Here is a 60948-nt window from a genome sequence, read left to right on the forward strand (position 1 = left end):
CGTCTTGTCCTCATCCACCACCAGACCCATTCGCTTTGCTTCCTTATCAAGTCTGGAAAAAGGAGAACAAACTTAACTATACTCAACTAATAAAAACAGATAAAATATATTGTCAATATATGAAAAATGCTACCCCAACTGTGCCTAGTTAACCGTAATTTCTGTATATGATCATTTCTTTACTTTTCAATGGGGAATGCTAAGAAAGAGCAAAGATCCAAGAACACTCACGCCGTTCCTCTAACATTGATCACCATTACTCCAGAAAAAAGGCGAACTTGCTGCATATCTGGCCTCATATTGTCTCAGTATATTTTGGTTTTGTACCAAATGGGAATGAACTCGGTCGATATATACAATTCACTCCACCGATATTATCTATTTAATTCTTATTTCATTGTGGTATCGAGAAACTAAATTTACTTCTTAAAATCTTACCAGGCAATAAAATAAAATGATTAATTATTTGATTTATTGTTTCGTATTTTTAATAAATCAACAGATGTGCCATAAACAAGTAGTAAAATTGTATAAAATTTTTTTCTAAATCCAAAGAGAACAGTCCGTTAGAAAAGAATACGACAGGATTTCGTTGAAATCTGTAACAAATACGGAAACAAAAGCCAGCCCACCAGCCCCCGTCGTAAATACAGCGACCATTACTAAAGCAAATTTACACCAATCCGCCCACAATAAGAATCCCCTACACATACATTCATATGTACCTACATATCACTATAAATTCTAACACCGTTAATATTGCTTTTTGTTGCAGCTCCAACAAAATGAGAACTGGCAATGCATTGCGGCCTGCATTCGAAATGGCAGTAAGCAGTTTCAAGTCGCGCCACTTCCATTTAGAGAAGACACAGTTGGATCCTTTGAAACGACAATGAAACTTTGGTAATTTTCCTAGCACGCATTCAAACAAGAGAATGTAAGTACGCATGTGTGTATATATGTATGCATGTCATTAATGTTAATTTACATATATTTTAATACATACATATGTTTACAAGTGAATGTTAGTTCCAATTTAGAATTGTATATAAGTATTTGGTTGTTAAAGCAACTAACTTTACATATGTATGTATGTATGTATGTATTTGCAGTGCCCATAGAATTGCAATTGCAATGTCGACAGCATAAACTTTGTAAAGTTTTTTCCTTTGCTCATCACTTTTGTTTGAGTTGAAGTTTTGCTATTATTATTGTTGTTACTCAACTGGATAGCACAAGCTCAGGCTATATTATTTATGCTATTTTTGGCTATTTTTTATATGGAAATTTCAAATTTAAACAAAAGATTACAAATGCACTTTTAATGCTGGCAGCATCTTGTTTTGACAAGTTTAAATGCATTCATGGCATTTAAAGAACTGAAACTCACTAAAGAGCATCAGTAACAGAATCTGCACGAAATTTGTCATATTATTTTTACTTGTAGATACACGCATACATATATATATGTATATATGGTATAATATATATGATTTACTACGTAATTTAAGTCATATAAATTCTTTTTTTTAGTAATTTTATTTGATATTACAATGAATAGGCAATAAGCTCAAAAATGTTGGAGAACAACCTATTCCTTTCTATTTTCATGATTTGACTGAATAAACCATTAATGTCCGATTCTTCTTTAAGATTTGTTTGGCATCTGGAGCATCAAAAACTCACAAGATGTTGAAATAGAATTGGCTAAAGGAAGTCACACTCGCGGATCACTGTGATATGATCGAAAAATATCTCAAACTGCAATTGCTTACATGGGCTCGGCTTTCCCAATTCATTTAACATTCAAGCGTTTTTGAAAGAACCGATCAAGTTTTAATCAAATCAACCAAATAGCTAAATTTTTCAAACAATCAATACATATTCAACATTACAAAAATTACATAAGTAGCCCACCGAATACACACTGAATTATAAAGCCGTTAATTGTGCTATTCAATACAAGACTTTTGTTTCAACTAAGGTAAATGAGGTGCTATTCATCTGCAAAATGTACACAACAGTGTCTTTTATTCTATATGTAAAAACATATGTGCGGTGTTTTCCATCAACATTTTCGGTCACCAATTCTAGACACAACAAAAATGTAACCTGTAAGGATGAGCATATTGACACTGCCGATACACGTTGGCTGTATCAAATTCCATATTTATGACTTCCTGCATACTTTTCTTACTTAACAGTTTTGTTCCTTGAAACATAGTCGAAGCTCAGCCTGGTGTCCTCTTTTTTTTTAATTACAGGCATAACTATCGAAGGGTCACTATCGAACTCCACTAGCCAATAAATTGGTTTATACCTATTCCCTGTGGCAATCACACTCATTGCTCACATTTGTTATACGAACTTTCCCTAAATTGCAATACACCACATACTACGTCATTACTCAGCTGAAGCTGTCAGCCATCTTGCAGGATGTACCGTATGGTCGTGCTAATTATATATTCGCAAAACATTTTCGCCTCAAATAAATTAAGAAAAACTAAAGTTTATTCATCCGTCCTTCGTGAGGACTTACACACACATACATAATTTTGCACACACACTCATGCAGTGTATGTGTACGGACCTGCAATCTTCGAATATGAATAGTGACGCTGTTGAAATTTGCTGCACCATCGGGCAACGGCAACGTCTGTCCTCCTGGGCGGCGTTCTGAATAATTTTCTCGCTTAAGAATTGCATTGAGCAATAAACAAAAACAACAAGCTCTACAAACTAGGAGCAACAAAATTATAAACAAATTGCTAGAGTCAGATTTTATTTGCATGTAGAACGAGATGAAAGGAGTAACTTTTATTGAACTTGGGAGTTGAATTTTCATGTGCATACATAATAGTTGCTCTTGCCTGTAAATTGCAGTTGTGAGCAAGTGTATATTCAGTTACATAAATGTATATATATATATATATGTTTTCGCATATTTCCCTCTGTGCTTATGTATGTCTGACAACAGTGGCTGTGCGACTCATATTCAACGTTTTTTGAGTCAAGCGTTGCCATATTGGTCAAATGAAAGTGATTTTGTTAAAATAAAAAAAACATGATAAACGGCATAGCTGTTAACAAAAAAATAAGAATTAAAAAAAATGTTGGCAATTAATATCTCAACGGGTTAAATAATCAGCCTGTAAATTTCTTGTGAATAAAGCATTCCCATGAATTTTTATTTCCACAAGAAAGAAAATTAGTAACATGAATTTTGTGTGAATGAAAAATTATATTCGAATTTCGGCATTCTGTCACACATATTTTTGTTTTCATTTTTTGAAGTTTTTTATTGAAGCTATAAAGGAAAATTCAATTTATAAATGCCACTGTTTTAGCATAAAAACATGAATTATCCACATAACAATTATAAGTGCTGGCCCGACTTGCGTTCTACATCCCGAAATAAGTTGCAATGGTGTATTTAAAAAGATCATATACGAAAAGAACTTAATCAGACGCACATTGGGTAGCAATCTTGTTTTTTTCTCCAATCGATATCGATAGTGGTCCCATTATAGGGATTATGAGGCAATTATGTTACTATTAAAATTCATGCACTTTCTCCTTATTTTCTTTTGGAGCGACATATACGAGGATTAGGATTTTCTACCAAAACCCGTTCCCCACAAGAGAAGTAATACACTTACTGCCTTCCCTAAATAAAAGCAGCAGCGGCAACGGCAAATGGCTGTCAAAAAATTCAAGCCCATACAATTTTTATGGCACATACCGAAATAAAGCGTCGACGACGCTGAGCGGTTGAAAAATCCGATTTTGACAGAGCGTTCCGAAGTAAAGTTGGCTGCGAAATACAAAGTTTCGCTGTACACTAAAATTTCACAACAACAATTCAAGTAAACATTTTGATATTTGACGTAAAGTTGTCGCTTTTATTTAGGGACGGCGCATCGTCGTTAGCGCTGAGCAGTAAAAAACGTTCCGCCAACGCTTTTATTTAGGGAAGGCAGTTAGACCTTATAGTCGACAGTCTTTTGTGAACTCAGAAAAACCCTACATAGATATATGGACTCGTCAATGCGCCGTGAACCGACTACAAATCTGCATAAGTTTTTTACTTCAAAATCCGCAAATTCTCAGGGTATTTAAAAAAGTGAGATTCAAGGAATTTTATATCGATCTCGCATAGGTGGGGCATTCCATCAGCAAGATGATTCTGCCTCATCTTCTTCTATTAAACTTCTCCAGCTAGCATCCGATAAAATTGTTAGTGGGACAATGACCTCTTCAAATAATGACTTATTATTGAGAGCGAAGAGCTTCCTAGACGTCTCACGATTTTCTTTGGGTCAGCAGGAATTTGCGACTGACCAGAGCTCAGCTGTCTACTAGAATATCACAAAAGAATAGGTAGCTCTCCTACTTGTTCCCATTTTGCATTAGTTAATACTAACATACCTAGCCTTGAAAGCTTGTTATCAGTCTTACGTTATTACATTGTATTCCTCTGTGGCCAGACACCCAAATTAGTCTAATCGTAACCGGTATCGCCTGAATGTGACATTTCCTTACCAGTTTCGAGCACTTACTACCAGAGAGAATCGTCACTTTACTGAAGGATGCTACGCTTCGAAGCAATAGACCCGTTGCTACCTTTATAGCATCCACTTGCGCTTTTAAAACGCTATAATAGTCGTATATTTGTTTAACTTTGGTTTTATATAGCCAAAGGGATACTTAGTATACGTAGACCTTAGTTCATATTAAAAGAGTTGTTAATATTGATTAAATTGTTAATATTTATACTTATTCCCTACAATTGATTTTGTGAACAAATTTTACTGTTTCACATGAACAAAATTTCATTTACAAAAATGGAAAATTTTCGAAGATGTGAGATTTTTCCATGTGAAATTTATGTTACAAAAAACACAAATGTGTGAGTTTTTTCATTGGGAATGTCGTTTACATGAAATTTACAATAAGGCTAAATATTAATTGTTAAGTATTTCTTCTCTATAGCAATATGAATTTTGTGTTTGTTTGTCATTCATTCATTGAAAGAACTTTTCAGTCAGTCAGAATCAAGGACTCAATTTAATAAAGTGTAATTCCCTACTTTTTTAAAGAAAAAAACTCAGACAACTCAAATTTAAAAGTCTAACGTTGATATCACAATCAACATTATCTTGGTGTCCAATCGACCGGCACAAAACGTGAAAGTATCTGCCCACCGAAATGTTCTCTCAATAAATCCGTTGATTGATGCGATGTGTGTGTGTGGACTGATGACTCCACCGGCACCGATAATTCACTGCGCGTTGGGCGTGGTCACGCGTGATCTGCCAAAATAAGGCTATTGAAAAAAGTACCTCTACTTGGTTCACCTGCTATTATCCGTCAATTATTTACGATCTTATTATTGACTTTCCGTATGTTACTGATCCATTAGCAAAAATGCATGTTCATAGTGCATAGCTCTACAAAATTCTAATAGTTCTATGAAAATTACGGAATTAAGAGTATTAAAAAATACCGTATAACTGTCGACTAACTTCTTACTCCTCATTCCGTTAATTTCCAGTAATGGATTTATTCCTACTTAGCCGTAAACATTGTTCATCCGGAGTATTCCTAAATATAGGCCACAGTGGCAACGCTGTTTACATCCTCACACTTCATGCCACACAAGTAAGTGCTGACTTACATATGCATGTATATTAACAGGCCTTCCAACGCTGGCCGGCAACTGTCCTTTTTGGTTGTATCAGGCCCGGAATTAGGCAGCACCACTGACTTTGGCATTAGCAATATTTGCATGCTTGCTAAAGTTAACTGCGAAAACCAAAGGAAGTTAACTGCTGAAATTAGTGGAAGTGATGAATTTGAAGTTGATGAATTTGCATACAACAACATGAGCGGATCTGCAACGAAATGAGCAATGCAGTTCATCTTCACTGCACACAGACACAGTTACAGCCATATGAAAATTTTATGGCCAGTAAATTGGCCTGTTTACAATAGCACACTGCTGAATTTATGCATTGTTGCAAGGAATTTTTTAAACTGTTTTACATTTTTAACAGAAAGGCACACAAAGAATTATTATATTTAATTTTGTAAGTAAAAACAATTGTAAAATCTGCGAAAGTATTACAACTCTTATGTATGCATTTTATAAATTTTATCCTTATATACTTTCTACTTTATTTGGCGTAGAAACCGCAAATTTTATCCTTACATTTATTTATATTTTTATATTCCTTTACTTGCACGTTTTTCACAATTTCAATTTCAAATATCTCTTTCAGTGCGCTGAACCGTCCCTGTGCTGCTGGCACCACTTGCTACTCCTTGGTTTCTAGGTCTGCAACTTATGTCATCAGCTAAATTTTTCATCAAGTTCCAGAAAATATAAGCACAGCACAAGTTTTCAAAGCAAAAAGAGGAGTGAATGTCAACAAAAACAACAACAACAACAACAATAAAGCAAATTAGAATTTGTCTAGTAAAATGCATATAAAATTTATATCATGAAAGAGAGCGGATACCAACGTGCATGCTTATGTAAAGATGTGAATACATACATATGTATATATTATTTATGTAGATATGTAAGTTTGTAATCAACTGGCTGCAAGTATTTTGAATGCATTCATACTTGCATTCACATACATACGCGTATGAATGCGTACTTTGGAGTACAATCGGATGTGACCACAAAGTATGAGGGGTGAGACGACGCCGCGTGCACATAAAATTAGGACATTTTTCGGCAATACAAATGCATAAAATATTTAGTTTTATATAAAGATGGCAGTTTTTTTGAAAATAAGTGCATATACACATATTTAGCGCCATCATATTTTCTTACACAGTGTTTTGCGGCTGTAAAATGCAAACTGCATAGTCTCATACTAAGGCGATTTGCTTTCAGATTAATTTGATGAAAATATTGTAAATTTAAGAGCCTGTGATTTTGAAACTAAAATTATTCTGCTGGAATAATACTATATTTATAACAATAATTGCAATTTTAAACCTTTTGAAGTAAATATTTTAAACTTAAAATATGTATCATAGATGTTATTGAAAGTTGTTTGTAGTAATACTATAATCCACATACATGTTCTTTATTCAATACTTTTCAATCTATTTAATTTTATACACCAATAAAGTTATATAACAGAACATTCGGATTTTATTCAATCAAATGGATAAACAAACAAAGAAGGTAATATCAGGTCAACGAGTTATATAACATACACTATGATGAGTAAAAAGTTTTTGTTAAAATTTTGCACACATGTTTGAAATAACGATATCTAGTTGATGAACGAAGGATTTTTATTTTTATTATATAAAAATTTTAAGCCAATATATGGCGACAATTTGACCAAAAAGGTGAGTTTTTTTGTTAAAATTCTGTCAAAAATTCACTTTTTAATATTTTTCTTTTTGCCTTCGTTCATTAACTAGATCTATCCAAGTACTATTGAAATATTTTTGGTTTATTGATTTTGGATAAACAAATAATGAGTTATGCTGTCCAAGGCAAGAGGACCGTTGCCGGCCAGCGTTGGAAGGCCTGTTAGGATAAGTCAGCACCTACTTGTGTGCTAAGAAGTGTGAGGATGTAAACTGCGTTGCCACTGTTGCCAATATTCGGAATACGCCGGACGAACAATATTTACGGATTAGTCGAAAAAACTTTTTTTTTAATTTCGTAATATAGAAAGTAAAGTTATTAACCTCCAAAAAACGCTTATTAGCAAACTAACCAACAAATACGATTGTAGTTCGTCTTGAAAATTCGTATTGTCTAAAACTAGTCAAATATAGTGTCTATGTTATGATCTGGGGATACTTCTGGTTCCGGTCTGTTTCATCGTTTTAGTGGTACCATGTGTTAGTACGTCTGCAAAGACATTTTTCAATCCATAATTTTACCACGCTGAATGGGAATACCACTTGAGTAAGTATTCCAACAAGACAACGACCGGAAACATATGGCAGAGGTCGTAAAGTCATGGTTCCAGAGGAATAAAGTGTATGAAATGAAGTAGTCCCCGCAATTAATAGATCCTAACCCCATACAAAATTTATTCGAAAGAAAATTTATCGATTGATTCCTTGAGACGTATGAATAACTTATACCTCGAAAAACGTTTAATATCTCATGGATTTATGGAAGAGTCTATAGACTTGAAAGAATACCATTGATATATAGCAATCGATTTGCGTGCATAATCCTTAAAGGATTTGTACGACTCGACTTTTAATACTAGAAACGCAAATATGAGTAGTATATATGAAATATTTTGCTATACACAAAATTTACTATTCGTTGAACAACGAAAAATTCGGAAATTCATTTATTTTTTGAGTGCAATAAAAATGCTTTGTCGAATATTTACACACACCTACACTTACATGTACCAATCTCGCACATACATACTCGTATGTGTTGACCAGAATTTATTCTATGGGGATGTTTTGAAACTATACCAAGTTCAAAGCATAGCACTAGTGCACACAGTGGGGGTGTGTGGCATTGTAAGTGGTGAGCTGTCCTTCCAAGGAAAATTGTCTCAAGTTATTTCTGAGGGCGAAGTTTCGTTAGCATCTTCAGTCATCATGCATATGAACAAGCACTCATACATACATATGTACATATGTGCACATTTATGTCGAATGTGGGTTGAATTTACCGGGTGGTTAAAACATGTTCAGTAGTTTATGTACACAATCATCGCAGATGCCCCGCAGTGAAGGATACAACACATATTAGGCGTAGAGAGTCTCGTAATGTGTTGTTGCTTTAGATGTTTGCACGTAGACACACATGAGATTTAACATATCCTTATATGTGTGCATTTGCAGCCTCACAAGAAATGATATCTGATAACGGGGGTGGAAAACCTAAATTAAGTAGTAAGCAAAGTAGACTAAAACTTTCAAGTCTTTCCTTCTCCTCATACTGTATGAATTGCTTTCGCCATCTTTATGATTTCAATTTTGTGGGTAATGTTGTGTATTTATGCCGTGTACATAAAAGATAATGATGTTGCCCTAAACTTTTGGGAATAAATAATAGTTTCACGTTCTTTCCTGTTAATATGCAAATATATAGAAGTACTATTTGCTCCATTAATATTTTCAAGCTGTGGTTTAGTTCAAAGTGAGATTGTACTAGGTTGGTTACCAAACACCGAAAATGATATTAACACTGGTTTTATTTATAAGATGATTGAATTTTGTATCTGCATTTTGTATTTGCGATTCAACTTTTCCTCAGATAATATTATTTATAGTTAATTTTACATTTTGATTATATTTTGCTTCTTCTTCTTCTTGACTGGCGTAGACTCCGCTTACGCGGTTATAGCCGAGTCCACAACATCGCGCCATTTATTCCCCGCTTTGGCAATTGGTTATACAAAGTCCATTCTAACTACATGACATAGCCAGCGTAGCCGCTATATCTTTATTCACTGAACTATGTCTACGTCGTCGAATAACACATACAGCTCATCATTTCATCGTCAGCGGTATTCGCCGTTGCCAATGTAAATACTTCAAAGTTATGACTGTCAACAGTGACGTGGGTGCCAAGACGCGAATGCGCTGACTGCTTGCTTGATGCGAGGAGATATTTCGTCTTGTCCTCGTTCACCATCAGACCCATATGCTTCGCTTCCCTAACAGAACTAACGGCGCGGGTGTTGTTTCCCATGATAACGATATCATCGGCGTACGCCAGAAGCTGTACACTCTTACAAAAAATTATATCTTTTCTGTTTAGCTCTGCTGATCGTATTATTTTCTCCAGTATCCAGTTAAAGATGTCGCACGATAGTGAGCCACCCTTTCTGAAACCTCGTTTGGTATCGAACGGCTTGGAGAGGTCCTTCCCTTTTGGTGTTGCTCAACGTCAGCTTACACAGCCTAATTAGTTTTGCAGGGATACCAAATTCAGACATAGCGGCATAGAGGCAATTCCTTTTCGTGTTGTCGAAACCTACTTTAAAATCGACATAAAGATGGTGTGTGTCGATCCTCTTTTCACGGGTCCTTTCCAAGATTTGGCGCATGGTGATGATCTGGTCAGATGTAGATTTTCCAGGTCTGAAGCTACACTGATAAGGTCCAATCAGTTTGTTGACGCAGTGATTTAGTCTTTTCTTATCATTTCTTCGCCGCCGTATTTGAATAGCTCGGCCGTTAATCCGTCGGACCCGCCGCTTTATTGTTCTTCAAGCGGGTAATTGCTATTCGAATTTATTCTTGGTCGGACAACGGAACATATTTAACATATTTTGCTTACAGTGCTGAAATAAAATCTTTGTATTAAGTGGTCCGCGATAAAGCAAGATAAAGAGTTAAAATAAAGATCAATCGATTTTTAATCCCACTTTTTTGCACCTAAAAATATTTTGAATTGTTTTATTTACACCCTAATGTATATATGTATATTTATATACATGAAAACGGATATGGCAGATATGAGAGAAATCCAATACTTACTACAATACTATTATACATGCTCATGTACTTACGGCTTCTACGAGTTTTCGGGCTAAGGTTTTTATCTTTCAACTTATAAATATTTTTACATGTGCATGACTGTGTAAATATCGCATGCATGTTACCACTTTTTGATGATGTTGTTGTTATTGCGGTCGACTTTGCTGTATTTCAAAGTGTTATGTGTTTCTTCATGGAGTAAAGTTTTTGGAAGTGGATAGTTTTATTTTAGTTTATAGTTCGGCACAATATTTCGAGCAACAACAGCAACAGCACATTATGGCAGAAGGCAGAAAAAGGGACCAAGGGCCTTAAGCTTATAATTAATTGCATGTTCGGTCGAGACGAAATAATCCTTTGTTCCAAAATATTTCCACCTCCCCATACTTTGTGCACCCACTATGCCTACGGTTAAAAATATATGTAATATATGTATTTGTATATATGCATATATATAGCTACAGATTTACCAGTATCGCTGTTGAGATATTCTTGCTCTTCCTTTATCATCTTGTGCCATTCAATACATACATATGTATGCAGAGGGCAAACGAATGTGTACGTTGTTTTTCCTTTAGCGCATCCTGGGAAATGCTAAAAAGCCTCCAAATTACGTCTCTTGTTTACTTGCGCACACACAGAATTTACTCAACAATTTAAATAAATACATACATATGTATGTACATGTCCACAGCCCCAAAAAATGCGTGCGGTCCCATTTCCCATTCAAAGCATTTATTTAAAAAAATCGTTGTTGATAGTATTGTTCATGCTTACAATTACAAGTCATATTTCGGTCAAAGCTTTAATATTTTAGTTTAGAATTGCGCCTTCCCCCCGTCACTATTGCTGCATCGACAGTCTTCGGTTAATATGTGGGGCATCACATCATCTACATTTACGCGCGTATATGTACATATGTATATATACCTTACACATGTACATATTTCTGTTGTGGCTTGACAGGTCTTAAATGTTATTAAAATTGATGAATGTGCTAATTAATGATATAAATGAACCCCTGGCATTAACAGGCTTTTATTGGACGGCGCTAAAAGAAGAGTAAAATGCAAAAACCTTTCAAATAAAAAAAATGTCCGATGATATTAAATGCGATATTAAAACGGTAACGATGTTCACATACATAAATATGTGGAAATGTTTGTAAAAACAAATATCGAAAATGAAGTTGATAGAGAAAGATTTTCAAATGGTGAAGAATTTTCATTATTATTTTTCTTCTGAGATACGCCTTTCATTGGAGTATAGTTTATTTGACTTCTTTATCCACGCTGAAACAGGCTGTCAATTTTTTAGACCGTTAAATGCACTATTACGCTATCTTATTAAGAATTCATTTCTTTCATATATGTAATATTACAGACGTTTCCAAACAGTTTCTGTTGAGATGTTGGAAGCAGAAACCATCCCTGCTCTCACTTGCTGGAAGCCGAGCAATCTCTCAGAGTCATTGAGAGTACCTTCCTGAAATACGTCGACGACTTACAGAACGATACCGACCGTACTTCGAATGTGACAGACTTTCGACAAGCACTGAACGCCATTCATTAACACTATTAACGCCTTCATCGACTCCCTCCCCGTGAAGGGCGTACTTGGATATATATCACCACATATTGCAGACACCGAGCTCGAGTTGCCTCGCCAAACTAGATTAACCCCCACGCAACTTCATTCTGGATATTATAGCAGATGAAACTCCAACCTATTCAGGCTGAACCCCGCTTTTTTTGCATACAAAGAGTCCTCGTATGACACCCTACTCATCTAACACTACTTTCCCTTTGATCCGACGCTGTATAAAATTCAGTGAGTAATATGACTAAATTTTTACAACATGTATAAGTGAGATTGAGATTGACAAAGTGTTTCTAGAAAGAAATCTGTATGCTCCAGGGGAGAGGTAAACCCAATTATTAAGATTTTGGTAACAATGACGTGGATTATAAGCACACCCGGACAACTACAAAGATTTCAGTAAAATCAATAATTTGGGCATTTTTCGTATTTGGGAACCCGCTCGAGTTATCTCTTCATATGATATGAATTCGTTATTTTAGTGTTGCATTTTTTATTTTTTCATGCCATTTAGGTTACTATAAGCTGCTAAAATCGATGAATTCCCTTAATGTGTCTTGTGAAACTATTTACATTTTGTGTTTGTTTATTTTCATCCCTAAAACCTAAAACCAATGCTTTCTTGACCATTCGGCTGCATAACACAACAACAACAATAGCTTCGCTCAAAGGATGTTGCTTCAACCCTTTGTGTGATAACATGTAGAAGCAGCATCCTTAGCAACACTTCGTCTACTAGATTCAGTCTGCGGCAAGAATAACTGGTCAGTGCGGTCAAAGTTCAGTTTTGCATCACATTTTCCCACAGTTTCTTGGGTTTTCTACACAGATTTTGATTTTCTTGATATTTCACAAGAAAAATTTACATTTACGAGTATCTTGGTAATCTGAAAACTAGATTTTGCTGCATGGGAAACATTTTTTCCGTACTTTTCAAGTTTTGAGCATCATTTTTTTATTTATTTCATAATGTGGAAGCGGTTGCTTAATGAGAACTTATGAATTTAAAGGATAATGTTGAGTTTATAGTAAATGAGAGACTTTATGAGACGGAAATATCAAAAACCCGATGGTAGTGAGTTAACGTGCTTTTTGTATTTTCTGACATAACATTTATTGGATATTGGATATACATAAATACTGTACTTTATTTTTGGCTCTGCTATAGCACTTTAAACCGGTTTTTGTACCAAGCTTCATTAAGATATATCAATTTTTTAGTAATTTGTATTTAGTAACATTTTATTTAATTTTTTTGCTCTGTTTTGTATATCTTCTATAGAAACTAATATTTTAAAATCTTATGAGTCATAAGTTTACTTTAATATTAACTTATATAATGCAAAATTAGTTGTTTGTATGCTTGTACTCGTATATATGTCAATTCATAAAAAAACGTTAAATTACGCGGGACAAAAGTTTAAATACAACCACTGAAAATACGCATGGCATGATCCTTACGAATTTTTTAGAAAAAAGTACCATTGTATTCGCTCCAACAGTGAACAAAAAATTAAAAAAAAAAAAGTAAAATAAAAAAGATAGAGTGTGGTGATCGCTTACTATGTTAAAAATTAAGCATATTATAAAGCAAAATCTTACCGAGATATAGGGAAAATTGTTAATCTACATATCTTGTGAGTGTGAAAAATATTGTACGAAAATATAAAACGCTCCAATCCATTGAAAATAGGCCAAAAACTGGGCATACAAGAAAGCTTTCTTGGCGAGATTAGTTTCATCATCAAGGAAGTGACCAAAAATCCCAAAATAAGTGCTACAAAGACAGCCGATAGCATCGCTGCAACATGTCAAAAGTGTACACCCAAAAACTATATCACGAGCTTTAAGGGAAAAAAGCTTTCGAAGCAGAGTGCCACACAAAAAATATGAGACATTTTTGAGAAAAATTTGATTTTATGAGAAAAACTAACAGACCGGTCCGGCTTCCGGCCTCTTATATATTATAAAGGCGTTGTGAACGTTCAGAGCTCGACGACCTAGTGCGAGCTTGTATATCTTTAATATTTTGTTCTTCAAGCCGCTCTTATTCCATTTGGCCACGTTTGTCTGCTTACGGAGCAAGTCGTTACTTGTTTCCATTGTGATTCAGCCGTATCTACTGCATGTTTATCGATTAAGTATTTGCAGGTTGCCAGAGGTATATATATTGCCTCTTTACCGGCCTCCAACTGCAGTGTGGTGCCCAATCTGGCTAGTTCATCTGCCACACAGTTCCCAGGGATGTCACTATGTCCTGGGACCCATTGCAAACAAACATTCTTTCACTATCTTAGAAGATGTTCTATGAGACTTTAATGATTTTAAAGCCCCTTGACTATCCGAGAATATGAATATTAGATTCATTTCTATAGGATTGCGAAAATCCGTCCTATTGAGTAGAAATGGTAGTGAAGGAATGACTGTCGTATTATGCTTCTCGTCCGCTTTATAGTCTGCCTGCCACAATCATCAAACATGAACCCGCTTGATAATTTTTAGGAGCTATTAGCACGGAAAATTTATAATGCGTCTTCAACTGGCAAACATTCCTTGAAACCAGCTCTGAGAAAGGAGTGGTCTGATATTAAGCCTTTGAAAATATAAAATATAGTTCAATCTACGCCATGCCGTCTTAAAGTAGTTATTGAAGCAGGAGGTAGACCAACAAAATACTAAATTTATTTTATTCCCCTTATATTGATTTGATTAAGTCAGAAAATGAAACTGTATTAATTGAAAATGCATTGTATTTAAACTTTAGTCCATCGTAATTTACATACATATGCATCATTACATTTGTGTTAAATGACTTAATTTCGATAAAAATTTAAATTTTATGGGTGTATTTAAAATTTTTTTTTGACTGTATGTACATACCTATGCATATCTTCTCACTATAAACATGCATATTGATTAATAGTAACTTGGACAGAAATTATGATTCATAATTATTGCTCCAGACAGTACGAACGCGTCTACATAACACTCTCGTTACGGCGCTCTGAAAAGGCTTTTGTCTGATCGAATCACTAATTGAATATTGAACGTCAACCCAACTGGTGTCGCAATTGAAAATTTGTTGTAAAATGTTAATGCAACTTCTAAGTTTATATCCCTGTAGATGTCTCGTATTTATTAATACATACATATGTATGTAAGTATGGATATATACCTTGAAAGTTTGTTCACAAATATTCCTAAAATTTACTATCGTTCCCAAACCATTATTTACCATACGAAACAGCATTTAAACTACCACATACATATGTGCACATACATGCATACATAAATAAGTGTGTAGGTCTGCAGGAGTAGGTGTGGGTTTATTGAAAGCATTTTAGTATAAAATATTTAACTATTCCTTGAGTTTCGAATACATTTGTAAGTATATTCAGCGATGAACTCTAGCACAGCACAAGTGAACGTGTAGCTAGGTCTAAAACATGCTGAAGAAAATTGTACGAAACATAAACACACACAGACAGCGCAAAAGACACACATACTTATATGTGTATACCATTGGCAATAGCATGTACTTTATCTTCCATGTCCTTACCCAAAACATTACTAACTCCTTTGGATATTTTATGGACAACCACAAGTGCTTCTCCTTTACACAAGAAGACTAGAGCAGCAGAATATCATAAAATGTGTAATGAAGAAAAAGAAGTTACCAAAACGCCATAAACCAAAAGCGACAAAAGTGCCTTCAACAGAGGCGGGTGATTTTAGAACGGTAGCTGCGCGCCCATCTTCGAAGACATGCCATGAGAAGTGCGCCCAAGTAAATATGTAGAAGTACATATGTACATACATGTTTGGTTAGATTTTAGTCACTTAAAACGATTTTAACATACATACTGTCTTTGGAAAATATTTTGGTTAAAACACCTATAGTATTTGAGTTGATATCTAGATTTCAGAAATTTATATACTCAATTCTGCATATAACAATAATTCTGGAAATTATTTCAATGTTTCATTATTTTATTTACAAATTGAAGTCTAATCTTCTTTTATTTTGGGCCATAACATTTTAAATCTCTTCCTCCGTCACGTCTATATCTCTATGGATATTCAAGAGAGCCATTCCGTTCAGGCGTGTTTCTCCAGTTTTATTTCTTAAATATGTTTAAAGCCTGCGAAGGAGGAAAACGAGCGTTCACTTGAAGCGACAGATATAGGGATTGTTGCTCCAATCTTTAAAAAACGATGCACTGTTTTGAAAATTTTCATTTGAAAAACAAATAATAAGTAAAGTTGTGTATCTAATTCAGACCAGTTTTTTTCTGGTTGTTTTTATTAAAAATATAGACATTTTAGTTAAGGCACTCAAGTATTTTTTTGCAAATAGCATAATTTTTTTTAATTTAAATTTATTTCACAACAGTTTGCTCATGGAACGAAAACTGAAAGTCATAATAAATGAGTTTTTAGTTTTCCTGTGTTATGATTAACAATAAACTCTAAAAAAAAATAATAGAAACCTTATTGGTGACTTTTCAGTTCAGAACTAATTTTCAAAAGAAGTCCATTTTCGACTCACAATTCCCCTTAAATCTAAAAAATCCAGTTCAGCAGCCACAGAGTTATAAGGCAAACTCATTACTTTGAAGCAAATTAAAAACATGTCTCTGTCCAGTTTATATTTTTCTGGGTTTTTTAATTGGCCTACATTCCCACAACTTTTTAATACTATCCAGATACAATAGGTTTGTTTTTAGTTTAACATTTTCATAGTTTCAAAAAATTAAATTCTATCAGCAGAAAAGTATCAAAATAGGCCGTTTGTGAACAAAAAAATTATCAAATCACAACATTTAGAAAAAAAAGTATCAAAAAAGATACAAATGTATCAAAACGGCAACGCTGTTAGTGACTAATGTATTCATTTATTTTATATATTCATACATCGTCGGCAGAAAGATTGCTTTGAAAACAACAAATTACAATTTTTCAAATGACTATGTAGAATTAAATTCTATTATTTAAAAATTCAATTACTTTTTTTTTAACACCCCAAACCCCCCCCCCCCCCTGCGTTCGCCCCTGTACTTTTTAAAAAGCAAATTGAATCTTTAACAATGTGTCTTGAATGTAACTGAAGACTGGTATGACTGATTAGGTCCACACTATCTCTGCATTGTACCAAAAAATGTATGCCAACAAACAAGGCACAGCATCCCAATCAGTCAATCGCTTTCGTGTATATGTAAATATGCATATGTGCGCAAGAGGGTAAATAGAGATTCTAACTTCACTTGTTTCATACAAAAGTTCTACACTTCTTTGTCGTCGCAAACTCAAGAGCTCGCAAATGTCCACTTGCTTTTACTCTCAACAGTTTCTTCGTTGTACAAAGAACAAAACACCATAAAATATGGTTGCCCAATAACTATATGTATGTACATACATATGTATGTATGTATGCCTGAAGTGAGCTAAGAGTTGAGAAGGCAAAGAAACTTCTACATTTCTAATGAATTTGAAATAACTGCATAACACACACAGTCAAACACATGCAATCAAAGAACGACGCCTCATGAATAGACACCCGTAGTCTCCCATGCGCTTTCATTTCCTCACGCACATATACATACATATGTATGTATGTACATGGGTAAACGAATATATTTTCCTCCATATAAAATTATAAATGAAAATTCCAACAAGTACAATGTCTAAACGTGACAGAAACTTTTCTTGCAAAGCCCTTCTTATTGCAATGTCAGAGACAGCATACTCATGGGGGATAAGGAATGTTTGCATTGTTTTTTTTATATGCTTTCAAATTGAAATTTTTCTCATTTACCTTATTTTTGTTTTAATTTGGAATTTTCTGAGTTTAATTGTTTAATTTTACTCGAAATTTCGGTGCTAAAGCCACATACTTTCTTCTTTCACCATGTTGGCCCCATGCGTGACGCCTTAGAAATTAATGTAAGAATATGCAAATGTAATCTGTAATACATGATATTTATGAATCGGAAGCAACAACCGTTAGTTCTGTTTTTTCCCTCCTGGATAAGGAAGTGAAGCGAATGAGCCTGGAGGTGCACGAGGACAGGACGAAATATCTCCTGTCATCAAAAAAACAGTCAGCGCATTCGAGTCTTGGCTCCTACGTAGTAGGCAATTGAAAAGTAAATTCCTCTCTCGACGAACCAAAATCAAACTCTACAAATCGCTTATCATTCCCGTCCTGCTTTATGGTGCAGAAGCGTGGACGATGTCAACATCAGATAAGACGAAACTAGAATTTTTCTAGAGGGAAATTTTGCGCAAGATTTATGGTCCTCAGAACATTGGCAACGGCGAATACCACAGACGATGGAACGATGAGATGTACGAGTTATACGACGACATTGAGATAATTCAGCGAATAAAAAGACAGCGGCTACGCAGGCTAGGTCATGTTATCCGAATGGACGAAAACACTCCAGCTCTGAAAATGTTCGATGCAGTACCCGCCGGAGGAAGTCGAGAAAGAGGTAGGCCTCCACTACGTTGGAGGGACCAGGTGGAGAGCGACCTGGTTAAACTTGGGATCTCCAACTAGCGCCGAACTGCGAGGGAAAGAGAGGAGTGGCGTGCTATCATCGATTCGGCTATAACCGGCTAAACGGTTTCCGCGCCAATCACATACACACATACATTTGTGAATTAAATGAATAAAAAAATTAACATTATATGAGCTTCAGTATGTGCCTCGGCGAAGATACAAAAACGACAACCGACTACTTGCGTTAGTTCCAATCAAATTACGAGAGAAACGCTTGATACGCCCTATGAACACAGGACCAAGATTCTGGCTATTTTCAAATTAATTTTCAAAAATTTAAAGGCCCAAAAAAAATTAACGAACACATAATCTGAAATGCAGTACAACTAATATGAAAGAACTAACTAATCGAATTGAAATACAGCTGTACTTGAATTTGTACAGCCGAGGCGTGGTTACTTTTTCAAAATGGAACCGCAATGAAATATGATGTGTACATACATATGACTAATACCAATGCATTCAATAGTGTTTACTGGATAAATAAATCTGTTGTTGTAAAAAACTCACCCTTAAATTGCATAGAGCAGGGATTTAGCGACCGGCGACACTGGCGCCGTTACTTTTGACATGTGAGCCGTCAAGACGATATTCTAATAAGAAAAGACACCATGTTGCAGTAGAGCAAACCACCCCAAATGTGTTTATAGCATATATGTATGTATGCATGTGAGTGTGTGTGTACATTAAAAACAACGGGTGCCAAGGAAGCTAATGAAATTTACGTAATTTTTATGCTAATGAATCCGACGGTCACTACACTGGCGCTTGCTGAAACGGACTCGTGGGATAACAAATACAGTTAAATACATACACACACAGCGGCAAATATGAATTTGAATTGTGTGGAAATCTGATAAGCAAATTATTCAACAACATTATTTCAAGCAGAGGGAAGGAACAAAGTACTTGTATAGGGATGCCAAAAAGCCCCTTTAGTATATACTTTTTCATTTTGCATTTGTTAATATATATACATATATGTACATGTGAAGATATTTATGTATATGCTCATATGCATATACTCACATACATATATATCTTTACGAAAAATGTTAATGTATGAAAAAGGTTGATAAAAACAAAGAGAAGTGTAATATGATCGTCAAATACATAACCTTCTAGTTTCAATACAATTTAACAATAAAATATAACTTGTAGTTATTTTATTTGTAAACTCATAAAATTATGAAAATATCAATATTAAGCAAAAATTGTTTCCAACACTTTCACTCGTCTCCTTATAAAACGATACAAAGTTTTGTCACCCAGGATTACACGGCGTCCATCTCTTATAAACTAGCTTTATTCAGATGAAGTTCAAATGATACGCACGATATCGGATAAACAGCAACCATCCTTAATCGAATCAAATACAACTAATATAAAAATTGTGCTTAAATTACAAATAGCGTGTTCAGACGGAACTTAATTTGTTATTCAGTTTAAATTCTCCTGGTAACAATATGAACATTTTATACAGTTTTACGTTACAATAAAACAACTTTGGTGACAAAGAATCATATATGTAAATATGCATACTTACTATACATATTATATGTATATGTTTGAATGACATTTGCTTGCCATTGTCTGTACATAGTCACACAGAGAGTACAGATATACTATATACATGTGTATGTGTGTTCATATGTACATAAGGGTTTCATACTTATTTTCATTGTGCCCATCAAATCAGTATCAGATTTTTGATTACGCTTTTATAGATCAAATATTCTTTTTTTTGCCATCCTTTGCTATCTTTTAACATTTATTATACAAAACAAAGCGATTCTACAGAATGGATTACTTTGCAAAGTGCTTGGATGTCACCTTTTCGACCCAAAGAAAGCCGCTATCCATGTCATATTCTGTGTCAGCACATTTGTAATTGTGTCAGCTGCAATGATTTTTAAGTTGTGTTTCTGTGTCGTTTTATTCACTCATAATATGAATGTGTGCATCACTTACAAATCAATCCGCAAACTAATAATTTCATGTAAAATTACATATGCATATGGGCATTTCCGCCAGAAGGTCTACCACAGACAAAATATTAAACATTATTAGAATTACAAAGTTTTTGCATATTTTCATAGGAAAATATCTAAATTTATTGATATTAAATTAATTTTAAATTAATTCATAACCAATTACGAGATATACCAAAGCCAAGTCGAATAGGAACTACTTTTTTTGTTTTTTCGTCAAATTTGTTAAAGAAACATATCATGTATAATTTTTTGCTTAGTGTAAAACCTTTATAAGGGTACAAAGATCCAAATAAAATGCATAAGAAAGCATGCGATTGCAAATAACTGTAAGTTTTTGCTCTCTTATTATCCTATATTTTAATGTCCCATGCGACATCAAAAAACAACACTTATTCCCACTGCATCGCAAATAAAAGCAGCAAGCTCACCAAATTTTGGGTATAAACAGTAAACTTGTATAGAATTAAAATAAAAAACCTTGTTCAAAAATCAGAAGATTTGTGGTTTTGGTAACTACTTAAAATTGATCCCGTGCGACATCGTAGGTGTGGAATTTAAAAATTGAAATTTATTTTTTGTCTTATAAAATTGACTTAAGTATGTAAATAGATACATTTACATTAATTATTTACATATGAGCAAAAACCGCACTTTAAATTCCACTGAAATAGCTATTCAAATAGATTTTGGCGAAAATTATAGGCTTCCAAATCAAAATAAAAGTGCTCATTTTAACAAGGTTATAAGGGAAAATCGTTTGCTTTTAAAAGTGACAAGTTTTTTTTTTTTCAATATTTCCTTATTTATTGAATCTGCTTTTACTTTAAGCCTAACAACAAGTTATAAAATCTTAAATCTATTTAAAAACTAGACAAGCTCAACCAAGTGATTGAGCTGTATTGGTGAAACGTTGCTCTTTAGTTCGCAGGCATATCCCTTTTTTTAGGCGTGTTTGATCGCAGGAATGTACTAAAGCATTAGCCAATGGGTTTGGGTGATCACGGAGTTTAGATAAATATTTCAATCTGCTGTCCTCTACTTCTTTCTTTACCATAGGGATACCAAGATCTTTATGGATATTTTCATTGCGCATGTACCATGGTGAGCACGTGATTGATCTAAGCAACTTCGATTGGAACCTTTGTATTATATCAATATTAGTTGCACAGGTCGTACCCCACAGTTGAATGCCATACATCCAAATTGGCTTTATGACCGCATTGTATAAAAGCACTTTGTTGTCTAAGCTAAGTTTAGAGTTTTTATTTAAAAGCCAATTTAAATTTGCAGCTCTTAACTTCATGCATGTTATTTTACTCGCTATATGTTTTCTCCACGTAAGCCTTCTATCTAGGTGAATACCAAGATAGGTAACTTCATTCGCTTGAGGCATTAGAATATTGTTCATTTTTACTGCCGGGCACATTTTTGGTCTTAGGGAAAATGTAACATGCTTGCACTTTTGTTTTTTGGCTTTGTACGCCAGTTTGCTAGCCATTCTTCGACAGAACTTAAGTGCTTCGCTAATATTCTTGATGCTATAATGGGGCATTTGTTACGACTCACTATAGCTGTGTCATCCGCAAAAGTTTATGTCAACACATTATTAGCAGTTGGAAGATCAGCTGTATATATAATGTATAGAGTTGGGCCTAAAACACTGCCCTGTGGTACTCCAGCCCTTATTGAACGTTCATCAGATATAAAATCACCTACACAACTAAATCACCCAGCAAATTTTCTATTTTTTAAATAGGACTCCAAGGTTTTATGCAATTGGAAAGGTAAACTTTTTTTAATCTTATACAAAAGTCCTTCATGCCACACTTTATCAAACGCCTGAGCCACATCTAGAAATATAGCAGAACAGTAGTCTCTATGTTCGAATGCCTTCCTAATTTCGTTAGTAATTCTATTTACTTGCTCTACAATGCCATGTTTTGCACGAAAACCGAATTGGTGCGTTGGTATAACATTATTTTCATGAAGGAAAGGAGACATCTTTGATGGTAACACTTTTTCAAATATTTTAGAAAGACAGGGTAGGAGACTGATTGGTCTGTATGAAGACGGCTGTGTCAGGTCTTTCCCCGGTTTATCTATCATGATTATCTGCGACTTTTTCCATGAAATAGGATAGTATCCGAAATTAAAAATTGCATTAAAGAGCAAGGAGAGCACTGTTAAAGCAATATTTGGTAACTCAATTAGCATTTTTGGAGTAATATTATCGTGGCCTGACGATTTTTTTGGGTTAAGCTCTTTTATGATACTAACAATTTCAGTAGTTGAAGTCTTAATAGACCCAAGCGACTCGTTTGCGGTATTGTGGATGATTGGCAACTTAAAATTGTTCTTTGGGCAATTTGATTGAAATACCTTTTCTAGGTGATTTGCAAAACAATTTGCCTTATCTTCGTCACTTCGTTCCCATTTTCCACCCAAGCCTCTTAAAGGCATGTTGGAGTCGACTGGAGGCTTCGTAGACTTTTGGGCTTTCCAAAGGGAGTTTCGTTTACTTGAATTTGGACACAGTTTCTTTATATAATTTTGAGTGTTATATTCTTCCTCGCTTTTAAGTGCTTTTTTTAGTTTACGCACAGCAGATTTCAGTTGGAGCTGAGTAGAAGGGGAACGATTTATTTGCCATTCACGTCTAGCTCGCCTTTTTTCATTTACAAGCTTTTCAATTTCGCTATTAGTGATTTTTCGGCGACCAAGAGGCTTATAATTCTTATTTGGTGTTGCTGAGACTGCTGCATTAGTTATTATATCATTGAGTTCTCTTATGCCTTCGTCAATGTAATATTCTGTGTTTATTTTTAGATCAATATTAATGTGGCTACTTACGTATTTTTTGTATTTTAGCCAGTTCGTTTTATGAGATGTTAGGCCCACTTTCGTTTCAACAAATATGGGTTGTTCACATAACTTTATTAGTACAGGCGAATGATCAGAAGATAGATCAGTACATGTATCAGCTGTCATAAGCGATCTATCTATATTTTTGATTACAGCGAAATCAATTAGATCTGGTATTTTGTTACGATCACTGGGCCAGTATGTTGGCTTGCCAGGAGATATTATATCAAGATTATTATACTTATTCATAATAGTGTTGTACAGCTGGCGTCCTTTCGGATTAATAAGACGTGAACCCCAGTACATGTGTTTTGCATTATAATCTCCACCTGCTAGAAATCTATGACCTAGCGTACCAAAAAAGTCTTTAAATTCTCTATCTGTAATTTTAAAACGAGGTGGGCAGTATATAGCCGTTAGATTTAAATCACAATTCCGATTTTTTAAGGATATTGTTGTAGCTTGTAAGTGGGCTGTAGCATGAGATTCCCGAGCATAGTGGTTTAACCGATTTCTAACCAACACTGCCGTTCCACCGTGTGCTTTTCCATCCGGGTGATTTGTAACATACAGTCTAAATTCCGGTATTTTAAAATTGTTTTTGTTTGTCAGATGAGTCTCTGATATTAGCATTACATCTATATTTTTTTCAGACAGAAATTTAATAATCTCTAATTTATGTTGGTTAACACCGTTAGCATTCCATATACAGATATTTAGTACGCTCATTTTTTACTTAATAAAGTTTGCAGCATTTGGTTTTGTGATTTTATTAAATCTTGGATCATGCTTTGCATAGTAGACATAAATTGTGTCATACATTGCGTAAGATTTATAATCATGGTTTCAATACCTCCTGTTGGTGGATTTTGCGGTAGTTGCATTTGTACCGTGTTGCCTTTTACAACATTGGCATAGCTCCCTTGTACTGCAGTATTTTTAAGTATACCGGGTTTTGTAATGTGGTCTGTGATATCTATAATTTCATTACGGGGTGTATGTAATATTTGGTTACGACGTGCTTGAATTCCCTGTGATAGCTTCGATTTTAAATCTTTGTATACAGGACAGCCCCTATAGTTAGCAGTGTGATTTCCTCCACAATTGCTGCATTTTTTAGTTAAATCTTCTTTCTTAATTGTGCATTTGGAAGTGGGATGTAAATCTCCACATACCACACAAACACTGCGTAGGGTGCAATAGGATTTGGTATGCCCATACTCTTGGCAATTGGTGCATTGTACTGGACCATTTCTTTTGTGTGGTTCATCTACTGTTACTCTACGGTGTAGCAAATATTTTAAGTTATATATAGGATGCGTTTCGTTTTTTTTAAGCTGGTTAGAATTCGGCATCAATTCAATTCTAAACATGGGTTGTGGTACTTTGTTTCTGTTGAAGATATTTACGACAGTTTTAATTTCAAAGCCGCATTCTTCAAGAGCTTCTTTGACCTCGCTGGAGTCTACGGAAGACTCTATGCCTTTAACTACAACAACTAAGCCCTTAGAGCTCATAAGTTGGTAAGAATAATAGTTCTTATTTTTAGTTGACAAAAACTTAACAATGTCCATAAAACTTTTTTCAGTGTAGGACTGTATTTTAGTTTCGTCGATATTGCCTTTTTTCAAAGGCATTATATGAAAATTGTGTCTACCTACAATTTCACTTAGTTTAGCAACAAGTGCATTTGAGCTACGCTCTCGCAGATATATTGGTGGCGGTTTGGCATTGGCTGCTGTGGTGGTACCCTTCGCAGCGTCTTCCGAATCATTGCTTAATAAGGCAAATCTGTTGCCCTTTAAAATCTCGGGTTTATTCTTGAGTGGCGTGTCGCCTTGAAATTTTTTAGGATTAACCGCTGACTTTGAAGGACTTAACTTCCTTTTTATATTGACGTAGCGGTCAATGCCAATCTTAACAGATGAACATTTTTTCATAGGTACATTCTCACCCTCTTTTTTGTTTTCTTTCGCTGTCATTTCACTTGCCGGTACCTGCGTATTTGTTGGGGCGTTCTTGCTTGTTGCTAGCATCTGTGGGCTGCCGTTCTCTGTTGATTTTGTTGTTTGTAAGACCAGCTTAGGCACAGTTGGTCGCTGTGATAAAACATCCTTCTCACCGTTGCCTTGTTTGTTGGTGGGAGCTGGTTTTGCAGGCTCGACAAAGCTAAAGTAAGCATTCAGAGAATGCCTACGGCCTTGTTGGTGAGGCTGCGCTGACAAGTTAACGCATGAAATATTATTTTCTTGATAAATCTCTTAACTAAAATTAAGAAATCCTTTTTTTTTCTAAAATATTTATTTTTTTTAAGGTAATTGCTCTCAGTTTAAAAACAAATTTATATTATCAAGCCTGGTTGATTTTATAAAATAATTAAAATACTCTTCATTAGAATAGAATTTTTTTGCAAGGAGTCGCCGATGGAGTGGGTGCAGTTATCAAAAGGAAAGTCTGGCAGATAACGAAATCCAAAAAATTTTATACCCGAAGACAGCATTTTCTGAAAAAAAATATGTATTTCACATTCATAATACCATTTTCATTTCATACTAGAGAATTTTTGTTGTGTTTCTCGTTGGATATTAGTTAAAATAAATAAATAAATACATTTACTACATTTTTAAGCCATATTATAAAACAAAATCAACATAAATATTATGATGGAAAAAAATGTCCTGTGCGACATGTCCCGTGCGAATGTGGTTAACAATTAATTAAAAAAAACTATAAATTATTTTTGGATGAAATTCATACCATCTTTAAAGGCCATCAATCGCCGTTTGAATCGTTGTCCCCAAAAACGACTTCCATTTTTTGTCCCGTGCGAATGTCTTGGTTTTTTGCAATTATCTTGAAAATGAAAACCGTTCCAAAATCAACCTTAACACTAAATGCAGAGCTAATGAAGGGCTATTAAAAAATCATACTGTCAAAATTAAAATGCTTTGAAGAATCGCGGGTTCACCATGTACGAAAATAACCATAAATATCTTGATATTCCTTTGGTGTACATCTTGTCTTCGTACATTCCTGCAATCAAACACGTTATACCAAAACAACTCAACCACATCTTGAGGTACTTTAATCTTAACTAAATTTAAAATTTTAATATTTTTAGCAGATCCAATAAATAAAGAAATATAAAAAAAATATTATTTCCTTCACTTAATTATTTTTAATTTTAATCTCACATATTAACTGATATATACATTATCAAAATCACCGGAAGTTTACAAAATATTAAATATAGGGGAGCTAGGGGAACTAATTGTCCGTTTTTAATAATTTACAAGACATCATGTTCAATATCTGGGGCCTTGAAAAATTTTAGTCCGATTTGGAGAATTTTTTAAGATGGTGATTGGGCTGCCTTTTATATTTCGCGATTAGAAAACAAAAAATTATATTAATCATCGAAAATAGCCCTAGTGTTTTTTAAAATATTCGGCATTAAGATCTATGTATACACTTTTGTTCACGTTTAAACTAATTGTCGAAGCACTTTTGCTACTTTGATTGAGCTGACCTTTGCTACTTTGATTGAGTTGACCTCTTAAAAAGAAGTCATTTGGTGCTAACTCAGGATTGAATGACTCATCAAATTGATGTTTCTCTGAAAAAAAAACTAGTAAAACCAAAGTATTCTGCATTTGCCACAAATATTTTTTGCATTAGAAGCGTGCCCAAATACTTTGAGTATTTATTTTAAAAGTGCGAGCACTGTTGAAGTAAATGCGTCAAGTATTTAAATTAACAGTGGAACACTTTTGATCGAAATACGGGGCACTGTTGTAGCAAATACTTATACATTTATGTTAACAGTAGAAGTATTTGAGATTAACAGTAATTGCTCTTGATTCAAATGTTCAAATGTAATCGTATTTGTTTTATTGTTGTGTATAACACCCCTCCCCCCATTTCAATGCAACCTCCCCCCCCTCCCACCTTTCTCCGCCCACTTCCCTATGTACAGTCAAAATTTCAATATCAATTCACTTTTTTCATAAAAAATATATTTTATTTGAGAATATACAGAGTAAAGTTTACAAAAGTGACATACATACATATATTTTTATTTTAATAAATATTACACAAAGTTTCAAGCTTTAATGTAAATTGGTATAAAATATATTTTAAATATATAAAATATTACCATCCACTTGGTTTTGATCACAAGGTAATGTGTATATTTGTCAAAAAAATCGTACGTATGTATGGTGATCGACAATTAAAGCACGTAGCTCATTCAAAATATCGTCACTGAACTCCTCATACATAACAATATCAACAATTTTAATAAACGTTATTAAAAATTTATATACTGAATCAAATTCATCTATTAAGTCCCCAATCATTAACAAAATAGTATTCAAAAAAAGTTTCATTTCAGAAGCGTTCATTTTAATATTATTAGTCTTAATTTGAGCCTTCGTTAAAGGATTACTTAAACTTTTGACGTGAGATGGATCATAAGCAAATAATTGGTTTCTATAGTTAAACGCTTCCAAAGAAAAATATTTCTTCTGATATATGAAATAATCTAGAACTTTTGGAATATTAATTATATCGAGCGACTCCTAAAAATATGTCGTGCATTAAATCACAAGCCCTATTGTCTGTGACATGAAAATAAGATAGGCTGTTCCAAATAGAATTTTCTTTGACCGAATTTAGTTCTTTGCTACAACATTTCAATTCCTTTGAATAACTATCTTTATTACGTACACTTTGCGAATCTTCGAGTAATTTGTTTGTCCTGGGTACGTAATACACCGATTCTTGTTCTTTAGAAAACAGTTTGACAATCTGTTCGGCAACAGTTTTCATGGTGAACGGGGTCATTTTAATATCACGTATTAAGTAATTATCCACAATAATGCGAACTATTGCAGATTGGTCACTTTCTTGGAGGCAACCACAGTTTTCGTACTTCTTTATTATGTCGTTACCTGCTACTGTTTCTTTTAAAACCTCTTCGACGTTGGGTTCGTTGTTTGGGGATGTTGAAGGTGTGCTTGCAGAGCTCAGCTTCGAATGGATGAAAGGTTTGTTATAGTTCTATCACCACTGCAGCACGTGAGCATATCGAACTAGAAAGACATTAATATAAATAATTTATAAGCGTGTTATAAATGTGTGCGAGACTCTCAATGTGAAAATTTAAACGGATTTGCTTACATTATTTTCTAAACGCCATTTTTGCAAGTTGTACCGGAACTTAATTTTGTCCGCAATTAGTTCTCTGGCATTAAAAATTTCGTCAATGTCGTGGGAATGGATCATCTACAAAATTGCTACACTCTTTAAACCACATCTATTGAACTGTATCAATGCATTTGACGACAAATCCCACGAACACAATAAATTAATTAACTGTTCATCACTATCCAAAATTACTACGGACTCATTGTCGACATTTTTCGTTGTAGGGGACTCATCTCCCAATGGACATTGCTCGGCAAATAACGACAGCTCAGTTGATGGTATCAACTCCTCACTCATAGTGTAAACTAAAATGCACAAAAATTGTTTTTAAACACATATTTTTGTTGAAATAAATGTGTATATAAACCATAACATACCTGCAGAGTAGACTTTTCGCAAATGTCGTCTTTTATATAAAAAATCACTGTGGAAGTCCCTTTTAAACAGCCTCCGTAAGTAGCGGGCGATGCGGCAGGCACACTAATGCAAATGCAAACTATATAAGCTCCTTTTGCGCAGCTTCACTAAACGCGAAATGTCTTGAAGTAATCACTTTCACTTAAATTATTACTTTCAGCACATATATTTACCTATAAAACCCAAATTAAAGTATTTGCGCACGCAACACGTGTTTCTGTTAGAATGATCGATGGAAAAATATAAGCGTCCCTGTCATCGTATGGAGAAACAGTAAAATTAAATGCGAAATGGTTGTGACAAATACTTTTACATTTAAAAAACTGTAATCAAAAGAAAATTAAATACGAAACCTTTAAAACAACTATTTTTATATTAGATTTTAATAAGATGATTTTTAAAAGCACAGCCGCATTTGATTCAAAAGTGCAGCATTTAAAAATAGTATTTGAATCAAGAGCAAAGTATTTCCGTCAAGAGTTTTGCTGTTGAAACAAATACTTTTGTTTTACTGTACTTTAACTGCAAAAAGTATTTGATTTAACTGCGGGGTTTTTTTTTCAGTGTTTAAATGCTCAAAAAAGAAATTGTTTCAAACGATGTGTGAGAGCTCTCATTGTCGTGGTGTTGAGTAATCCGTCTTTGGGTTTCTTTATTTCGTGAAAGTGCCAGTTGTGCAAAGAAATTGTTGTGTACCACTCAGAATTTACTGTTCTGCGTTGTTCTAGTAGTCTTCTAGTAGTTCTAGTGGTTTTGACATGTCCAATTCACTATTCATCTCCTGTCACAATGTCATCAATGTTTTTCGAAACTACGCTATCGTATTTTTTTTCAACATTTTTCCCGACCAATCGACACGAATCCTTTTTTATACTCTCGCAACAAATGTTGCTAAAAAGAGTATTATAGTTTTGTTCACATAACCATTGTTTGTAGTACCCAAAACTAAACGAGCTAGATATAGGGTTATATATACCAAAGTGATCAGGGTGAATAGTGGAGTTCAAATCTGAATGTCTGTCTGTCCGTCCGTCCGTCTGTGCAAGCTGTAACTTGAGTAACAATTAAGATATCTTGATGAAACTTGGCACATTTATTTCTTGGCACCATAGGAAGGTTGCTTTCGAAAATGAGCAAAATCGGACCACTGCCACGCCCACAAAATGGGTAAAACCGAAAACACATAAAGTGTCATAACTAAGCCATAAATAAAGCTATGGAAATAAAATTTGGTATGAAGGATCGCACTATGAAGGGGCATATTTGGATGTAATTTTTTTGGGGAAGTGGGCGTGGCCCCGCCCCCTACTAAGTTTTTTGTACATATCTCGCAAACCAATAGAGCTATATAAACCAAACTTTCTGCAGTCGTTTTTTTTAGCCACTTCCTAATACAGTCCAAAAATTAAAGAAATCGGATAATAACCACGCCCACCTCCTGTACAAAAGTTAGTTTGAAAATTACTAAAAGTGGGTTAACTCACTAACAAAAACGTCAGAAACACTAAATTTCACATAAAAAATGGCAGATGAAAGCTGCACTCAGATTTTTTTACAAAATGGAAAATGGGCGTGGCATCGCCCACTTATGGGTCAAAAACCATATCTCAGGAACTACTCGACAGATTTCAATGTAACTTGGTTTCCTTACATCCCAATGATATGTTGTGAAAATAGGCCAAATCGCTTCACAACCACGCCTACTTCCTATATACCAGAACTTCGAAGACAATCTGAATCGTTTACTTTACAATATAATAAGCACTAGTGAAGATATCGGTGCAGAACTTTGCACAAATACTATGTTAATAGTGTGGCAGCCCCATTCTAAAAATCGCCGAAATGGGACCATAGGTTTTTAAGGCCCCATATATCGAACACGAGGACTTCGGTGCTTCTAACCTAATATTATGGTTTCCAACTTTCAATGGACTTTATATAATATATATGACGAATATGTGGGTCAAATTGTGTATTATATAATATAAATAAAGTTAAAGAAATAAATTGCGAGAGTATAAAATGTTCGGTTATACCCGAACTTAGCCCTTCCTTACTTGTTGACATACAGTTTGGTTCAAAAAGTGGTTTGCAGCCCTGTACCAAAACGAATGATGCCAAAAAGGATTCAAATCGATCCAAACATTCTTAAGTCCTCGACAAGATGAAAATCATTAGATATGTGTGAGGACAAATTTCAAAAAATAGCAAAATTCTATTTTGTCATACAATTCAATAAAATAATTCTTGATTAAATCTCACCCAGTACTGTGTATAATTGTCTTGGTATACACTTGCTTCGATCCACACAAGAGTAGGTGATCCCGTACCCACAATAAGCAAATTTGAAGAAATTCCTTTTATGGAAATTCAAATTGCAGGAGGTGATTTTAAGTGTGGTTATTCCGCCATTAGATCGACGAAATAACCGGAAAGCGGTTTTGCCATTAAGGTTGGATATAAAAAAGAAAAATTAAAAAAGAAAAAGGAAAGGAAAACTTTTACACAATTTTGAATTTATGAAAATTGCTTAAAATGCGAAACACACAACTACAATAATAACAACTGTTACTTCAACTAAACAAGATGCTAAACAACAACGTTTGGAACAACAAAATATAAACAAAATAGATAAAATTCAACACTAACTAACCAACTATGTAAAACTGACCAACACACGCACACATGCGATTCCTAACGAAAAGCCAACAATTTCATACACAAACACATACACACATGTAGATGAAGTGTACCAAGAGTATGAAATCAAACTGGTCGTGAAATTACCAGTCTATAACTCGAACCTCTTGACATAAACTGAGTTTGCCAGGAAAGCATAATCGATATAATTTGTTTTTTTTTTTTAATAAAGATTCAGTAAACAGAAATTGTCGATAAAAATACGAATCGTTGAGACATATTGTTATCTTCGTGACTGAAATCTCGGCATAAGGACGTAAAAGATGCCTGTCGCGTGTATGGAAAAAGACAGTCTACAGCAATTAGACCTGTTGGACCTGTAAAATGTACTATTTGTAAAGTTGTTTGTAACTCGTTGATTTCACTGCAGGGTATGTACATGTGGATATGTATACAAGTTCTACTTAATTTTATCCATTTTAGTTTGCTACGGTCCTCCATTTATTCACTGCTACACATGTATGCATATATATCCCTAATGTATGTATATGTATCTATGGAAGTAGATCTATATATGTATGAGAATGTTGTGAATAAATATGAGCTTGTGCCTGCTGGTAAACATAAACGTTTGCCACTGTATGAGTTCAAGCTAAATTAGAATACGGAAGACGATGACGCAGAACGTCAGAATGAGAAGGCGCATGACGCCGACCAAAGACAACTATAAGGGCAAGAACGATGAAGTCGAGGATAATAATGCACATGCCTGTGTTAACGAGCACGATGGCGGCTCAATACACTATACGTACACTACGACTAGGGTAAGGTGAATCGGATATCACTCGGTGGGGAGAGTGAAGCATATTTGAAACTTGAGCTTAGCAAAATTTGATATCACCAATTTATAACGGTCGAAAGTGGAATTATGTCACATATACAAGAACAATATTGCCGTTATATATATATATATATATATGTATGTTGTATTTTAAATGGTATTTGGGGTTACCAAAATACCAGATTATAAAATTGTCTAAATTTTTTCCGACCATTTTCTTCATGTATGTCGAAGTATTCGCCATTTTCATTAAGCTATAAAGAAGTACTTATAAAATCATACATATATTTATAATACGTAAATCGTCATTGTTCTTTCGATCTTCTAAAATGAAATGTCTAGCAGAAACATTTGACGAAGTTTAAGATAACACGAGTGAATCACCGTCCTTATATATTTAATGTAATTGTAAAACTAAGGGAAATATTATGGAGTGCAATAATTAAACGACCTTAATCATACGCAAGAAGTTTGGAGTTCTCTTGCTGGAAACTTGTTTCAAACTTCAATTTTTAGTAATCGCATTCCAGAGAATCGCTTTGACTGAAGCCTTCCTCTCCTCCTTTCCGAATCTAGTGGAGTTTTTAAAAAATCTAATTCCAATGGATCTTGGATCCTGAACAGTGCTAACAGAGAGACGCTATATGCATGCTGAAAATAATAAAGTGTATTTCCCCGACAATATCAAGCCTCTGTTCGCCGGATTGTGATACTACACGAGTTATGTCATCTCTATCTCAATAAGTCTACTTGATATCATAAAATAATAACAACCAACATCGGAGGATTTGGCAATGTACTTATATGATGCTCACCAATAATTGTGTACATTGACAGTAAATTCAACAAGTAAGGAAAGGCTAAGTTCGGGTGCAACCGGACATTTTATACTCTCTCAATGTATTGATGTAATTTTATAAAGATAACACAATTCGACACATATATTCGGCATAAAGTCCAATAGAATAACAAAAATCATCATACAGTGCACTCGCGGTAACGTGAACACCGTCTAACATGAACACCGGCTAACGTGAACACGCTTTTTTTTACATTGACTACTCTGTAACGTGAACAAACTTACTTAGAAAGCTCAGTAACGTGAACAAGTTGAAATCTTTAACAAGGCATTGCAATGGGCTGGAGATGCAATGGTTGATCAAAGCGACATGAGTGTACTTAGACGCTTAAGGGAGAAAGCAGTATTTCAGTTATTAGAAAGGAAAAAGCAGCAGAAAAAGATAACGATTTTTTTTTAATGAATAAATCTAATGTGAAATTTTATTCGCAATTTAATATGTATGTTCATAGCCATGAACATACTAATAGCAATAATAAAATACTTTTACATTTAAATGTGTAAAAATCCTGAATTTAGCAATTTGAAGTTATTTTACGTCTTCAAATTCGACAATCGCTAACGTGAACATTTTCACTAACGTGAACTCCCTTGGTTTTAATTAGTTCACGTTACCGCGAGTGCACTGTATATAAAGGTCAAGAAAATATTAAATACTGAAATTCATTCAAATCTGTCGAGTAGTTCCTGAAATATGGTTTTAGACCCATAAGTGGGCGATGCCACGCTCATTCATTATTTTGTAAAATAATCTGAGTGCAGCTTCTTTCTGCTATTTCTTCTGTAAAATTTAGTGTTTCTGATGTGGTTATTTTCCGATTTCAACTATTTTCATGGTAAGTGGTAGGGTACGTATGAGAACCGACTGCAGAAAGTTTGGTTTATATAGCTTCATTGGTTTGCGAGATATATACAAATAACCGATTTGGGGGCGGGACCACGCCCACCTAAAAAAATTACATCCAAATGTGCCCCCCCCCTAATGCGATCCTTTGTACCAAATTTTACTTTTATAACTTTATTTATAGCTTAGTTATGACACTTTATGTTTTCTGTTGTCGCCATTTTGTGGGGGTGGCAGTGGACCTATTATGCCTATCTTCGAAAGCGACCTCCTCAGGGCGCCAAGGAATATGTATTCAAAGTTTAATTAAGATATCTAAATTTTTACTCAAGTTGTCGCTTGCACGGCCAGACGGACGGACAGACGGATGGACAGACATCTGGATTTCAACTTCACTCGTCATCCTGATCATTTATTTTTATATCTATAACCCTATATCTAACTCTTTTATTTCTGGGTGATGCAAACAACCGTTATGAAAACAAAACTATAATACTCTGTGCAACATGTTGCGAGAGTATAAAAATGTATCAATTGAAATTATAAAATGAAAGCAATTCACAATGGTCACACACTACTAGTTTCCACATTATAATTGTGAACGAAATGTCCCAAATACGGATTGCAACATATACACACACGTATATGTATAACATATATATGTACATATATCCGCGAAATATGCGGGTATGCAATGTCATTGCACAAAGTTGTGACCCAACCTCTAACCTCGACTCACCAAAAATATAGGGGTTAATAGCATTTCAAATATGTGCCATAACAAAGTGCCCGCCGCGGCGGAATTTTTGCTGTGGACTGCGATGCCTGCAGAAATACGAGTAGCAGCTTTAGCGCACTATAGGCAGGGGTAGTGAGTAATGGGTATGTCTGCAGTTAGCGAGGTTAGCGGTGCCTTGACAATGTGCTGCATTTCCAACCCCTACTTGTTGAATATAAAAAATGTATGTGTAACATAATTTTGGATCTGTTAAAATCAAATCATTTCAACATGAAATAATTATGTTAACAAAATTTTAAAATATTTCGAAAGATTAACTTTATTTAATATATGTAATGATTTCAGATAATAGTTCGATTGCACTTCATAAATATATATGTATATATAGTATTCGATGTGTTTATTATTTAATCAGATGTAATAATTATTACAAATTTTGTTTTTTAAGACTATTTTCAAACTCAACTTAAGTTAAAAAAGCTTATTATATGAGGTTGTAATCAAAAACAGGGTTTCACTATATATAATTAGTTTTTGATAGTTATTTATTTCCACTCTTCTTTAAATCAAGTGGTTATAGTTTTTCACTAAAAATTCAATTATGTGAATAATTTTTCGCAATACTTATTAACAAAATTGTACTTAAATTATATTTAGTTTAGCACAATGAAAAGGTCATACACATATTTAATCCATGGAATTATCTCGTTTCTGATGATAACTCCTTTTCTACCCATCAAGCAGCAATATATGTACTTACTTCGATGGACTCTCCGAATATGCTATAATGTTGTCCTAACGTGTATCGAAATTTAATTACAATCGGATCAGCATTTACCTTTCTTTTTACTACCTTTACTACTTTCTTTTTCGACATAATATCCATCTAGAGCAATGAATTTGTTGTAGAGGTCCTCAAACACCTTTAGATTACGATCGATGATGATAAATTTCCGAATTTGGCGATGTTTTCTCACGTTACTGCCTTCCTAAACGGGATGCATCAGCACACATGTTGATTATGTTGGGAAAGTTTTGTCGAAACATGTATCAAGCCATTGCTTTGCATCAATGATATTTTCTCTCGTCAGGAAACTATGTTTTAGCGAAACGAAATTCACTTTTGTACACTTTGTAATCGTGACACAAATATTTTACAGTTGAACTTCCTAACTCGAATTACAACAATCCACAAAAATAATCGAGCTAGAGAGACTGCGAGTTATAGAAGTTTTCATTAAATCATTAAAATTTTCAAAAAGCTGTAAAATATATACAGGATTTCAAGCTCCTTGCGCAACCTCTAAACGTTTTTTGATTGACCCAAAACTTTGTATATACTAGTTTTTGAGCTATTCGCATATTTCTAGGGGGTGCGATCGAGAATCCAGAAACTTTTTTATCCTCCATACAACTAGGGGCCACCCTAATGTACACACATGGACAAAATAATAGGTGTGTACAGTTTTTACTTAATAACTTTAAAGTGGTTGTATTTAAAATAATTTTGTTTTAGTTAAATTAATGTTTTACGTCATTCAACCGAAATATATCCAAAAAGGTTTCATTCTGAATTTTAATTGAAAATTTTTTCATAAGAAGAACCAATGGTATGGTGTAAAATATATTTTTTTTAATAAAAAACAAAAAAAATGTAGTTTGGTCTATGGGTTTTTAATATCCAAAATATCGTCCATGGTTTGCACCGGGTTTCCGATTGTATTCGGCATATATCATATTAATTCTTGGTAGAATTTCAGTGAACTAGTCTCTTTGCTGTCACACACTACTGCTTATAATTTACAAATGAAATGTCTGCCAATTTTCTTTTAAGGCCACTCTACAAGTTCTCAGTCAAGTTTAGATCACATTTGCATCCATGAACCACTCAGATACCAGCAATGATCTGTGGTTGTTAATTTGTTGATAACACCATCTCTGGGGCATGTAATTTTCAGAACATGACAGTATAAAATTTTGCAAAATATCCCTGTACTCAATGACGATCATTATTATGATCTTTATCCAAAATAACGGCCCAACACTTTGACAAGTGAAACATCCCCACACCATTATGTTTCCCCCCATGTTTAATTTTTTTTGTGGTTTTTGTACAATCAAATTTTTTACCTTTTACCTTTATTAATTTTAACTTTAGTCCTGGAAAAAATATTTCATCTTCAGTGGGTCCACATCAATTTTTGTATTCAGCGACAAAACTTTCCACTTCTGTATATCGACTTTCCGTAGAAGTATATTTTGTTACTATGAGTCCTTGTATTACCTAATGGATGCCAAATTGTCCGCGAGCTAACAGCATTAGTTATAAAGTTTTACGATCGGCCTAACATACTGACAGTGAATCTGTGGGTTTTTCATTCATCACTCAATAAACAACTCTACTATTTAAGTGTCCAAAAAAAATAACGGTTTTAATAAAATTTGACAAAAATCAGTAACAGCTAAGCGAACACCTATTATTTTGTCATTGAGGGTATGTATTTTAGAGTATAGCCTTCATTAGTTTCTAATTTCTTTATAGAAATTCCTTAAGTGTTCACTTTCAAAATTACGCTTAGGCAACGAGAGGCAGAACCTTCCATGTATACACTACATAGATCCATTGTATACTTTATATCTAACTATGTGTAATTAATTTTCAGCTCTAAAGTAGCATAAACAGAAAAGTACAGGCGATTCAAAAATAATGAATAGCTTTGCAATTTTTTTCATTTCATTAAAATTACGATCACTGGTAACCAGTTTGTAATGCCAGACAGAACAAATTATTGCATTTCATCCTAAAAAGTAGACACATATTTTTTATTATCTCATATTCCATGTTTTATTCCCACAATAGTGAATATTGCAAAGAGGTAGACAGTTCAATGGTCAAGGATGTTGAGCGAAAATGCCGTTACCCTTCCGCGCAACAAGCACAACTGGTTTTAATTCATCTATGCTTCTATTGTTTGCTAATACGTGCACTAGTAATTGATGCTGGTCCAGCTTTTGGTCCAGGTGTGCTCTATCGTACGTATTGCCGGCTATGCATTAAACGCACCACCAAAAATCATCATCTAGCGTGCAACAAAAAGCAAAAGCATTGAACTTTTATACAAATTCCTTGCGATCAATTGTTTTGCTACAATAAACTTGTATTTCAAGTTTCAAAGGGACGCGAATGTTAACTTTATCTACCTTATTGTCCATTGTCCTTGTTCGTATGGGCAAATACTGCTGCATTGGTGTATCTTTGTTATACGGCCTTCGTTCCGTTAAGCCGAGCGCTTTATAAAGCCGTGATTTTGCGCAGTTACGATCAGTTTCATTTCGATCTTCAAACATTCAACATCAACAAAGATCATAGTGGTTTCAGTCAACGTGACAGGATCACACAGATCCTGCCATTGGATTGGAGTTTTCTTCACTCGTGTGCTTTCGAGTGAATTTACCCATCAGTGTTGATCCTCAATCCGTGTTTTAAATTGCAACAAAAAGTCAGATTCACATGAAATTAATATGAAAAACTAAAATACTAAAATAAAAACGTTTGAATTACAAAAATATTAATTGGATACAGAAAAGCAATAAATCGTTAAAAACATATAAACAATTAAGAAACACATTAATCAACGAAAAACCAGTTTTAAAAACCACCAGCAATAAGTATAAAAGTTTTTAAATGAATTATTAAGTGAAAGTCAGTTCCAAGGGCAAACGTCCAACAACAAATCATGCTGTGTTCTATAAAGAAGAATTTAAATCTAATCTAGTATTTTTACATTTACAGGTAAGCGTTTAGTTTATTACTAAATATACAATTGATAGTGATCGTAGATTAATATTTTTATTACTTGAAATAAAAAATAGAAATTAAAACCGTGCGTCTTTCAACCACTAGAAAGCAAATTAAAAATATTTTTTTAAATAGTTCATTTCAAACATTTCAATTAATTTTTCAACTTTTGCTATACTATATTTATAATTAAAATTTCGCTAATTTTTTCATTATCAGGACCTCTCTTTAATTACCCACAAGGAGTGTACGCATAATATGATCAATTGAAACTCATCAAAATTCTGAAATACGTCATACAAAATCTACATTTCTAAATACATACATACATCCAAAATGAATGTCTAAATCTGTTTGAAACTTTTTTTATACAACTTCGATGCTTCTCAAAACAAAATACTCTCCTAAATGAGTACTTAAGATGATAAATTCGACTCACATTTGGTAGCAAAACAAAAGCCATATTAAGATACACTCACACTCATTTTATATGCGGCGAAGAAGTGTGACTTTCACGGGGAAATTCACAGGAGAAACAGCGGAGAAGCAGATAAAATCCGTGCAAAGATAAACTACCCCTTCAGTGTACAACTACTACTACAAAACATGCAAAGGCGAAATGCTATTTTCCCCTGCAAAGGACACTCAACAGGACAGAGATAAAGGCATCACCCCAACGTACAAGCAGATCTATTCAACCCCTGGCGAATAGCTAAAGCAGCAAAACTTCATAAATCTACAACCAACTCTCTCACCAACACAGTCTCAAATGCAAAGCAAAACGAACTTTCGCGTTTTATAATATGGTTGAAATGCAATGCTCATATTTCGGATAGTTTAGGCTAGTGTTTTGGCTGTGACAAAATTGCTACCGGCTAATTGGCATTGCAACCAAATTTAGCAGCGTGAAGTAAATAGCTGTAAATGTATCATGGAAGTCCAAAACTGAGGTGAGCTACTGTTAAAATCACAATTTGTACCAAAATCAAAAATTATTAAAAACAAAAATACAAAAAATGGCGCGAACCATACAAATCAACTGAGCGTCCAGCAAATATCAAGGCCACAGCGACGCGTTCTAGATCAAACAAAAGCTTGTATACTTTAAGCGACATGTAGCTATAAGCTTTGAGTTCAAGCTCAATTATAATAGTGAAACAAAAGCCAAAATTAAAAATATGCCACACACAACACTGTGCAACAAAGTTCTTCATGTACATCCAAGAAGCTGCAGAAATACTGAGATTTTCTAAAAAAATTAACTTGCAATAGTTATGGTTTAAAACATTATTTCGTTTGATAACAGTATGTACTATTTGTACTTAAAAAGTTAATAAAACTTGAAATTACTTAAATTCGTTTGTGAAATTTCCACCACCATTTACTCTCTTCCAATTCCACCACTACGCAGAACTTTCGACAGAACTAAAATGGCAGCCGCTTCTTTGATGTCATTGAAGAATGAAATAGACCGGCAATTTCAAGTGAAATGAAAATCAACTGCGTTGATTGAAAAAGATTCTTTTAGCAATTTGCTAAAGTTGAAGTGATTAAACCAATAGCGTTCGAAATTTTTAATTCCAAGGATTATGAGCTTCAAGAAATATGCAAAATGTTAAAAGAAATTTTTACACAACGCCAAAAGCTCTAAATCCATATTTAATTTTTGCGGTATAAAACGAAATCTTGCATACAGCGCTCAATATGCTATAAAATCATTATTTTTAATTGTTAGTTATTTCGAGATCAACAAAATTAATATGTAATTTTTCGAATTTTTATCTTAACCTTCGTAATATTTCATGTTCATCAAAATTACAATTTTTCAATATAATTACCATTAACTATCATGGTTAGCCATTAAGAGTTCAAAACTCTTCAATTATTAAAGCGAATTATTTATTCTGACCAAATCATTCCTTGCAACTTCTAATTAATGCCAGTTAAAAACTTCTACCAGTACAAATTTCATTTTAATAGGAATTGTGAAAAGAAATTCTATGCTTTCTTTAATTATTATACAATTCTTGAGTAAAATATTTATTTATGACTTTTTCGCGTCAAACCAATGCAAAAAAAATTTCAAAATAATTTGTGTAGTTAATGTAAGCAAAATATAAAAAAATAACATACAAAACAATTTTCAATATTTCGACAACATTAAGCAATCTTGACAAAAAAATTTTAATTTTTTTAAATTTTTAATATAAAAAATAACCAAGGAAACAATTTTCAATATTTCGACAATATTAAGCAAGCCATATTTTGACCAAAAAAAAAAAAAAAACAATTTTAATTTTTTTTTCTTTTTTCCATTTATCTAATATACATATTATAAAAAAAATATATTCAAATCGGTTTTAGTTGAAAAAAATAACATTTCAAACTCATGCTTAGTAAACAACAATATTTTATGAGACCTAAATTTCGAAAATTATACTTTTCAAAATGTGCTCCTTTATTATTTTGACAATATTAAGCAAACCAATTTTTTTCTTTGCATTCAAAAAAGTGATTATTTCTCTTCGAAGTAAACAATTTTAAATTTTTGAATTATTCCATAAAAATTTAAATTTGATGTAATCAAAATTAATTTTAAAAATCTGTATAACTTAATATTTCGAAAATAATAATTATTCAAATGTAGATATTTCTTATTTTGACAATATTTAAAACCAAATATTAAAACCAAAAACTTTGCCTTCAAAAAAGTGATTATATTACTTCAAAAATAATTTTTTTTCACTAAAATATGAATTTAAAAAATTTTAAATGGTTTGAAATAAGAATATTACAATATTTTATAAAATTTAATACATCGAAAATAATAATTTTGAAAATGTAGACCTTTGTGAGAAGTAGTCATAAGTAAGCATAATTTTGAAACTATTAATAAGCCATTAGCCAAACATCTTTTTAAAGCAAAAATACACAACGGCAGCATACTAAAAAACGTAATACGGTTAAATTTAGCGAATTCTAAAGAAATAGCGTATGTAAATAATAACTTAACAAAATTAATTAAAAAACATTATTATGCTTAAACGTTTCAAATTAAAGTAAATGATTTAAATTTAAAAAAAATCTGTAATTAAAAAATAATTAATATTTCAAATTCATTTTCACTAAAAATATAAAAGTTAATTCTTTAACAATAATATACTATAACAAGGGAAGCAAAAATTTTAACTGGAAAAAACTGAAAATTTAATAATTTAAAAATTTATTTTTAGAATTTTCAAAATTCAACAAATGTTGCGGCTTGCGAACATACCTTTGGCACACGAGAAAATTTCGAAGCATTTACAAGTAACTGTTTTGAATGAACAAGAATTAAGAAACAATACCAAATTCATAAAATCACAAATTAATCATCATTAAAACACAAAATTGTGATAGCACAACGTCGACCATTTATTTTCAAAAAATTATTCAGCTCAAAATCAATCCAATTTATCAAACATAAAACAATAATAATTTATTTTAAACTTATTGAAAAACATATTAGAAACTCCAAAAAACACCACAAAATGCATACAATTACATAAATTGTACTTCACGCATACGTGAATAACCAAATTATATAAAATATAAAGACAACAAGAGCGACCTATAAAGCCAACTTAAAGTGACACTAAAGCGCGCATTAGTATACATATTAACAGAGACATAAATTACGTTATGCGGCAGAACGGAAGTCATTATGCGACAAACGCAAGAAATTTTCAAATTCATACTCTTCTGGTATTAGTCAACTACAAAGCTCATTACAACTCCCCGGAAGGACACAATAAAAAATACACTTTGGCAAGCAACTCGGCTCGACAAGACAAAGTCATCTTACAAAAGGCAATACAAAAAAAACAACAAACAAAAACACTTTATTTAACAGCAAAATTTTTGAGTACGCGAAACATTTTACGGCATAGTGGTAAAATATTTCAAAACGTGGCACAAAATTAACAAACCGAATGATAGGCGGTGCTAGAGAAATTGAATATTTCGATAGTGCGAAGTTTTGACCATAGGTCCATAAAAATGCGCTGCCTACCATTTGAAAACTAACTAAGAGTGGCTAGGCATTATACCCTATTTAAAAAAAATCTACCAAAATCAAACTCTATTGCAAATTAACACATAAAATGGCCAACCATATATCATGACAGTCCCCCAAATGTAAACAAATGCACCAGCACTGAAATCTATAAATCTGAAATCAAAATCTGTAACTCTCGATTACTTATTCAAACGGAAATGCAAAAAGCTCGTTTATTTGTCAGAACTTTCAACACAAACGATAAAACGACGAAATTCAAATCAAAATCAACTTTTGAATTACATCAAAAAACTATAACTCCCGCACCTCTACACGCATTTTACCTACATACGTGGGTCAAAAGACCCAACAAAAATATGAAACTCATTCAACAAGAAAATTCAGCTTTGGCAGCGTTCTTAAATTGTGGTCAAATTTCTTGAAGAAACTCTGTAAATCTGGATTAACATATGGACATATGTTTTACACATAAAGCCACACACACATATTCAAAAGTTAATAGCATTGCACAAAAAAATAGAGCAAAAACTACAACATCAAAAACAAATTGAACTCAAGCAATTCCATGAGCATTAGAAACAAAAACGTAGTTGTGGCAAAAGAACCCTCTGAAATATATTTACAACGAACTTTCATCAAATAAATAAACAAAAGTAAAACAACACACGCCGCATATTCAAATCAGGTTCAACGTCAGAACACTGGCAGTCAAGCGGTTTTTACACAATCTTTCAAACACAAAAATTCCCAAAGACACACACATGCACACATATCTCATCAACATCGACAACATCGAAATTGCTATTGAGCAACAATACAACAACTGCAATGTGTAAAAGCTTCGACAGCATTAGCAACAACACATAAGCAACAGCAAGACACACAGCAGCATTTAAACTTTGCATCATAAATTTATGAACCAGCAGCAGTCGCAGTAATTGCTATCAATAAAATATAAACCCCAAAAAACGTTCAAACTCTCACTCACACTATGGCCATGCCCAGTGCCAGACCGACCAACAAGCGGCCAGCATGTCAGGCCAAACTTACCCACAAAGCACTCCATCGTGTTATCGCATTCAACTATTCCACCCCCCAATCACTGCCAACCCGCCCATTTGGCCTAGCTAATGACATGAGGCCGCTGTAAATGAAATTACAATATTTCTATTGAACATGGCAGACAGACAGCCAGCAACTAAGTGAAAAGATTGCAAAGACAGCATTTGAAGAATAAGAAAAGCCAAAATTCAAAGCAAAATTACTTTCAAAATCACTTGATGCATGTAAGAAATGTACACCTACATACATATATTATATCTTAGTAATGTTTAATCTTAAGTTGTCCGAACCATATGTGTATACACATAAACCCAAACCTATTGCTCTACAAAGCCAAATTCTGACGATTTATTTCGCTATTCTTATTTTTCTTTAATGAAAATTTCATCAAACTAAAGAAGACCCGTTTCGATATCGATTTCCATCAGCAATCACCATCAGCTAGCATATAGTACTTTGTACAATGCATTCATTAGCATTACAAATCTCCTTCAAATATTTTTTATATTTATATAATCATTTAATCAAAAGAGATGCTCCTCCGCAACACACACTGATACATCCTTACATATTTATTAGCGAATATCCTTTCTTATTTGATACAATTTCTTTAAAGTTTTGACACAAACACAGCCAAAAGACGGAGGGAGTTCAAAATTGTTATTATGTGAAAATTCAGTTCAGTTGAGAATTCAGAAACCCTTCACTATTTCGGTAGTTTACCACTAAATCATTATTAGACACATAAATATTTTGACATTCACTGGCAATTTCAATTTTCTACAAAATGTGACTCACTCACTTCTGCATGTAACGAAGTTTCCACGAACCGCCGTCAATGATTTTCAAAATATGTGGTTGGGATCTGTCCAGAGAGACTGCCTTGCGAAATCAAATATTGCTTGATTGTGCGGTAAAGAATCATCAGGGGGGATACCCAGTGTAATTGCTTTATATACGCAATGAACGAAAAAGCGCCAGAAAGCGCAATACATACACTCATATATAGTTATGTACATATTTGTAAGCAATGAAAACGTAAACCAAATGAAGCACCGAATGAGGCACCCAAATTGCAATAAATTAAACCCACTACGAGTATATAGAATGATTCGAACAATAACCGAAAATAAATTAAAGGTTAGTAATTTATATGGCAAGCGAATAATTTATTTATATTTGATCAGCTCTTACGTAATCTACATAAAAATACAAATGCAAAAACTTAACTCAAGCAAGAAAACTATCAACATGAGACCAAGTTAAAATTGTAATAATCATTAAGAATTAATAAGGTTATGGGAGCATATCTCCTAGCATTAATCGAAAACATTATCGTATGAATAACTCCAAAGTACACGTAACTACACTCTGTATCCCCTCAATTGTGGACACATTTTGTTGTCGCCATAATACGATTATAATGTAAGCAAACGAATTGCTTAAATTCGTTAATATTTATTAAGAAAAAGCCAAAAATCGATGAGCTTTTGGAATCAACTAAAGTTAAGCTGGTCATGCAAGTGATTTATGGTACATAAAGCTTGTATGCCGCATAAAAATTGTAAATGCCAATCCTTTTGTCTAAAATGTTCTCTTCTTATCGATTTTGTATTCGCAAACATTTTAGACGAGACGATTGTTGCATTTTTTAACAACAACATTATTTATTTTCAACATATGTACAAAATTATATATAGATATTAGTGACAATCGTTAAAGTGTTATTCAATCTCTTTGATAGATCTAGCATTTCCGGTATACATACATACATACATATAGACTGCATGCTAATTCAAATATAAGTAAAATTACAAATTAAAAATATATCTGAATTAAATGTTAAGTAAAGTATACAAAAATTGTTAACACTATCAAATACAAAAGTAGTTTCATATAACTCTATAACTGTAAAGTAATGTGCTGTTCAAAAAAATTATAAATCGTATAATAAAACACAATTGTACAAACCAATTTGCTCCTAATAAATCAATATCAACTCAAACTCTATGCGCTTAATTTCTATTCATTTTATACATACATACATATTGCATGTACGAGTATATTGGGATTTTCAAAGACTGTAAGTAAAACTGTGCGAACTAGTCAGTAAGGTGCTATTTCTTTCCTAACGGCAGGTATGTTACCATAAAAGAAAAAAAGGAAATTAACAACTTGACTAAAATCTCGGAGTGCATGAAGAAACCTTGAAATAACATTGAATACAAACTTTTTTATAGTTGCCTTATTGCAAATGCTGTTTTGTTACGGTAGGTCTTAAAATATAACAAAAATAAGATTTTATACTGATTTCAGATTGATTAATTCGACTTTTGAAAAATAGTACCAACCACTGTGAGAGTTAATTGAGTTCAACATCATTTCAACCAGCCAAAAACCTTTGAGAGTAGCTTTCGGTCAACAAAGATGCAAGCTTTGAGTTTGATGATGGTCCTTCTTCAAATAAATGAAATACAGTGGAACTTCTCTAACTCTAATCACCATAATCCACAAAAAACTTCGAATTAGAGAGACTTCGACTTGTAGAATTTTTATTAAAACTTAAAATTTTTCAAAAAGCTATAAAAACTAGATTTTTACACAGTTTTATTTATTTACTTCGCATAAAGTTTTATGTGTATGACATTAAAACATAAACTATGTAATTTTGTTTGTTGCTGTTTGCTATTGTTTGACTCTTGACGTCTGTATCCAATGCCTTTGTTATATGATTTATGCAATCCATAGGTGTAATATCATATTTTTTGTTCGCGTCCTTACGATATAGAAAGGCTCTTTTAAAATTCTGCCTCGATATTAAAATTTTAAATTGTTATTATGCCCTGGTCGAAATGTTCGATTCATAGAAGGAAATTTGTATGAAATTTAACTTCTATTGTCCATTCAATAGTTCCAGTTATGGAGACCTTCGAGTTACAGAAGTTCGAGTTGTCGAAGTTCCACTGTATTGACTAGAAGTAAACAGGTTTGTGAGTGTGTGATGATCAAGTAAATACATAACTCAAGGTTTTGTTATTGAACATTCATACATATGTATGTGGTATATAATATGTGGAGTTTTTGGTAACCGTTGCTTTCATTTTAGGAAATTAAAAAAAAGAAAGAGCTCAGCTGAGAAGAAGCCGCATTTGATAAGAATTAAATGCTTATGTAATAAATTTTAAGAAAACCAATTTACAGTCAACTTTGCAAATGAAAATCTGTATACTCTGTTATATAAGTTCTGGAGATACAGTTCAAAAAAGTTGGGTCTCTCAAAACTTTAAAATCGTTTTCTCAAAACTGTGCTTTCAAAATCGGTTGTGTTATGATAACAATTTATTTGACCCAAAAGCCACTAAAACAACGGAAATTATTATATACAGTATATGAGGATTGGGTTAAATCCTGAACGATTTCTCTTGTTTTCGGCACCAAGCTACATTATATTCAAGACTATACATTCACATAATTTTCTCGTTAAATCTATATATAAACAAGTAAGGAAGGGTTAAGTTCGGGTGTAACCGAAAATTTTATACTCTCGCAATTTATTTATTTAACTTTATTAATATTATATAATACACAATTTGACCCACATATTCGTCATATATATTGTATAAAGTCCATTGAAAGTTGGAAACCCTAATATTAGGTTAGAAGCACCGAGGTCCTCATGTTCGATATATGGGGCCTTGAAAACCTATGGTCCGATTTCGGCGATTTTTAGAAATGGGCTGCCACACTATAAATACAGTATTTGTGCAAAGTTTTGCACCGATATCTTCACTAGTGCTTACTTTATATATTGTAAAGTAAACGATTCAGATCATCTTCTAAGTTCTGGTATATAGGAAGTAGGCGTGGTTGTGAAGCGATTTGGCCAATTTTCACAACATATTATTGGGAGATAAGGAAACTATTACAAACCAAGTTTCATTGAAATCGGTCGAGTAGTTCCTGAGATATGGTTTTTGACCCATAAGTGGGCGACGCCACGCCCATTTTCCATTTTGTAAAAAAATCTGAGTGCAGCTTTCATCTGCCATTTTTTATGTGAAATTTAGTGTTTCTGACGTTTTTCGTTAGTGAGTTAACCTACATTTAGTAATTTTCAACCTAACTTTTGTATGGGAGGTGGGCGTGGTTATTATCCGATTTCTTTCATTTTTGGACTGTATTAAGAAGTGGCTAAAAAAAACGACTGCAGAAAGTTTGGTTTATATAGCTTTATTGGTTTGCGATATATATACAAATAACCGATTTGGGGGCAGGACCACACCCACTACCCCAAAAAAATTACATCCAAATATACTGTTATAACTATATTTATGGCTTAGTTATGACACTTTATGTGTTTTTGGTTTTCGCCATTTTGTGGGCGTGGCAGTGGGCCGATTTTGCCCATTTCCCAAGGAACATGTGTTCCAAGTTTCATTAAGATATCTCAATTTTTACTCAAGTTATCGCTTGCACGGACGGACGGACGGACAGACATTCGGATTTGAACTCCACTCGTCATCCTGATCATTTATATATATATAACCCCATATCTAACCCTTTTATTTCTTGGTGACACAAACAACCGTTATGTGAACAAAACTATAATACTCTGTGCAACAGGTTGCGAGAGTATAAAAATCAAAAAGTTGAGAGCCCACCAAGATGTTTGAAAATCCTCATATAGTTTAAAAAAACTTTGTAAACATACTGCATTGTAGATGTGAAATGGCTCATAGACAAATTGTCGTAATCGGTCTATACATGGGCGACCACAGGGGGGGGGCAAACTAGGGCCACTGCCCCCCTTTACAATTTGAGAGAAAACAATTATTTCAAATTTAAATACAAAAGTACATACATATTTATTAATAATTTTTTGTTTAATATTATTATAATTACAATGTATACAGTGCGAATAAAGAAATTTTCCTTGCGTAAAATAACTAAAAAGCATCGGCTTTGGACGGCCAATCACTCTAATAATAACACTACACAACACGTAAGATTACACTGGGGTGCGACATACATTTTCTAGTTAATTTGGGGTCGCTGATTACGAATATCAACATTAAAAAGCTGTGGTTTTAACTTTAAGGCGTGGCACGAAAAGTAAAAAAACAGCAGTTCCTGTGACCTTTTCAATGCATCATAAAAGATATTATTTTCAAGGTTTTGGCATATATTAAGCACTCGATTCGTAGAATAGTCTCCAGCGCTTAAAACTGTATATTCAATTATACAGGTTTTAACTAAATATTCGAGATACAGGCCACGAAAGTCGAAAGATTATCGAAAATGAGATTCGACATATTTTAACAACCAATGGGTATATAGTTCCTAGTATTTGGACTTAAACTATAGCTTAGGCTTAGATCTAAACATTTGGTAAAAAAACTCATAAACAATTAAAAAAAAACTCAACTAGTTTTCGAGAAATTTCACTTCAAAATCCAAAAAATTGGGGATAATTACAGAGTAATGTGTAGGTAAAAAACAGAACCTATGAATAAAAACGAGACGGTTGACGATTGTCGTAGCACAATAAAACAACAACAAAGTGGGCAAATATTTCTGTATTTAAGTAATATCTACACTTGTAAACAAAAACTTTACTTCAATATTAATCATATTCATGTATGTATTGTTATACAATTTCTAAGGCTTTATATTTTAAATGGTACCGTATGTAAGGATATTGTCCTCATTTGTATGATTTTATTATAGGGAATTTAAAATAAAACATTTATTCGCTTATTACCAAGCAGCGATTTAAAACTTGTGCAAGAATTCAATTTGCCCAGTGCATTCATACAAATCCGACGAAAATTGGGAAAACTTGCTCAAAGAAACAATTTGTCGAAGGGTTTAGCATTTTAGCAGATGAAAGCTGTGATATTGCTGGGAAAAACAATTGTTGAAGTGCGATATTTCTGCAGTGAATTTTCAGAGTTATGTGAAGATTCCCTAGGCTTTGTTGAGCTACACAACGCAAAATCAATTGCAATTGCAAGTGCAATACATCATTTCATTACAAACTGTGGTTTGGATCCTAATAAATGCATCGGATAGGGTTATGATGGTTGTGCAACAATGGCTGGCAAAGATGGTGACGTGCAAAAAATTATGAAAGATTTTTATAAAAAAGCTTTGTTTTTCCATTGTGCTTCTCATAAGCTAAATTTAATGATTTGAACAGCGTTGCAGAAATTCGGAACACGACAACTATTATTAAGGAGGTAATTACATTTTTTCGGGATTCGCCACTTAGGAGAAAACATGTCCCAAATTTGCCACTTTTATGTGAAACTCGTTGGTCACAAAAGTATAAAAGCATAGGTGTTTTCAAAAATAACAGCAACTGCTTTCCAGATGATAAGTTGTGCAGCTAAAAGTACATAAAAGTACAAAATAATATAATACCAACCCATCAATTCGGGTTTCGTGCTAAACATGGCACAGTAGAGCAAGTGAATAGAATTACAAACGAAATCAGGAAAGCATTCGAGCACAGAGAGTACTGTTCAGCTATTTTTCTCGATGTAGCTCAGGCGTTCGATAAGGTTTGGCATGAAGGCCTTTTATGGAAAATCAAAAACGTTTTACCTTACGAATTGCATAAAACATTGGAGTCATATTTAAGAAATAGGAAATTTACGGTTAAAGTAGCAGATTTTATATCAGGAGAACGAGCAATAAGGGCCGGTGTACCTCAGGGCAGTGTATTAGGCCCCACTCTGTACATAATATATACAGCAGACATTCCAATAGCTAATAACGTATTGACATCCACTTTTGCGGATGACACAGCCATAGTAAGCCGAAACAAATGCCCCATTAGAGCATCAAGAGTATTAGAGGAGCACTTAACTTGTGTCGAAGAATGGCTAGCCTACTGGCGTATAAAAATTAATGAGCAAAAATGCAAGCATGTTACATTTTCTCTAAGGCCAGAAACAAGTCGGACAGTTAAAATAAACAATGTATTAGTACCCCAAGCGAATGAAGTAACTTATCTTGGAATTCACCTGGATCGAAGGCTTACGTGGCGGAAACATATAGCGAGTAAAGTAACTTTCATGAAGTTAAGAGCAGCAAATTTAAATTGGCTTCTAAACAAAAATTCTAAACTTAGCCTAGACAACAAAGTCCTGTTATACAATGCAATCATAAAACCGATTTGGATGTATGGTATTCAACTGTGGGGTACGACCTGTGCAACCAACATTGATATAATTCAGAAATTCCAATCTAAAATGCTTAGAACAATAACGGGTTCACCATGGTACATGCGTAATGAAAATATCCATAAGGATCTTGATATTCCTATGGTAAAGAAGGAAATAGAGGACAGCAGAAAGAAATATATTTCTAAACTTCGTGAACATCCAAACCCATTGGCAAACGCCTTGGCACATTCCAATCAAACTCGTTTAAAAAGAAGAGATCTACCTGCCTACTAAAGAGCAACGTTCTGCCAAAAAGCTCAAACACATTCTTGAGCTTACTTAGTTGTAAATAGATTTAAGATTTTAATACTTATTGTTAGGCTTTAAACAAAGCAGATTCAATAAATAAAGAAATATTGAAAAAAAAGTACATTCGTTGTCTGTCTGTGCATCATTTCGCACTATTCAGCAATCTTGGAGCCAACAGCAAATTTGTTCCAGAGTAAGCAGTTGGATATACTTGCCATTGTTAACCATATAAAACGGATCGTGCAATTAATCAAGTCTGATAGAGAAACAGCAGACAGCACTTTTAAATCCATTTTTGACGAAGCTACAAATATTGCCCTGCAACTTGGTTTTGAAATTAGCTTGCCAAGGATTGCTGCCCGTCAAGTTTATCGTATCAATCAACCAGCAACGACTGTAGTTGAATTTTTTAAGATTTCAATTTATATTCCGTATTTGGACTCGTTAATAACGGCTTTTGAAAAACGCTTTTCCGATCAAAATAATCCTGCTTTTGCTTTGTCATACCTTCACCCAGCTGTATTTAAAACAAAAACTAAAGCAGAGATCGAACTTCAAATATTGTCTGCAGCTTCTGTTCTGTATGATTATTATTTTTTTATTTTTTAATTACTCTTTTTCTATTTGAAGGTCTTTGCATGTTGAGCATACACAAAAGAGCCGTAAATGACGACAAGCAATTTATTGATAAGGTTCTCACGAAATTCGCGGAAGAAAATAGAAGGCTTTTATTAAATTAAAAAAATAAAAATAAAATAGATTTTCCCACCTTTTAGTCATTTTCTGCGGACGCCCATGGGTCTATAACTTTTCAAGACCCCAGATACCGAACATAAAGACCACAGTGTATATAGAGAATAACCGAATATATAGGTAAGCTTCTAAGATATTTTATAGACATTGAGATGGAAACTTTTCTTTTTAATAATGTGCCTCTGTCGCAAAAATGGGAACCGAGTCATTACTCTCCCTTGATTCTATATATGTATATATGTATATATTAGGCGTAGGAACCGCTTTAAGCGAGTATAGCCGAATCCACCAGAGCACGCCACTCATTCCTCCTTTTTGCTTTTTGGCGCCAAATGGAAACAGCCTAGCCACTGTCATTTTATTCGCTGACGACATTGACAGTCGTATAAATCGTACAGCTCATCGTTCCATCATCTGCGGTATTCGTCGTTGCCAATGTTTATAGGACCATAAATGTTGCGCCAAATCTTTCTCTCGAAATCCCCAAGAGTCGTCTCATCAGATGTTGTCATCGTCCACGCTTCAGCGCCATTCATCAGGACTTTACTTTTCAATTGCCTACTCAGTCCAAAGTAGCAGCTGTTGGCAAGCTTCCATATACATATGTCTAATATTAGGTATATGATAATCAATTAATATGTGGAATATCTTAGCAAAATTATGATGTATCTAGTCCCCATACACCTATTATAATAATAATAATATTCCGAGGTTTTGTGATTCCATATGACAAATACGTAGTAGATTTTTGAATCGCAGATTGTTTGAATAATTATGGTTGAGAAAGCGCAACCGATGACATATTAAAGCAATCAAAACCAAATTGATTATGGACAATAATTAGTAACTTTGATTCATAGTATTTCAAGCCGATAAGTACCATAAAAGCATTTAAATTAGCTGCAGTAATTTGTTTGAAATATTAACCATTTATATCAACAACAACGATAGAAAGCATGTAAGGAGGGCGAGCTCTGGAGCGACCGAATAGTATTATATTTTATGTTATCATTCATTGAAGCCATTAGCCATTTAACTTCCTCTGCTGGTATAACATTACCATATAATAATGGATATATGTACATAGAATACTCGGGATTAATCCTTGTTTTCGTCCAATGAAGCATTATTAAAGCTTTATGCTATAAATTGATAATTACCCATTTGCCGGATAATATCAAAAACCTTGCACATTACAAGGTTCGCTCAGCCCCATGTTTTTAAAGGCAAACAACCATTAGAGGGATACAACTACTATACTCAGTGCAACATGTTGCAGGTGTAAAAAATAATAATTAGCCAATTTTAAAGTATTTAATGAAGCATTGCGTTTTTAAAAATATATGAACGTTTATAGACAGATATTTAATCAGTATTTACCTTTCACTTGGAGCGTTCAGTTTGAATTGATTTCGGATACTTATATATTTACAGATAAACAAACATACACGTAATGAAATATTCATTCTACCTATTCCTTTTAATGTGTCATACGCAATATGTCACAACTTGGGTAATTATTATTGTCTTATGTTTGAATTAAAAGCTTTAAATTGAAAACATTTATTTTTATTTGTCTTTCTAAGCGTTCTTTTGCGTTCCGCTTCTCTACAATACAATGTACGAAACGATCGCAACTCATCTCATTCGTAAATTGTTCGGTAGCGGAACAAAATGGAGTTAAATACGGTGTTTCATTTAGCTTGAAATTTTCCACCGCCATTGTGAATCCCTATCTCGATGTAATTGTAACCGCCATACGGAACTCTCAACCGGAATTTGTGATTATCAACATAACCCATTTCGATGGCTGCAAGTTTCTACAGAACACCAATCCTTTTAATTTATTGCAAATATTGCGTAATGAATTTGAAAAATTTTCCAAAATTCCAAATAAGTGTCCAGTGGCAAAGGTCAGTGAAAGCCGCAATTATGAATATATTTGTAGAGAGAAAAACAAGCTAATCCCTTGGACTTTTTGATACTATATAGGACACAGAAATACACGTAAAGAACATGTCTTTGGACCCGGAAAAGTTCCCCCCATATGTGCCACAAACAGGTTTCCGGACGGAAGTGCGACTGTGGGAAAAAGACACCGTAATTCTTAATCTAATGGTTAACGGGAGTGTAGATACGAAGAAACGCATAAATAGACAAAAAACGAAAAATAACTAAAACGATAGTGGTGATCGAATGAGTTCATACGCAAATATAAAATTTGTAATCAATCTATATTGCTATGTAGACAATTGTCAAAAATCAACTTCCAAAAATTATTAAATTAAACGTATGGATCGACACTAATATTGTTTGTTATGGTATCATCTGTAAAATATGTTTGAAGATATAATTATTACTCAAGAAAAAAAATTAAAAACTTTGAACAAGTAGAATAAAGCAGTCTTTGAGAATATTTAGCACTATTCGTCTTAAAATTTTGTGTTCGACGTTTAGTTCGAGTAATGACTATTTTCGAAATGACTACTTCAGTAAAATTTTTATGTGTGCAAAATTTGTTTTTTTTTTGTAATTCTCAAAAAAAAGAAAAAACAATAGCTTAATTCTGAGTATGCAGTTATGTTTACTAATGCTTTATTTCAGTTTGCGGCACATAAAGTCGACAACAACACTTTGCTCATAGTACTGTTAGTATAAGTCCAATATGCAAAACGCGTCGCTTCATAGAAAATAGGTATACATATGCGCAAAATGATTTATTTGTTTTTAGGATGTCGCGGTGTCAACATCTCGACTATTGAATTTATAAAAACAACTAACGAGGATATAAGCAATAATTGAACAACAACTAACATTCATTTTACCTAAAAATGCCACTTGGAACCGAATTTCGTCTGAGGAACAAATCAAGATTGAGATTATGAACAAAGATGGCTTAAAATGTATGTAATTACAGCTGAAGTAATGTAGCATCGAAAAACCACACGACTTTTTTAGAAACTCTGAGAAATATAAAAAAACATAAGTGTACTGGATCAAATTTTGAAAGGAGACTTAAATCTTAAATATAAATCTAAAGTGTTTAAACCGCGGTTGTAAGATCGTCATAAAAACGAATGCATCCTTTTTCGAAAAATGCAAATTCTAAGAAGTAAAGTTTCAAAAATTGATTTTTAGTGATGAGAAAGCATTAGGGTCCTAGAAAACAGGGATCTACTATAAGCGCAAACATGGCGGTGGATCTGTAATGATGTGGGCTACACTTAGCGCCAAAGAGAAGTCTCCCATTTGCTTAAATGGCCGAAGATAAACGTGGTAGTACTGTAAAAGTGGACAAATTCAAATCGGCTAAAACCGTTGAAAAACTTTGTTTATCCATTTAAAAGTCAATACTTAACTAAAAATAGAATTTTGCACATATAGCTATTTTCTATCGACTATATTTCTATAGAACCGATCCGGATTTTTATGTCGTCAGGGAGTGTTGGGACTGAGAGCAAAAAGTGACAATTTAAGGCAATAAATTTACAGAAATTAGCGCTGGATAAATTTCATACTGACAACAGCTTGTGTTCCGTGCATTCAGGATTGTTTGTAAAATGTAACACGTTAGGAAGTGCTAAGTGCGGGTGTAACGGGAACATTCTATATACATGGTTCAAATATGTGGAATCGTTTTCAAGAATTGGTGAAACTTTATTATACAGGGTTGTTGTCGTAATCAGTAATCAAACCGATAAAAAATGCCGATAGATGTAATGAATTCTTATATTATTGGTTTGATGTTCGAATTGTATTTCGGTTTCATGGAAACCAATTATATCGGTTTTTCTAACAAACCAAGGGGTTCAGGACTGACAGATTTGAAAAACTATATTTGAATTTATTTTGATTTCCGTTACAACGCTTTGTAAAAATATAATTAAAGGAAACTAGATACTTAGATATTCTAAGAAGTTCACAAAACAAATTAGCTCAGATTAGATTATGGAAATATGTTAATTTTTACATAAAAATTAAATTATATACATATATGTATATACAATTTAATATGTACATTTTTACATAAATATATAAATAACACTTATGATTTCATTGACCATAAAGCGAATTAATGTGACTTTTTAAAAACTTCCTTTTCTGTTTTTCGCTACTTTCTTTGTCCAATATAATAAAAGCTGTAATAACTTCTAATTTTCTACATTTCAATTAGTAGTTTTGCCCCATGTATAAATAGTGGCACAACTGATTCCAATTATGATTTTGCTTTTATTCGAAAAGATGAAAATCCAATCCGATTCTGTGGCAACATTGAGAATCAGAATTGGTTTGCCATTCTGGCATTCAGCAAATCAGTCTTGACTACTCCGCGATCTGGACTGATTTCATCTCTGTATTGGGTATACATACACGGATTATATCGAGTATTATACGCTCACTTATTTTTGCTATGATATATCTCTTATTAACCGATATTTACGGTATAGAGTACACCGGAAGTTTGAAAATCATTATATTATAATAAGTATATTTGGTCTATGGGAAGTTTCGACCCACTTTTGACAAAGACGCACTCTATTATAATTAACAATTTCGCTCTGAATTTCTTTGAAACGACTGAGAGATATAGATCTTCAGTAAAAATTTAGCAATAGGACACATTTTTGAATAGACGATGTCACAACTCCAATAGTTTTATGCAAAAACTCGTAGAAGAGCCAATACTTTTTCCGCCGAACATCATTATTCCAAAACCGTCAAATAAAATAATAATAATAAAAACATTTTCTGCTTCACTTTTTCGTAAGCTTCTCGACTGGGATTATTTATATATTTTTAGCAACGTTCATTTACTATAAATACGTGATAGTTGTAATAAATATACATTGTAAGGAAATATTTAATACACATCAATTAGAACACCAAATTCAAACAAAAAAAATGTGATTTACCAATTTTAGAAATAGAAAGTATAGGTGAGTAAATAATACATTTTTAGGTTTCTGTTGTTTTTGCCAAGACTATGAAGCAATGATAATAAATTAATAAAAAAAAAATTTCGATTATTAAACGAAGACGTACAACAACAAATGATTCTAAAACCAAAAATAAATAAAAAATCTAAGGCATATTTTCAATCCGTTCAATATTTATATGTTAGACATATTCCATTTTTAAAGCTTTAATGCTACTTTCTTCGAATATTATCATTAAGATTGAATTTATAATCCAGCCAGCATTATTCTAGGATCCTCTACGGCAGCCTTGATTTTACGCAAGAACATTACAGCCTCACGTCCGTCAATCAGTCGATGGTCGTAAGTAAGAGCTACATACATCATTGGGCGTACAACCACCTAATAAATTAATATGTAAAAATTAATTTGAATATATTCCCATGAAACACAATCGTTTACTCACTTGACCCTTTACTGCAACTGGTCGCTCAAATATGCCATGCATGCCCAATATAGCACTTTGGGGAGGATTGATGATTGGTGTACCCATCAACGAACCGAACACACCGCCATTACTTATGGTAAAGGTTCCACCATCCATATCTTCAATGGCGATAGCGTTCCGTTTTGCCTTTTCTCCAAGTGCAGCCAAAGCAATTTCAATATCCGCGTAATTCATGCTTTCAACATTTCTTATCACGGGCACTACTAGACCCTTGGGCGTAGCTACAGCCACCGAGATATCCACGTAATCGCGATAAACTATTTCCTAAAATTTTAATGTAAATTTTAAAATTTAATTGTAAAATTTCAAAATACAAATATATTTAATTTTGTGAAATTTATAATGCATAAGTTAGAATATAATTTACTTTATGTTACGATTTTCCTGACATAGTACATAATTGATGGATAGTGCCTCAATGAGTTAAAGATGTTACGACTAATACCACAAAATATTCACCTGTCCGTCAATAACAGCATTAACTACAGGTTGATCCTGCAATGCGTATGCAGCAGCTTTCGAGAATATAGACATAAATCCAATTTTGATACCAAACTTCTTTTGGAAAGCATCCAAGTTAGATTTACGGAATTCCATGGCAGCACTAAAAATAAAAATATTTTATAATAATGACAACGTGTAACTAATTAGACTAATTAGAAAGGTTTTTAGAGACTCTTTAGCGTTACCTCATATCGATTTCATTGAATGTGGTCAACATGGCGTTTGTGTTTTGTGCATCTTTTAGACGAGAAGCAATCTTTAGGCGCATTCGATTCATTTTCACGCGCTGTTCAGTACGTGTACCGGTAATCTGGCGCGAATAATCACCTGGTGGCACCTTTATTTGTGGAGCAGCTTGTGCAGGTGGCACAGAAGCAACTGGAATTTGGCCCGCAGGTGCTGAGGGCTTGGGTGGTGGTGGTGGTGGAGTAGCTCTTGCTGCAGGTGGTGGTGGTGGTCTAGCGGCCGGTGCAGCTGGTTTTGGTGGTGGAGCTACGGCAGCTGGAGCTGGTGTTGGGGTGGCAGGTTTTGGTGGTGGAGGTGCTGCAGCTGCCGGTTTCGCCGCAGTTGGTGTGCCCTCAGCCTTTTCTAACTTGAACAAAGGTTGACCGGCCTTCACTGTAGTGCCATCTTCCACTAATATTTCACGAATTACACCGCCGAAAGGCGCGGGTACAGGCATTGCAGTTTTATCGGTTTCAACTTCCATAACAACTTGATCTTGGGCTACATAATCTCCAACTTTAACAGTAAACCTTAAAAAATATTTGTGTTTAATTTACAGCATTCTTGGGTATACTATAAAAGTGATATATACAACTGAAAACATGTTAATATTTCATTTCACTTCGTTAATTAGCTTGTTTTGACTTTAAGATTAATAGTTCAAGTGTAGATAACAAAGACACGCCTTCTTTTTTGGCAAATTAATCAAATAAAGCTTCTTATCTATATTTGTTTGCTGATTAATCAGTTAATACTTTATTTTATATAAAACAAATATTTTTCAACTTCAGTATAGTGAGTTAAATAACATCATATAAAGTACTAGATTACATTATTTATACTTTATTACCAATAAGATTATTAATTCTCACTCACTTGACATCTCCTTCAGCTACGGATTCAGGGAAAGGAGGGGTTTTTACCGTCTCAATGGTCCACAAATTGCTAGTGGTGTGAAAACCTTGGGTTTTAAAACAACCGATTGTTCTGAAATTATTTTCCTTAGTTACTTTGGGCAAAGTATTTATAAATTAAATTTACCGTTGCGGCGAGGAGTATGCGACGGTCGGTAGGGCTTCACTTCCAGTAAGGGTCTGGGTTTGTGTTACCACTGCCAATTTCGAAAATTGCCGTATTACACATGCTGATTTAACCTAAAAGAGAAACAAAAGATCAAAATTGATCTGAACAAAATTTGATTGCACAACAGATTTGAAACGTCATGTGATATGCATGAGAATCCTTAAATACAAAAGAAGAAAATACCTTCTTTTACATTTTCAAAATTTTTTTAAATGTTACATAACCATCAGTTACAAATACTTTGTCTTCACTCCGGATTGGCCTCCAAATTTCTACATTTACTCTGTGCTGTTTCATACCACTTGCACATATATTTTATCAATACATACCTCTTGGGTACGTGCAGCCTGCATTCCCAGTTTGAGGGCATCGCGTGGCATACGCCGTATCGTTAGCGAAATTAAGCCCGACATTACAATGCGCTTAATTCAAAAGATTTTGTAATTTAAATATTTTATATTTCGGATTACCGAAACTTTTTTGTTATTTACTACACCGCACACTTCTCGGCGAACGAACCAATCGAAAGCAATTTTGCACTGCTGTCATAGCACTGGAAAATCATCTGACAGCGAAGCATAGACAAAACAAAGGGTAAAACATAACGTGTTGTTTTCACAAGCTCTACCCAGCAAGTCATGGGTACTGAAACTCCAACACATACACACATACAAAACAAGGGTAAAATGTGCATAAACATTTAACTCAATTCTTCTCTCATACAGCACACTGAATGATAGAAAGAAACAACCAAAGTTCTCGTGTTTGAACAAGTTTTGTTTTGAGCTATATCATGGCTGCTTGTGAAGTATTATTTTGCGTGTTTTATTTAATTCAGTGATCTGCAGGAGGATGGAGTCATATGTAGAAGTTCACGTAAGTGAGGAAAGTTTCTGACTGCCATTCACTTGGGAGTGGCCAGGAACGATTCTTTTACATGTGGCTCAAGCAGCTCACAACTTCCGGTCTTAGACCAAGTATCCTCTGGGTAGCCAACAGACATCCGTCTGGAAGCGAGCTAAAGTGAGAAGGCGAATCCCGCTTATGCGGTTGTGCGTAGGGCTTGGGACCCACCACATAAAAACGAATAACCAGTGAATAAGAAACACAGGCCTCGGATGAGAAACCCCCCTTTTGATGACGACCACGGCAAACGTATAAAGGACTATGATTTAAGGGCATGCACCTGGAATGTCCGGACCCTTAATTGGGAAGGTGCCTCTGCCCAGCTGGTTGATGTCCTCGTAAGAGTAAAGGCTGACATCACCGCAATCCAAGAAATGCGATGGACGGGACAAGGACGGAAGAAGGTGGGTCCTTGTGACATCTACTACAGCGGCCATATAAAGGAGCGCAAATTCGGTGTGGGATTCGTGGTGGGAGAGAGACTCCGTCGTCGAGTCCTGGCATTCACTCCGGTGGATGAACGTCTAGCCACAATCCGCATCAAAGCGAGGTTCTTCAACATATCGCTGATTTGCGCCCACGCCCCGACGGA

General features: G+C 33.9%; 2 protein-coding genes and 3 long non-coding RNA genes across 6 annotated transcripts; 3 read left to right on the forward strand and 2 right to left on the reverse strand.

Annotated features, from left to right (window-relative positions):
- Positions 1-27557: 27557 nt before the first annotated feature.
- LOC128922836 (uncharacterized) lies at positions 27558-29554 on the reverse strand. Its single transcript, XR_008472021.1, has 4 exons — positions 29316-29554; positions 29103-29249; positions 28699-29030; positions 27558-28610 (listed from the first exon to the last, which is right to left on the reverse strand). It is a non-coding gene; the product is annotated as an uncharacterized LOC128922836 (long non-coding RNA).
- A 2233-nt stretch (positions 29555-31787) lies between these two features.
- On the forward strand, positions 31788-33084 carry LOC128922473 (uncharacterized). The gene is made up of 2 exons (XR_008471676.1): positions 31788-32213; positions 32266-33084. It is a non-coding gene; the product is annotated as an uncharacterized LOC128922473 (long non-coding RNA).
- A 4244-nt stretch (positions 33085-37328) lies between these two features.
- On the forward strand, positions 37329-45988 carry LOC114804397 (uncharacterized). Of its 2 annotated transcripts, XR_003752603.2 has the most exons (3): positions 37354-38858; positions 39084-39814; positions 42098-45988. It is a non-coding gene; the product is annotated as an uncharacterized LOC114804397 (long non-coding RNA). The 2 variants fall into 2 exon arrangements; XR_008471675.1 differs by having other exon boundaries at positions 37329-38858; positions 39084-45988.
- Positions 45989-53580: 7592 nt separating this feature from the next.
- On the forward strand, positions 53581-54517 carry LOC114804395 (uncharacterized). The gene is made up of 3 exons (XM_029042574.2): positions 53581-53727; positions 53801-54127; positions 54207-54517. Exons 1-3 carry the CDS (start codon positions 53668-53670, stop codon positions 54390-54392), a joined length of 573 nt encoding a protein of 190 aa, XP_028898407.1. The 5' UTR covers positions 53581-53667; the 3' UTR covers positions 54393-54517.
- A 2787-nt stretch (positions 54518-57304) lies between these two features.
- Positions 57305-60016, reverse strand: LOC105215696 (dihydrolipoyllysine-residue succinyltransferase component of 2-oxoglutarate dehydrogenase complex, mitochondrial). Its single transcript, XM_011189742.3, has 7 exons — positions 59780-60016; positions 59409-59521; positions 59244-59354; positions 58328-58897; positions 58098-58242; positions 57597-57902; positions 57305-57532 (listed from the first exon to the last, which is right to left on the reverse strand). The coding sequence occupies exons 1-7, from the start codon at positions 59861-59863 to the stop codon at positions 57398-57400; spliced, it is 1464 nt and encodes a 487-aa protein (XP_011188044.2). The 5' UTR covers positions 59864-60016; the 3' UTR covers positions 57305-57397.
- Positions 60017-60948: the final 932 nt, after the last annotated feature.

This window comes from Zeugodacus cucurbitae, chromosome 2, assembly GCF_028554725.1.
Source record: "Zeugodacus cucurbitae isolate PBARC_wt_2022May chromosome 2, idZeuCucr1.2, whole genome shotgun sequence".
Taxonomy (NCBI): Eukaryota; Metazoa; Arthropoda; class Insecta; order Diptera; family Tephritidae; genus Zeugodacus; species Zeugodacus cucurbitae.

Excerpts from the sequence above, each read along its gene's own strand:
- LOC114804395 (XM_029042574.2), top strand. The coding sequence starts at position 53,668 with ATGAAATATTCATTCTACCTATTCCTTTTAATGTGTCATACGCAATAT. Across the intron at positions 53,728-53,800 it reads CGCAATATGTCACAACTTGG|CGTTCTTTTGCGTTCCGCTT; the intron begins GTAATTATTATT and ends TGTCTTTCTAAG. Across the intron at positions 54,128-54,206 it reads ATAAGTGTCCAGTGGCAAAG|GACACAGAAATACACGTAAA; the intron begins GTCAGTGAAAGC and ends GATACTATATAG.
- LOC105215696 (XM_011189742.3), bottom strand. The coding sequence starts at position 59,863 with ATGTCGGGCTTAATTTCGCTAACGATACGGCGTATGCCACGCGATGCC. Across the intron at positions 59,355-59,408 it reads GCATACTCCTCGCCGCAACG|AACAATCGGTTGTTTTAAAA; the intron begins GTAAATTTAATT and ends AAATAATTTCAG. Across the intron at positions 58,243-58,327 it reads TTCAATGAAATCGATATGAG|TGCTGCCATGGAATTCCGTA; the intron begins GTAACGCTAAAG and ends TTTTATTTTTAG.